This window comes from Dreissena polymorpha, chromosome 3 (assembly GCF_020536995.1).
Source record: "Dreissena polymorpha isolate Duluth1 chromosome 3, UMN_Dpol_1.0, whole genome shotgun sequence".
NCBI classification, from domain to species: Eukaryota; Metazoa; Mollusca; class Bivalvia; order Myida; family Dreissenidae; genus Dreissena; species Dreissena polymorpha.
Window position 1 is genome coordinate 30,517,300 of NC_068357.1, and position 72,089 is coordinate 30,589,388.

General features: G+C 34.5%; 1 protein-coding gene and 2 long non-coding RNA genes across 3 annotated transcripts; 2 read left to right on the forward strand and 1 right to left on the reverse strand.

The window, feature by feature from the left end:
- The first annotated feature begins 14,291 nt into the window (after positions 1–14,291).
- LOC127872120 (uncharacterized) lies at positions 14,292–15,059 on the forward strand. The gene has a single exon (XM_052415447.1). It carries the CDS (start codon positions 14,292–14,294, stop codon positions 15,057–15,059), a length of 768 nt encoding a protein of 255 aa, XP_052271407.1.
- A 14,107-nt stretch (positions 15,060–29,166) lies between these two features.
- LOC127873496 (uncharacterized) lies at positions 29,167–32,132 on the forward strand. The gene is made up of 4 exons (XR_008046184.1): positions 29,167–29,192; positions 29,591–29,677; positions 30,176–30,349; positions 31,129–32,132. It is a non-coding gene; the product is annotated as an uncharacterized LOC127873496 (long non-coding RNA).
- Positions 32,133–38,275: 6,143 nt separating this feature from the next.
- Positions 38,276–39,223, reverse strand: LOC127873500 (uncharacterized). Its single transcript, XR_008046189.1, has 2 exons — positions 39,101–39,223; positions 38,276–38,359 (listed from the first exon to the last, which is right to left on the reverse strand). It is a non-coding gene; the product is annotated as an uncharacterized LOC127873500 (long non-coding RNA).
- Between the last annotated feature and the right edge of the window lie 32,866 nt (positions 39,224–72,089).

Sequence of the window (72,089 nt, forward strand, 5' to 3'; positions counted from 1 at the left end):
ATGTCGACATACAGTACATGAAGAAACATGGGAAATAAGTCGCGTTCATAATAAATCGTCAAAAAAATGGGGAAAATGACGCAATAAGTATGTCATTTTATGACGCCATCAATCAGCTGATTCATTATACGGATGGCGAAAAATTATGTCATATGACTAGATTTAAAGGTTGAAGGTCGTATAATTTTGAAGCTTAAGTTTTGTCGACTTTGTTTCTTATGAAAAATCATTCAGTGGTAAAGTAAATATAAATAAAAAAATAACAAAACAAAAATCGTGTAATTTTATATTTTATTTCAACAGTTCTTTTGGTGAATATGTCATATATATATTTTTCTGCAAAATATGCACATTTTCTTCTAATGGGTGACCTTAAAATTCGATCAATGAACCAAACAATATCGACCTAATTTTAGCGCATATCACATGACGTCATTTAAAAAGTAGTCCGTGCACGCGACAGGTATATTCCACAGTGTTGAATACAAGCAAGTATATTCCACAACGTGTTATACCGTCAATGTCGCTGTGAAAATGGGATAAAATAGGTTATTTGTTGTAAAATTAAATACAAGCGTTTACTAACAATCGACAATGAAGTCAACTTTTTATACAAAATGTGTTTAATTTCTTAGCTATATTAATTTTTTTGGATAAAACATATTAAAAACAAATATTTTTTAGGAATTTGCAGTTGCCAATTGACAGTGCTTGTTTACTATATTTATTAAGATAGGTAGGGGGAGTAACTGGTATATAATGTCGCATATATTTTAAGTTTCAAGTGAAAATTTTTTGTTTGTGTAAACCTTTATTAATACTCCTTAAATGAGGACATTTGTCTAAAGATATTGCTTTGTAATTTTAACCTGCATATTTAACTGAAAAGTGGCCGATTTTTTAGGTACAATTGCCCTATGAAAATTGATAGTTTATATGTCATTAATTTCTGTTCATAAAAGTAGCATACACTGATCTAATTCTATTGAAATGTTCATGCTAGATGAGTTTTGGACCCAGGATTATATATGTGAAGTTTAGTTTCAACCAGTTGCCTAAAACAAAAGATTTTGTTAAAATAGTCCCAAAAGTGGCCAGAATTACGTACACGACCAGTATGCCCTTAGCTTATGATCTGCGTTATATTTTGCTTTATTATACCTCACTTTTATTTACAATGCTAAACTCCCATAGGCCATCGTGACATAGAAATACTGTCAACTCAGCGGGAATAAATGTACTGTCCAAAATATACTGTTTCCCGCTGCCATAGCAATCAAGTGCCACCAGCGGGAAAAAATTTACTGACAAAAAAATACTGTATCCCGCTGCCTTAGCAATCACGTGCGGAATGTTCGAAAATTATACTGTCCCATTCGCGCATGCGCAGTACGCAATTTTGCGTGGACGTTGTATTTGGGTAATTAAAATATCGATTTCAGCTGAAACTGTGCTCTAGAATAGATAAATGCCATTATTTATGCTTTGACAGGAGTCAAAAAGAAAATCAATTTAGTATAAATGACACGCTTACCTCAAAGGCAACTTTAATCCAATGCTAATAACAATAAAGTTACAACGATATACACTTCCAGTGTCTGTTCTTAAGGTGTTATGCATGACAAACACACAATCCGAAATACGTTTTGGATTCGTTCGATGCTTTAAACAAATATTTTACTGTAATAAAAAAACAACACCACGTCTATATTGTTGTCCCAAAATGTTTCGTCACCGAAATGACGTCACACAAGTACGTCATAAATTGCGTAATCAAGTGATGAAAATAAAATACGGAAAGCTGGTTCTGTAATAGATCTATATTTTTAAAGAAATAATTGACAACTAAGAAAATTGATGGGATAAATTGATTACTAGGTCGGTGCCGAATAAAGCGAAGTTCATTTTGCTCTGCCCGTAAATCTTAACCACTCAACATATTAATGGTTGTTCATTGCTGAAACAAAATTCAATTATTGAATGTTTAAATTGTTCATGGTTCATCTAAATTGTTCATGTTTTAATAGTTTATTCGGTATAATAAAATAAATATTACATGTCTGACAGGGTGACAGTAAATTTGTCAACTTTCGGAAAAATACTGTCAACCTTGGCTTCGCCTCGGTTGACAGTATTTCCTCAAGTTGACAAATTTACTGTCCACCTGTCAGCCATGTAATATTTATATAATACACAATTAAGTCGTTTACATATATTACATTCATACGTATTATATGATACATACGAATAAAGATGCGCTGGGCGCCGGTTTTAAAAGATGTAAAGTGCATACGAACGTGATGTCGCCTTGACCTTATTCCGTCAATTTTTGATCAATTCTATAAAGACATCTGAATAATTTACTGTAAATATAATAATACTAATATGCATGATGGATAGATACATACTCGTACAATAATTTACTTTTATTTAGTTCAAACTAGTGGAATCATCATGCTTTTTCTTGTAATAGTAGTTGTGTTGTATTTAATGTCTAATATTATCTATCTACTACTATAAACAGGATATTATGTGAAAAACACTATGTCATTAATGATAAATTTGATTCATATTTAGGTTTTTAAAAAACTTTGGCGAAATAATAGTGTTGTTGTTAGTTCGTGCCTGTCAACATGTGTTGTACATGTAGTTAGTGCGGTTTCAATTTATCCGTTGCAGGAAAACTATTGCTTGTACTTTCTTTATGTTTTTTTTCTGTGTAGGTTCGCAACTTAAGTGTATTACCTAAGCAGAATGTGATGTGTCGTAGAATGTCACTGACACTTTGTTTTAACTGCTTGTACTGCGCTTATTCCAGTATGTTTTCTAACTGTATTGTATTTGAGAGTTGTGTACGATTGTATTTAAATAATACATATATAGTTAACAGGTTATTACATGTGCAAGTTGTTTGTTGATTTCGATTACATACTTCCATAGATATAAATAGATATTAAATGTGTTAATTACTTGTTTACATTTTCGGCCAGGTACATTTCTTTCATAGATTCCGAAATATTCTGCTGAATATCTAACTTTGCCATATGGAGTCTTACCTTTAAAAAAAACACTACTATTTGTTATTGGTTGTTTATTCATCTACAATCAATACACGCTAAAGGCAAATAACATTATATAAAGTACGTGCTTGTATTGCTTTTTGTATAAAATGGTATGCATTGAAATTCTAGTAAAAGTAAATAAATTACGATGCCTCGCTTTAGTATTGTTTAGCTATGTAGTGGCAAAGCGCTTTTTAATTTATTACAACGCTAATTTTCTTTCGCATGAGATTTTCTCAAGCGGTGGGTACGGTAACCTGATGCGAACGTGTGTTCCTCCACAATAGAGTAATGACTTTCTGATTGGATGAAAACCTCGTTGTTTTAGTATTTTTTGGTCGATTACTGAACAAATAAAAACCCAATGGCCCCAAATTCAATGCATGAAACTAATAATGAATTTATGTTGACAGGTTTAGACAAAAAAACTAGTATAAGTGCTAATTCCTGCAAGCTATCATTAAATATTATAAAAAACAGACACAACTTTACTTATTATTTATGTTATATATTTATAAAAAAAAACCTGCAATTATAGGTATGTGTAAGTATTTGCACAGAAACAAGGCTCAAATTAAAATTACACTTTAAGCTGTAACAGTTTAAATACCTCTCTTTGTAAATAGTCTTATATACCTTGTATTATAAGTAATACAGGAATGATATAAAAGTGCATATTGTTATCATGGTACGCTGATATAAACTATTGAAATCCAAACTTAATAACTATGTTTGCACAAACTTCCTAATGATATTTCAATGTATTAATACGCGAGAACAACAATGTTTAAACGCTAATTTTGACCCCAATCTTGCGAGAGATCATCTATATGGTTTTAAAAATAGTCTCTTCCAATTAACAGTAATTTCTCTTCAACTCAATTGCTTTGTTTGCTAGTGATACATTTCAATATAGTCTAGCTACCAAATATACACGGTAAAGTAACATAAAAGTAAAGCTGACGTCATTCGAATACATTAAAGTGATATTATGGGCATTTTTCACTGTTGAATTGAGCTGAAAAGAATTAACAGGTCAAAAGAGTTATTTAAAATATGGTTACTGACCAATTATCTGCAACTCATCTTGCTTCCAGTTGTTTATAAAATATATATATTATTCGATATTTTACATGACTGGTGAGTCCTCTAGGCCGAAATTATCCGTAAAACAAAATAGTGTCTTTGTGTCGTAAGAACGAATCTGCACTCAAACTAAATTTCGATTCACATCGTGAATCGAATTATTTCTGTCGTCAGTTGTCATAACGAACGTACGGTTGATATTCAAATGCATTATTTTTCTCTTTCCGGAATATTGTTTTAGTATGTTGAGGCATTAACAAATAAACGTGTATATGAAGTGAAATTACCAAAACTAAACAACCGTTGCGATAGACACCTATAAACTTTTAGATGCCCATAATATCACTTTAAGATAGTACAACTGTAATGGGCAATTTTCCAAAACCCATTTAAAGGGACCGTCAATCGTGATTGACAAAAAAAGAAAAGTTATAAAATGCCGTATTTTTTTACAATTATAAGTTTTCTATTTATTAAAATATCACGACTGGTATATTGCATTACTTGAACAAAGTTAATATTTTCAGTATATTCGGTAATAAAATTTCGCGATGTGAAATCGAAAGTACATCGCAAAAATAGTTGACATAACGATAAACACACTATAAATAACGCAAGTTGATCGATCATTTTATATATAAAATATATATAATTAATTAACAACGCATGCACAATTTGCATTCCTGGGTTTAATACGTGACAATGATGATCATTCTTATCAATCTTATTAATAGTTAACTGGTAGTTACCTGGTACCTGTACCCAGTAAAATTTATTACCGAATATACTGTAAATATGAAAACTTCACATTTTTTTCAAGTAATGTAATACACCAGTCGTGATATTTTAATCAATATTAACTAATAATTGTAAAAAATACGTATTTTAGAACTTTTCTTTTTTCGTCAATCGCGGTTGACGGTCGCTTTAAAGTATTAATTTCATAAACTTCATACCATATATGGTCTTATAACAAATTTTTATGGCGGCTTTCCAGGCACATTTTTTTTCGTAATTTGTTTCTGTATGACGACCTATAATTTGAATTTACTTCGAACTTTAATTACCCCTGGGGATAAATGATTTAAGTACTGACCGTACTGGTGTGACGATGCTTTCGAAGAGGATGGATATAAAAGCATCAATTTAAGTTTATCTACATCACCACAATTTTGTATGTTGGTACGAGAAAACATTTGGGTACAAACATTTTGGTACGAAACAATAATGCGAAAAAAATTAGGTACGAAAAAAATTTGGGGTACGAACAATTTTTTGGGTACAACGCAGTTTTGGTACGAAAAAAAAATTGGGTGAGAAAAAAATTTGGGTACGAGAAAAAATGTGGGTATGACAAAAAATTTGGGTACGAAAAAAAAATTGGGTACGAACATTTTTGGGTACGGAAAAAAATGGGGGTACGGGGAAGTAGAACCTGTGGGGAACTTGACCCACAATCGCACATTTTCGTCCCTTTCCTTCAAACATCGGATAAGTACCTCGAAGGCAATAGTATTAATACACATTTCGGAAGCGGTAAACCGGTCCTACCTACGCGCGTCAAAATGTAAGCGAAATATGTAAACAAAGCGGTAGCCTGTCAGGAATGTTTTAATTAACGAAGACAATCGTGTATTGATGTAAGTTTTTTTTAGAAATGTGCAGAAAATATATTAAATAAGCAATGGCGATATTTTCTCAGCCACATAATTGTTAATAGTTTGATATCACAAAATGAAAGTGAAAGTAGAACTGTCACAAATGATAACCTTTCAACGTGTTGTTTTTGCTGGCACGAGAGGGCGATTACACTCAAAATGTTCACATGTTTACCATAGGCTTTGTCAATGACCTTTTTAGTATGGGTGGCTTTGCTATTATTTATTACTATCATGTAACTGCATGATTGTTTTTATGTTTACAATACACGAAGCATAAATAATTATGTAAATATACTGATAGAGCTTATAATAATCTGAGAACTATAGCCAGGTCAATTAAAATACAATTTTTTGTCCTGATTTCATGAAGACTTGACCATGCATGTCCTAGATTTCAAAATCAAGGCCCTGGTCAGAAACATTGGTAACATTAATGTTAAACTGTTACCACCCTTCTGAAATTAGTTTTTATTAAACTATGTACGGAAATCTTAATCAGGCACTGATTTTCCTTGTTTTAAAACAGTCATAGATCAGTTGTGTCCTCTCGGTAATGACCAATTTTTGCTTACTTGTCACACCCTTAAAACTTTCCACACTTCTATAATAGCAATTCTGGATTTAGGTGATCTTTAATGGTACATTTAAACTTAAGCTCTGTTACAATAGTGCTAGTTAAGTCAAGTCACTTATTTAAATCTAGGCCATGTAAAACTCAAAGTGTCAAAGACAAATGAAAGATGCGTTCATTAATTATTGTCCAATTGTTTTCTACTGCTGTGAGTTTTTATATAATATAAATGATGAACATCATGTGAGAGAAATTTCACATTATCTTAGGTTTAGCAGCCTTTTAGATAACAAAGTTGGCTAGTTTTCAATGTCGCTTCTGGGGATGAAACTCGCAGCGCAACCTCCTGCAATCAAAGTCGACACTCTACCACTAGGCTTTAAGGAAGATTCTGATTTTTTTTCCATCCCTCGAGAGCAACCAAACCAAAAATTAAGTCAAATATTGCCGACTCGGTTTTATTGAGTCGGTTCATGAGAGATAATGGAGCTCGATTGGTCATTGTCGGCTCGCGTACTACTTACATGTACCCCGGGTACTCTTAAGTATAATTACATGTACCACGGGTACGGTAAATATGTAATCGTACTCGGTCGATATAAGACTGTTTAACCGAGTTGTATTCCCGCCCAAATTCCGATGTCGTAAAACGCACAACCGATTATCTTAACCCATTTATGCCTAGTGGACTCTCCAATCCTTCTAAATTGGATCAATTTATTTCCAAAATTAGGGATGTCTAGTATTTTTATTTCTATATTTAGAATATTTCTTACAGAAATTCCCTTAAGCAAACAGCGCAGACCCTGATGAGACGCCGCATCATTAACAACTACACGATTTTTATTCAGGATAAAGTTGTTTGCTTATCGAATAGACAAAATGTGCTTCAAGGAAATAAAATTAAAATAAATGTTTGTACAAAATATCACTTAATGAATATAAAGAACAATATAAAGGTATCAAATCATAACAACAAGTATGAACCTCATACCGTTCCTAAGTTCAGAAAATCGAATTTTCTAAACCAAATGTATTGTGTTTCCTTTGGTAAAATGCCAAAGAAAAGAGGGTATTTATCTGAGAATTCGATAAACAGTCAGTTTGCTTAAACAATGTTTTAGTCATATATTCGTGTAAGTTAAACTTCAACATTTGGATATATTCTTATTGTAAAAACGCATGAACTTGCAATTTAAAAGGGGAGAATTAGTTTAAAATGTGTGAATTGTGTCTATATTACTAAGATAAAATTCCAAAATCAACACAATAAATACCGGAATCATTCAGACCATTTGATTTAATTTGCTTTTCATGATATAGTTTTAAAGAACAATATGGTATATTTATGTAACTAATTTCCTTATTTCATTAATCAGCAAAAAATGAAGTCGCTTGCTACAACATTCATACGTACACCAAATTGTTACATGTACGATTTAATGATATATGTTATTTCTATTGATTATTGCATCAACATTCTTATATAGATATCACACATATTACTAACAACGCTGCCTTTCATATACATCCCTTGAAGGAACTCTCTCTCTACCTCGCTCAATCGTCTCCTTAACTTCTGCAGGATGGTATCCAAGTCTCTACATTGCATGTCTCTGATAATCTCTCCCCCCAGCTCCATCCTTTTATTGCACTTTAAAGCATTACAATTCCATATAAACATTTTACAAAATCCTCCTGATCACCAAAAAACACAGCCTTCCATGAGCAATCGTTGTCCCACCTCCGCTATAATTTCTACTTGACGTCTCTCTATCGCCTGCACGATAGCATCAGACTTATCCTCCATTGAGTTCTCATCTTTACAAGACAAAGATCTGTCCAAACCTTTCCATCATCATAATATCCGTAATAAAGTCGTATCTTTGGCATTCTCAGTATTACAATAGGACCTTCCGCCATCATGTCCGTGATATCTGCTACCCATTACTTTGCAGTTATTTCTGCAAACCACTGGCTGCCATTAAATTTCTTTCCGGAATAATGTAATATGGCAGTTTTTGTGTGACAATAGCAGTCTTAAGTTCGCTCAGTCCATCATGCGGCCAGTAACAGAAATTCCCTGCACTAAACATTTTCTATGGGTTATTCTCAGCTTGACAAAACACTATATTTTTCATTACGTATGATGTTATTTCTTTCTTACAAGGCATAAGAACGATTTTTAGGATCGTTTTAAGCAACACAAACTTTCGCGTGTGTGTCAGTAAAGTTGTTAACGAGTTCTGCCCCACCGGTATTAAAACAAATCCTCCATTCCATGTGCTTGTACTCACTTCCCTTAAATCCTACCGGCGTTAAATTTGCTCCTAATGATAGGACTTTATCAACTATGACATTTGGTGGCCAATAACTTTGTCTGCCAGCCCATCTTTGGAGGATAATGAGGCAGTGACACCGTAGTGAGTAAACCATGTCTGTTTTGAAGTATACCTTTTAGCGACATCGGAATCGCTGGCCCCGCGCGTTTATGTTGAACCATCTCGACTTTAAAGTTTGGATATGTAATTAGAGGCGTCCAACATTCGTCCATAAATTAACTGCTACTTAATAGAATGGTTCCATTGCCATGTTCACACAGTTAGGCGCTCGTCTTTCTAGAAACATTATACAGTGTCCTGGATATGCACATGTATCCATCCTGTAAACTTCCATGTCGGATTGTATGGTGTGAAGATTGATAATTGTTTCCAAACAGAGCACTTTGTTATACACGTACAACATGTTCCAGTCGCTTTCGAACTGGCATGTAAGTCCTTCTGACCTGCTGCCAGTTGAGATCATTGGCGTTGCTCTGGAGAACGGCGACTAGTATGTAATGCATTTTTTTTCGCATATGGGAGAAGTCATTTTACGGATCAATGTATATATTTTTGTTTTAAGAATATCTTGCATAGTGGTGATTTTTTGTGTAAATTAGTGTAAATAAGTACTGCATTTGTGCCTATTACATTTATTACAACATTTATTGCCAATAATGCAAAGCTATTTGTTTTAATTAATAACTGATCCACAACTGATCACAGGGGAAAGATCACAGGGACTGGGCAAATACGCGAAACGTTCTGGTTTTGTATAAAAACAAAACATAATCAAAATATATTTATTTTGTGGTTTTTCTAATTTGCTTATTTAGTGGAGAATCAATGAAGTACGATATTTGACGACCTATCGCGTAAGCAAGTTTATTGGAAGGCGTAGTGGTACGAAAACGTACAATGTATTAGTTTATTAATTGACATATAATAACGATCGCTATACACAACTTCAGCAAATAGCAGTACATAAATGATGTCAGCCGGAATAGCTCAGTTGGGAGAGCGTTAGACTGAAGTTGTTTACGCAACAATCATCTAGACGCCCCCGGTTCAATCCCGGGTTCCGGCACGAACGGAACAGTTCGGCGGCTGACAATTTTTTTTCAGTCAGGTTAATAAATATAATAAAGCTTTATTTGATGTAGACATTTTAAAATCCATTTTACTACAATTGTACATTTGTATTAAAATTAATGGATGCCGCGTGGTGACAACGTTAATTAAAATTTCTTACATCACTTAAATATCTTATTAAAAAAATACACGGGTTTTTATATTCACAAATAAATGCAAACAACACATCTATTATCCATGTATTTTTATGGCTGTCTATCATAGGCCCTAAGTACTATCCCTACCACATATAGAGCGCGAAGCGCGACACGTATTATTGATTGTAACAATGAGTTGCGATAAAGGAAGCAGCCGCTTATCAAGGAGGAGCTGTGTCCCAGCAACCCGTTTCCCTAGAGTCAAGCACTCCTCGGAGTTTTTTTAAGAACCACATATAGAGCGCGAAGCGCGACACGTATTACTATCCAGGTGGTATGGGCCCTTTAGCATTATCCGACCATTACGTCCAAAGTTATCTTCCTTAGAATATGAGAAATTTTGAAATCGTTGTTCGAAGTCCAAAATTTTCATCCGATTGTTCCCAAACTTGCACAGGTTTTTATTATCAATGAGGACCCAACCCAAACTCTATATGAGCAATATTGGACCATAAGACCAGAATTATGTCTCTTTGAATTTAAAAATAAAAGTGAAAAACTGCTTGGTTAGGTGATTATGTCAACATTTTTCATCAGATTCTTTCCAAACTTAGTGTCTTCATATCAATGAGCATTTTTACCTCATTTAAAATGAGAAACATCGGGACAATACGTCCAGAATATAAATTTTAACAGTGTTTTCATATCAATTAGTACTCAACCCCTATCGTAAATGAGCAACGTAAGAATACGTTCAGAATCATCTCCCCTTGAAGTTGAGAAAAATATGAAATTACGTTTACAAGATGAAGCAGATTTTTTACAACCTACACAGCTCTGTTCCATTAATGAAAACTGCACACGGATGCCAGTAACAAAAGGAAACCAATATAAATAAAATGAACTATGAAATATTTGTGGGTTACAACACAAAATCATAGATAATGGTTATTTGAGGGTTATAACACAACATCATAAATAATGGTTATTTGGGGGTTATAACACAAAATTATAGATAATGGTTATACCAGTATCTTTTTCTATTTTGTTTAAAATAATCGGTCAATATATAAATATTTACAGTAGAAAAAAATCGTTCCATGTAACTTCATTGAGTGCCTTTTACACTGAAATTCCCGACGCCCTTTGATGCTTTGCATCAATACTTATCTTGTAGTAATATAACCTTCACCTGCATTCCGCAGCTTATCATACTCCATGTACTTCTCAATGCGCCAGCGTGCGTCTTATCACCTCGCCGTACCCAAGACGAGTCATTATAGAACAGATCTCAACGGAAACACTTTTACATAACTCTTAACCACATTAACATATCTAAATGTCAGTTAACGATTCGTAATTTGATTTTATTTGAACTATAACCACATGAAAACTTTTAGGAAGTTGTTTTTAATATTTTTTAAGATAACATTAAGGTTTTATTTATTTATTTTTAAATGAAATGTTATGCATTTTGAAATACGATCGAACTTTTTGAACAAATAATACGAGAAGTACCCATTTTCGTACCCACATACACAATTGTGGTAATGTAGATAAACTTAAATAGATGCTTTTATATCAATCCTCTTCAAAAGCATCGTCACACCAGTACTGTCAGTACTTTGATTTTTGTACTCTATGTATTTACTACAACAAACATTTTGTTGGTCAAATGTTTAAAAAATAATCCATTAATTGAACAATGATGAAATTATTCAAATAATTAAGTGCAATTCAGTGTTGTTACAGTACTGTAGATCTAGTCTGTGTTGTTAATCAAGTGTACTGTATATTTTGACAATTAACTTAATAAACGTACTCGACTGGATTTTGTTAGTAGATACAGAATGAAAAAAGTGTCATTGAAAGCGAATTGTGCCTTAGTTGTCCAATAATATATGCACTTATCTGGATAAAATGGCAAAAACGACAACAAATAGTTCAGTGACAAAAAACTTTAATTACGTTTTATGTCACTTGTAGTGTGATGAATGCATATATTGTACATATTTATTTAACACAGAATATTTTCTACACACTGAATGAATTACAGGAAGTTTTAAGTTCTTATCACAAGCAATTTACTTTGAGTATGCCTACCCCAATTCATTTTCACGCAATGAATTTAAGTATAAATTTGTATATCACTTCTTTTTGGGGGGTTTCTAGTTGCTTATTAAAAGCTACAGTTATAAACCATGACATGTGAAGAAATTAAGCTAACTTTGAATTAATATTGATATAATCATACATTAATCATACAATCTTAAGGTCACCTAAAGTCAAAAGGCAACATATGAATACAGGCGCAGTTCACCACAAAATGTCAAAGTTGTCCCAATATTACGTAGCATAAAGATGTATAAGTTATCATGTTTCTTTAAACATGTAGCACAATAATATACCACTTATATTTTAATAAAAACAGCCAGATTAATGACAACTATATGTACATAATTTAGTATCAGTATAAAACCATTGCGTGATTTTGACTTGCCGCGTGTCATTTGAAAGCCATATTATCTCGTTCCGTCACTTTTCGTCACTGAAAAACTGACCGATTTTAGGAACCACTTCAGATAAAATATTTTTTTGCGTTTGTGACTTTTGGTAGTCCCTCATTGTTTTTAGCAATGAAAGAATTCCGAAAGTCACCCTCTCCGGAACAAGAACATATGGCTTTCAAATGACACAAGGCCAGTCCATATCCCGCAATGTTTTCAGCTGTTGGTCGCTTTAGAGTTCCTCTATGCAACAGCACGTCTAACAATCTAATGATCTTTGCCTTTAAGGCTTTTCATGACTTAAACAAACTGAATTATGGATTGCAGTAACAGTAAAGATGTGGGCCATATTGTCAGTAATTTTACATGTTTTAAGCAAAGATCCAAGTGCTTCAACATCATCAGGAGCACTGTGGGCGTTGCAGGTTGCCTGGAGAACACGTTCACTAGATCTTCCTGTTTGTGTGACTGTCCAGGATACGATTTTTGAACACCGGCAAAGAGTCAACAAAATTGCTTACACAATTACAAAACGTTTGAAAACAGTGTGTGTTCAGCAATGCACTAACCAAAACCGGAAAATCAAACCTGCGCCCATTATGAGCAACAAAAATGGCTCTGGGAAACTTTGCAAGCCACATCATACAATCATGTAGAGAAGTTTTAATTGATACACTATCAACACTTCCACAATTTACACGCATTATGCCATGATCATCAACAGAGATGCCAATCACTTTCTGAGCTTCGGAAGAAATTTGCACTGTTGTCTTCACATATGTCGAGAACTTAAAACCCGTCTTCAAATGCACAGCAGCAATCTGAGTAATATCAGGCATAAGTGTACCTAGAACTGAAATACAAAATTAAATTCACACAATGCTTATTTCATGAATTTTATAATTCCCCTTTAAGTTTCATTCTGACGCCTTATATGATCGTTGGTTATGAGAAAAATCAATTTTCAGCACAACAAGCACATTACATATTGACAAGTCGTTGAACTCAAAGTATCGCTTGTGAAAAGAATTCACAATTTATATGAATAGCTCAGAATTTTAATATACCTATGCTCCTTTATAAGATTTATTACTAAAAGTTATGGATTTTTTAAAAATGTAATATTTGGAATAGCTTTTAATATTTATAATAACAATCACAAATATTTTTAATAATGTTCCTGCCCTGGGATTCTCACCAAAAATCTTTTAAAAAATGTAATTTTACCAAACTATGAACACTTTAATAAAACAATTATTATTTAATATGTTTCATGTTCATCTGGAATAGGAAATAAGAAGACAGTTGATGAGAAAAAAATACTTAAATTTGGAAACAGAATACATAGGCGCTCGATGTCAATGACAATGTTTTATTTATTTATTTATTTATTGTTTAGTTACCCGTTGTTTATTATAATGCATACACATACTAAATTAATAAAAATCTTCCGACAAAACGTCTTCTTAAAAAAAAATAGTTTGACTATGTATATAGATATTGACAAGGTAGGTCACTCGCCATTTTCTCAAGCCACGGAAGTGCGTCATTATGCATAAATAAATCGCTGTCACCCCGCTCGCTTATTGAAATGCGCTCGCAGGCCGGGAACCTCGCTCTTTATATAACAATAACAACAACTTTACGTAATACGGAGCGGTAATTGAAGAAAAAATGTGTATGCAAGTTGTAAATTAAGTTTATTTTTATTTATTTATTTATTTTATTTTTAAATTAAGAAAGGACTATTAAATATTGAAACAATTTAGCAAGATTGTGTATTATACCGTGTATTATAGTGACAATGGCCGAGAAATGTGTAGTTTAACAGTTAACTCGACGTAACCCCAACATATGGATACCGACCAGAAATTGTGTTGTTCATTAATTAAAAAGGAACATTATGTGGGCATATTTTGGCAAGTTGGGACTGGGAACACGTTTACCATTAAGGCAATAGTGGAGAAATTGAAAAAGGAAGGACAGAATGTGTCATTAAACTGCTACACAGGGATTGCCTGTCTTAATTATACAAGATTGAAGCCATTGACACTTCATACATTTGCTGGATTGGAAGATGGGAGACACTCAAAGGAAAAGCTGGTTTACCGGTTAACAACAGACGAACAATTTGAGAAGACCTTGATGTGCATCCATAGTACAGACATACTCATTATTGATAAAGTGTCAATGGTGTCAAAACGTGTATTTGAAACAGTAGAGTATGTCTGCAAAAAACTAAAAGACCCAAGTAAACTGTTTGGGGGCATGCAAGTAGTGTTGTGTGGAGATTTTGGAGATGATAACGGGGACTACTGTTTTCATGTGGATTTCTTCTCAAAATGTTTCCCACATATCGTTATTTTGTCACAAAATCATAGACAAAAAGAGCCCATGCTAATAAAAGCTGTAAATGAACTTGCACATGGCGAGCCAAGCCCGGAAACAAATGCATTCATTGAATCTTTAGCTCGGCCTTTAAGTGTTGATGACCAAACAGACATTACGAGACTGTATGCCAGAAACTTCGATGCTGATATCAGTAACTATCGGTATTTGGAGTCCATTCCAGGTCCTTTGTGCACATTTGAGGCAGAGGACAGTATAGATGCCTTTGAGTGAAAGAGATTTATTGTACCCAAGACTTTTGGAATTAAGGTTGGAGCGAAAGTTATGCTTTTGAGAAATGTAAATGAGACTTATGTCAATGGTAGTATAGGAACAGTGGTTCAAGTGTCCAGTGACAAAATAAAAGTAGACTTTGAAGGGGTAGTTTTAACCATTGAAAAGTACACTTTTTCGAAGTCTGACCCTGTGACAGGCATAGCGTTATCTGGGAGACACCAGTTTCCATTGAAGGTTGCATATGCAATAACCATTCACAAATCTCAGGGTACTATGACATTACCATGTGTTGAGGTAAATTGTAAATTTGCCACAAATCCGGGTCAAATAGGTGTGGCAGTCGGTCGTGCAGTTTCAACAGATGGACTCCGTGTGGTAAATTATTCACCCACAATGTTAAAAGGACACCCTGCCGGTGTATACAAGTTCTATGGCGAAATCCAGACTGTGTCAACAGCATTGGACTCTACTGAATGTTGTAAACATGAACATATTGAAACTCAAGAGAGCAGAGATTAAATGGTTTCAGATTCAGATAGTGAGGATGATCTTACAGACAGTCTGTGCAACTGGGATGAAAGAATACATGAAGAACATACCTATTCATCCTTAAGTAACACTGATGACATGCTAACAGATTTTGAGACAGCTTTACAGGACTTTAAAGGTACCTTAAATAGTTTTTCTTTGCGTCTCAATTTACATGTTCTGCTTATTATTTCTGTATTTAATACAAATACAACATTGGTGTTTGCGTGACACATCTCAATTGCGTACATATTATGCTTTTTAGGCCTCTATGTAATATGAATGTTGATGTTTGCCATGACACTGGCCACTGCTAAGTTGTACAAATAATTGCATGCTTATCAGGTCCCGATCAATCCGTGTACGATATGAGCCGCGTCATGGAAAAATGGGTCTTAAGGCGATTGTCACGTGTTGGGATCCAGATCAGGCTGCGATTTTCAGCGAAATCTGATCAGGATCAAAACTGTTCGCTTAACATCTTTAGAAGTATTGACTGAATATTAAACAGTTTGGATCCTGATCTAGATCCAAAATGGTCGCAATCGCTATGGTCTCTTTTCGCACGACACAGCTCATATTTAGTTTCTGTTTGCGTGACATAGCTCAGTAATACATTCTGTTGCATGCTTTAAATAATATGTCTCTATAATCTATGTATGCTATTGTGCGAATCATAACATTTTTTTTCTAATAAAAAACAATATGAACAATTTTCAGAATTTTTATATTGTGCATGTTGTACAATTCATTATGTTCATATCAACAGAATAGAATGTATACATGTATACACGTAAATTACGAGTTACATACATGAATCTTGAAACTATGAACATGATTATGGTTAGCAGATATTTATTGTCATAGTAAATAGAGAAAAAGCAATACATATTCATGATTTCTGCCAAATGCATACATTTAATTGTGATATTATATATTAATTATTCTATAGATCATTATTTAAATTATATTAAAATGACACTGCAATACTGTAAAAATATAAATATAATTCTCTATTTTTCTTAATAAGACATTCCACAGAATAAAAATCAACAACGGCACATGATAAAATTGTACATGAATGTAACCCGACACCATGTTACAATCTTCATAATGCAGAATTGGAAAAGATCTAATATGACGAATGTTTGTCTTCCAATCCAGGCGAATATCAGCAAAAACAGTTTGATGAATTCTATACGCGCTTTCAACAGCATGTGTCATCAGATAAATATATGAACAGCATTAAGAAATTCCGTAACGTTCCTTACAGCTCTAACATCTTGACATCGGTCATGTTTGTGATACAAAGAAATCTTCTAAGAACTCATTCAGATGAGGTACCGATGAAAACTATCCAAAGAACTGTGTTACCTACTGAAGATAAAAGCGAGGCTGGCCGAGGTAAAATACGGTATGTTGGTGGATACAGTGTAGCAAAATGTAGGTACCGTCTGTGTACAAATTTACACAAATGTTTGTACAAGCCTGGAATGGAACCTGAAATAGACAATTTAAATGATCAGATAAGCTTAATTGACACAGTTATTGTCTCAGCAACAGAAATCACATCAGAATCAAAATATAATGATACACTAAGGGCAACGGACAAAAAACATAATGTAAGAGAAGGATTAACAAATATCACAGATGATGCTTTTGAATTTTTCGAGACTTTACAAAGGTATATTTTGAAATACATGAGCTATGAAAATCTGTGAAAAGAAAAGACATACTTATACAGATCAGTTGTATGCAATGTCATTTCTTCAACAGAACTTCTAGAACAGTTTATCAGAAAATGGAAAGTTTCCTTGAAATCTACTTCTGAATCTGACACTGACAGCATTGAAGAATGTGTGACAGGTATTTGTGAAAGTCTCTCCACCAGATGTAGTCATGCAATAATGGTATGATAGTGAAGCTCTTTCTGAAAGTTATTGATGCACAAATCAGAAAAGATTATCTGTGGGTAATCAAAAAAGAGAAAGGACTAGCACTGAGGAAAAAAGTGGTTGAGAAAGCAGGAAAGAACAACACAGAATGTGTTTCAATTAAGGTGATAAAGACAGATAAATCTACTTCAAAACAAACTTCTCATTTCAAACTGAAAGCCATGGTACAGTCTGGAAAAGAGTTCTATTCTGCCTACAAAAAGGCTGACCTTCAGCTACTACTGAAAGCATAAGAGACAGAAATGCCAAGCAGGAGTACTAAAAAAGACTTGACGGAAAAACTGCACAGTGTTCTGATAAACGATGCTTGCATCTCTATGATACGCCCAGATGTGTTTGATGAAAGTTCTGGACAAGCTTGTGTAGAAACAGAGCAAACGCCAAGACCAGAGTCACCAGCAGCAGGAACATCTAGCAGTTCACCAGTGGCAGGAACATCTAGCAGTTCACCAGAGGCAGGAACATCTAGCAGTACTAGTGAAGTACCAGGTGAAACTATGGAAATAGTAGTTGCTGGATACTCATATGAAACGGATTATGGACATAAAGGAAAGCAAGTATCCAGAAAGAGAAAACCTGTTCCTAAAAAAGGAGCAACACAGTTGACTAAAGGAAAGGGAGGTCAGGCCAAGAAAAGAAAACAGTCCAAATCGAAAGTAGAGCCTGAAGGTGACGATAGTGAACAGTGTCCTGTGTGTGGTATATTTTGTCGAGATGGAGAGGATGCAATATGTTGTGACTCTTGCCGTAGATAGTTTCACAGGACCTGTGTACATTTGCAAGATGATGAGGACTGGGACTACTTCTCAAGCTCAGATGCAGTCTACACGTGTCCCCTTTGTCGATAAAGGTACGTAAACTTATTTAAATAATTTGGAGATATAAATGGATCAATATACCATTAATAAATTAGGTCAATGACCATTTTACAACCTAAGCACACCACTATAGTGCAGGTGAGCATCTCTGGTCAAAAATGTCCTCTTGCTTTTCTGTTTTAAGTTAAATTACCATACCATGAACAAAGTTAACAATCGTTTAAAGGGTTTGTGAACAGTTTTTGGAGTAAATGTGAATGACAAACAGCTTGAAACATGACCAGATACAGATATATTCAATGCCTGGTCTGCCATTGTTCCAAGCTGTTTGTACAGGATGTTAAGACCTACACTATAACTAAGAGTAGACATTGTCATTGGACTGCTATTGTTTAAGTAACTTTATTTACATGAAGAGATACACTATAAATTATATTCAACCAAGAACAAAGGAAATAATGACGTCATTAATAAAATGTATGTTTGCCCTAATAACGTTACCTAGTAAACTACCCATCAAAATCACCCCCTTCTCAATTTTATTCAGCTATTTTCCATATATGTTTATATCACCCAAATTTCTTTACAGGTTTCCCCTAAAAAAATTACATAACAAAAAATATAATTTGATGTACCAATACCTATCTTAAATCTCATGGGTCATGATGGGGCAAACAAGCATTGTTTTAAGGACCGCCTTACATGTAGTTTCATTTTGTTTTTAACAATACATTATATTTATATTATATATGAAGGCAAAACAATAAATAGCTTGTTTCTGCTACCGGCTTTTTAAAAAATAGGGTAGGCAGGAGTAGCGGAAACAAGCAATTTTTTTCCCTAATTTACATACCTACTGATTAATATTAATTTGTTGCAGTGGATTCCTTTTTTTGGTCTTTAAAGACAAAAAATATGCCCCAGCACTAGCTTCTGCATTACATTTTCTTGATATAGATGTTTGTCCAAGAATAATGGCATTTGAAGCCCTGCAATATGTGAGATAATCAGGGTTAGTGTTGGAACCATTATGAATTCCACGCTGCTGTGATAAAATGTTTTCAATGGCGTCACTATTTATTCTTGAAGGAATAATAGAACCAAATGACCTCCTAAACCTGTTCCTGCAAAGTTCATCAAATCCTATTAAGCATGAAGCAATGTCTTCTCTTGTCTGGAATGATATAAGACACTTTTCTTTCTCTTTATTTGTAAGGTCTTTATCTTTTATTTCCTTTTCCCAATTTCTAAACCATTTAGTACTTTTTTCAACTCATCAAGCCTTGAGTCCTCATAGTGCCTGATTGCTCTACTGTCCCTAAATATTCTTACCATCTGAGAAGTATTTTTTAACAACTCAATGCTGCTTTCAAAAGCAGATGCATGATTTTTGTCAAGGGTATCTCTGTATTCCTGCATTAAATGGAGCATATTCACATCCATTACATCTTCAGCCAATTTGTTCCTCATTTTTAATTGAGAATTAAGGTAAAAATGATCCTGAGTAAGTTTTTCATGAACTTTAAGAGTGTTGGTAGTAATGTCCCATTTATATGCATCCATCCATTGGTCCCATATAATGTTTTTTCCTTTAAATTCTAAAAGTTTTGTACATGCAGAGTTGTTACCACTCTTTGAAATGTTGTTTCTAATCTTCTTTATCATATGAGAGTAGTCCATGATAATACTAATTTGGGGCAAGTTAGGATCAAATATATTTGAGAAACTCATAGCTGACATTGTTACAGAGTTTTTTTTATGTTCTGGTAAAAACATTTTCATTAACACTCTATTTGACTGAGCTCCATCAAGACTGATATATGTTACATGAAAATCATAAAGAGCTAACATTTTTATGCACTGCCACATAATGAGGTACATTTTATGTGGACTTGTCTGTGTTGTTGGATAATGTGCCACTGGAAATCTGAACCCACTGTGTCTTATAAAAGCAATTGCAATACATGGGATGCCAGTTTCAGATCATGTCACCCAGATAGTTTATTAAAGTAGTCTGTCTCCAGACAACATTCTACAATACCTATCAAGTAAAATCCATCTTGAACTTGTGTTAACTGCAGATCTTCTTGAATAGACATCTCGTCTATAAGCAGGCCCCCGTCATATCTTTCAGGTGGCACATTTTGCATTCCAGCCTCATTTTTCATCCACTGCAATACATCTGTATTAATACCAGCCGTTTGACCCACAACATTTTTGTACATTCTAATTTGGCGTGATGATGGTAATATCAGGTATCCACTCTTTGACAAAAATTCATAGTTTTGAGGTGATCTGCAAATAAGTGTTAGACAAAGTCTTATGATCTCTGGTTTCCATCTGCGTCCATTTGGTTCAGTTTTAGACAAAGTCAATTGAGATTCTAGTAATATTTTCATTTTATCACATCATTTGAACTGACCAAGTATGTCTGATGAGTAACATCTTCTAACACTTGTGTAAGGTCCTCATGGTCAGAATCTGCTAATTTTATATATGAATGATCTAATGTTGTGCTATCACAGATATCATTAACTGCTTTACTGTTTGAATTTTCAGGTTGGCTTGTCTGAGAAGGTTCTGTAGCAGGATGGTTTGGGAAAATACCCTTGGAATTACTTATACAATTCTCATTTTCAACAGGAAGTGAATGAACCTTAAATGAATCAACTTCAGGATCACTAAATGACTTCTGTTTCCATTCGACCCCCATTTACATTTAGCCCAGTACTCTTTGTTACGCGCATGTTTGACAATTAACCCTTTAAATTCAGTCTTCATGGCCAAAGCTATGGCTCTAGATGTAAACTTGCCATGAAGCCTTTTATGAATATCTGTTAGATAAATTGTTCCATTTTCAGACAGATATGTTGTCTCTTAACCTGAAATATATATTATCATGGATTAGTATATACATATATAATGTATAAATAATATATATGTGTATTAATTATGTATTGAACTTTACAAGTTAGATTTTACTAACTAGTGGTGAATTGTTTTGATGAGATAATCCTGATTAATAAATGATCTGTTTACCTCCCATTTTATCAGCAAAGAGTTAAGAAAAAATGCTTGTTTCCCCTACTGGCTACCGACCCTATTTTACCCCCTAATTCTATTTTTCATTTACATAATTTAGAACAAATATCAAATTCTCTGGATTTAACCTATTTTTCTGAGTTAAAATTGGTTCTTTCAGTGTTTATTGATCTGAGGATTTGTCTTTGTCAGAGAATTCTAAACATGACAGAGGGTTATATGAAATTAACAATTGCATATCATTGAGTCTATTTTTTTTTAAATTAAATTAAAAAAAAAAATTCCATAAACCCAATTAGTTTTGAAGCTGAAAGCAGAAACAAGCTATTTTTCTGGGCGTATTACTGGAAAGGAATTGTTACTTTCTTATTTTAACTCATTGTGTAAATTTTGATAAATATCACCCTGGACCATCTTATTAAATATGATCATTCAATTACTTAAAAAAAAATCCCAGTACAGTATTATCTATCTTAGCAATTATGCATGTAGATTTTCCTTTTAAACTACACCAGAATACTTTTTATTAACATTGTCAAATGATAAACAAAGACTTAGCCTAAAATTTTAAAATCAGCTGTGTAATGGAAAAAGGGACCCTAAGGCTTTTTCCACCAGTTCAGACCCAGATCAGCCTGCATTTGAACACTCAGTCTGATCAGGATCCAAACTGTTCACTATATAGTCAGTACTTATTCAGATGTTAATAAATAAGTTTGGATCCTGATCAGACTGCGCTTTCAAGTGCAGAGTGATCTGGATCCAAACTGGTCACAATCACCTGAAAAAGGAAACTTGGAAATGTGGAATAACAATAGAAAATTGTAGTATTATACTATATACCATTACAAGTTGAAATATATAGTGACACATGACTGTGGGGTATAAACCTAGAACAAGTTTCATCTTTAAGGTCCCCTTTCCTGTGATTCGGTTCATTTATGTACTATTTAGAAAATTGGAAGTAAGATTTTCCATGAATTGTTACTTGTCTTGGTTGTTACATTTTAGGCCTATCAAATATCCCACTGTCAGTTGTTATTTCATGAAATTTTTTCCAAAATAGTTTAAAAAGTGATAGTGAATGATGTTATTATAACATGTTCATGACACCTCACTGAACTGTATTTTAGCTGTGTCGTGCAAAATATGGCCTTAAGGCGATTGCGACCAGTTTGGATCCAGATCAGCCTGGAAAACAAAGATGGTAAGCAAAAAGTTTGGATCATGATTCAAGCGCAGACTGATCTGGATCCAAACTGGTCACAATCACCTTAAGGCTGCTTTTTGCTTAACGCGGTTCATTTGTAAATTGAACACATTTATTGTATGTATGACCTGCTTGCTTAAACTATGTTTTTGATATGAACTGAACAGGGATTTCCCCAAAAAAATTCTAAGCGCAATTATTTTTGCTGTAAACATCATTCTTCCAGGTCTTAGTTTAAATTTTAAAGTAAGAAACCGGTATTTATTATATAGAAGGCCTTTAGTTAGCATTTAAGCCAAAATTTAAAGGCTACTCATTGATATGAGCTTGTTTAAATAAAGAATAAGGCTAAAATGAAGATTTTAGAAATGCAGATTTTCAATGTAAGGCGCAAAAAATAACAAATTAGAATTAAGATACTGTGGAAAATTACGCTTTAAGCACTTTGGCGAATCCCTGCTGTATATACATATGAGTTGTCTTTATTGCTATGTATATCATGCATGCACGCATGTACATTTTCAATTATCATTGTTCATTTTAATGCAAATGCTCTTCAGCTTTGGAGGAAAACAAGCTATATAATCAGAATAAGAAAAGCTTTAGGGTGTGACCAGTAAGAACATTATAGCATTGTGTCTTTATATCTAAGGTTGACAATACTGAGAGGCCACAACAGATACTATATAATATTGGTAACGCAATGATTCAGAAACAAATGTACATAGTTATATCAATCAGTAGTAAAATTGCATGCCAGGGGTTTGCATGTCATTTTTTTTGTTTTGGACATATTTCTTAAGATATTTTAATTCTACTTTATTGATATACAACCTATTTAATTAAGCACTGGTGCAAAATGGCATTCTATTAAAAATGCAACAGCAAAAACTACATTGAAAAGACAACATAACTGGATAAGGATGATGATAGTGCAATTATCAGGAACCCATGCAGGCACTTAACTTTATATATTTAAGGCATCAAAGCATGGGCATTAAAAACAGAGAGACTCCTGTAATTATATAATAATGTGCACAAGGTTGTTAGTAAATACTTCAGGTCTAAGTATTAAGGTGTATATTTATATTTATAACAACTGCCAGAAATGTATCCAATATATACCAATGGTAAATTTGCATACACACAATACTAAATGTAGCTATGTAAGCACTACTAAGTCTAATATCTCTAAATATTACACCCAGCACCAATATATATGTATATAAATTCACTTGCAGTTTACCTTCAACTTCAAGTCAGCTGTAAATAAAGAAGCTACATCTATATCTATAGTACATATATAGTGACCGGTATGCTAAGGCTAAACAAATATATGCGAGATCAAGGTTACCCTGCCAATCCTTATTTTTCTTACCTCCTCTAGCACTTTTTTATTGAATTTTCCAATAATAAAAACCTAACTATAGCATGTGTATGCAACAATTTTGTGTTGAAATAGAATTTCAAATAAAAACCTGTCTGCTTGTTGAAACACTTTAATGGCTTCCAATAGTAAAATTAAGCATCTTTGTACTGTTTTCAGGTCCTAATATTTGAAACTTATAAATTTAAGAATTAGCTATAAAAACATTTATCAATGTAAAAACTTACAATTGTGAAGTAAAAATAAATAAAATTAAAAGTAAAAATCCTACCTTCTTACCCTAATTTTTTGGGCATGTTACCAGGAAATATATTTTTATTTAGCCTCAGATAAGACATAAGAGCAAGTTTACAACATTTACAAACATTTTTGCATTCATGAATCTTTTGTTAATTATCATTCATGTACTGTTTGCCTACCTAAAATTGCATGTATGTTGATATTTTTGTGGTCATTTGAGTATTTTGTAAAAATAAAATCTTCTAACTATAATGAGAATTCATTTTTATCTTTCAATTGAAATTTTAAATGAATACCATAAATAAATTACTAGATTGTCATCCCCTTCCCTCCCACTTTTTCATGATCCCGCCCCCGCCCCCGCCCCTCAGAATTTATTTTCTCAAACTGAAAGACACACTATATTTATTTTTGTTTTTTGTAAAAAATGGGAGCATCCTCAATTTCAAAACAATGTTTTAACTTTGTGAAATATCACACACTATTTTTTAGTTCTTCATTTTATACTTTTTAGTCTTGAGATATAAAATATTTGCCACTCCCCCAAAGAAAATTTAGATAATAATCTAGCAATTTATTTATATGACCTAATGACCTGATATACTGGTTAGTAAAACCGGCTCCAATTTTAGCAATGCCCATGGACAGCTTTGAACTTAAACACAATATATATAACATTTGATTTTTACGGGAACTTAGGCACTTGATATTTAAAGCCTATATAGGTACCCCACTCCTGATCAGTCAAAGATATATATCGTACCCCCCTCCCATTCAAAGAGATACAGGTGCTCTCTGTACAGATCACTTCAAAGTACATCCCCACTCCAGAATATTAAGAACCAACACTTAAGATCACTCCAAAATATATAAGTGCATCCCACTGTGACTCCAAAATATATATGTACCCCCACTCTATATCGCTGAGTCCAGGTCGCTCCAAAGAAGGGTGTTCCCTCGACAGATCACTTCCAAAATATTGTGGTGCCCCCTTCAGATCACACACAGATCTATATGGTTACCAGACAACTCGCCCCAAAGCCAACTCGCCCCAGGACAAGTCGCCCCGAAAATCTGGACAAGTCGCCCCAAATATATTGGACAACTCGTCCCAATCAAAAGACAACTCGCCCAAAATAAAAGACAACTCGCCCCAAATTAAATGACAGCGTGCAACGAAATATTTTGTCTTTGTGAAAAAAATGTATTAAATAACATTTTTGACTTTAAAAGGAATGCTGAATACACAAAACGAATAATACATGGGGAAAAAATAAAAATAGAAATGTGTTATATTCATAATTTTATTCATAATTTATAACAATTACAGACTCACGATACTAACATTTGTTTTTATTGAAAACATACAAAGCATCAATTTTAGCATATTAAATGAAATAAATAACACAGATTTATGAATGAAAAGACAATTCAAAATATTATCAAACATTTCCATTTATTAACTCATTTTAAAAATAATTTTAAAACACAGTTTGTAATGAGCCTTGATGAATAATATCAAACATTTCAAACATCCGTAATAATTTACACAAACTTTCACAAAATATTATCAAACATTTCCAACATCTTTAATACTTTTAAAACATTACAAACACAGGTTGTAATGAGCCATGATGAATATTATCAAACATTTCAAACATCCGTAATAATTAAACACAAACTTTCACACAAAAACAAGCTTTTAAACACAATGGTTGAAACATTTCTAACAATCAGAAGGAAAAAAAAACAACAAATGAGCAATAATTTATTTCAATTCAATCTAGCAACTTTCAGGCAGGCATTTGGTCCGTAAATGATGAATATTATCAAACATTTAAAAAATATAATAATGGTAAAACATTACAAACACACAGTAACTTTCACACACAAACAAGCTTTTCAAAAACAAGGGTTGAAACATTTCCAACAATCAGAAAGACATCAAATGAGCAACGTTCATGCATTTGGTCCATAAATGCCACTGCATTTCCTCATTAGGCCGTTGACTGACAATTCTCCGCTCTCGTACGCTTCCCACAGCTTGAAGATTTTTCCCTGGAGAGACGTGTTCTTCCTTCGTTGTCGCCTGGATAGCTTTCCTTCTGATACCATCTTCACCTGTGTTGGGAGAAGGGAAGCCTCTTCAGAAAGAAGGGTCAGTAGTAGGTAGAAAGGCAAATTGGCTTTCTTGGCGTGCTGATTTAGTTTCAAGTGCCACCCTTCACAGTCATTATTTGTTCGGACACTCCGACCAAACACGCTCAGGCACACTATGAATAGTGGGAATGCTTCTGCAATATTCTGCACATAGAAAGTGAATTTCTCTTTCGCCTCTTGTTGCTGCTTTGTATTCTGCCAGGGATATACCTATGATTTAATAACAAAATCATAGTATGAACATTCAACGACAATATGGGATGAATATTTTATAACAATTATACACATGTGTAAACGTATCTTTAAATGACACATTTTTATTTATATGTTATACATGTTATTAGAGTTAAGCAGTCAAAAGTATATTTTAAAATGCCAATATGGGTGTAAGACTCGCGTTTCTGACTTGTATGTTTACATCTCGGGTACACCATATGTATGACACCTACTGTTTGATGTTATCTATTACAGTAATTGATAGAAAACACTTATTGATTAACACGTCTGTAATTACCAATTAAAGGTAAAGTGTGGCAATCGTTATTGTTGTAGACAACATCGGCTCATGTTTGTATCTAGGGTACGCCCTATTTATGACACATATTGATTGATGTTATAATTTACACTAATTGACAATAATTGGTAATAAACACTACCGGGGTTAATAGAAGATCTATCAATATACAAAGATTCGTGCCAAATCTGAAATTTATACTTTATTAGAACATTTTAATACAGAAAAAGATTTATTGTATTCGACAATCAAATTGTGTGTCTGTCTGTCTTAACGATTTTTTTTTATTATTCCGTTATCAGTTTAAAAATGATGGTATTAAGATGTTACTAAACAGAATATACCCAACGCGCGGTCCAGCGCAGATTAATGCATCTGTCCGCTCGATAAATAATGTTATACACTAGGTATTCTGTGCATTTATAAACGCGTAAAATTCCTAGCAATACAGGCAAAGTCATTATTTTATGTGGATATCACAGTACAGTTAATAAATTTCTATATCTTCTAATCACAGCATACGAAATTTTATAATTCCGAAGTAATCTTATTTACTGAAATATGATCTACGGTAGCGGTAGCTAGAATGGTATTATAATGGGGTACTATTAAGTTCGCAGTAATATGTTCTTTAAATTCGCATGACACTTATAATTACTTTGCAAACAGCATTGTTGTCTGGTTAAGCGTGTTACCTTATTTATTCTTTAATCACGCCAAACTGTCATACCGTTTGTCTTATTAATAAATCTTTGACCAGACAATGAAAGCATGCCGGCTTAATTAATTTTCGTCAATTCACACTTTTTCAAAACATAACTAACACAAAGACATTCCATTATTCTTTAATTAAACCAAACTATCATACAAAATGTCTCATTAAACAATCTTTGAACAGAAAATGAAAGCATGCCGTCAAAATAAACGTTTAACATTTCACACGTTTTCAAAACAAGACGAACTAAATGGGGCTTATTTTAATAAACACAATCATAAAAAAGCTAATAACAATTTATTACTAAAAGCAATCCGGTAAGTAAACAATTATTGAATTACAAAGTTTTACAATATGAAATGAAAAAAAAAAACATCATACAACTACATTTCCTAAAAACAATAATCACGAATATTAATACATTAAACTTAACAAATTTTATATGAACAAAATTTCTATAATACTATATATAAGAAACAAAATTGGGGCGAGTTGTCCAACATATTTGGGGCGACTTGTCCAGATTTTCGGGGCGACTTGTCCTGGGGCGAGTTGGCTTTGGGGCGAGTTGTCTGGCTCCCATCTATATGACCTATTCACCAATAGGCAATACAGTTTCCAAGTATAACCAGAATATATAGATGAACATCCCAACGTATATAAAATGATAAACTAAAGAATATTTTACTCAGTAGCTACGTTCATGCATACATAGCTCTGTTCGAAAATGATTATCTACTTTTAGTTTCAACAGAACGTATGCATGTACATGCGTGTTTTCCTATAGCCTATAGAGACCTCCACAGACGATGTGATAAATCCATGTAACTATTGTTTCACTCACTTAAAGGGACTGTCCAATGGATTATTTTCCTGAATTTAGCAGGCTATTATTTTGATATTAATTAATAACATTCGTTAATTTGAACCATATCCAACTCAACCTTTTGCTAAAAACTACAAAACTAAAGAGCAACAGCCAAATTGTATTACAACTTTTGCGTCTACCTTGGGAAATCCCTTTCTATTTGTATTTCGCGCTTCGTGTCACGTGATTCACACACAACAAACAAAATGGCGGAGGCTTCGAGGTTACAATACACTAAATGATCGCTGTACTCTCTAAAAAAATATCATAGTTGACAGGAAGGCATGTTTTACACTTTTTACCATTATTCGGGTGTTATCTTGCGGAGATAATGGTAGGGCATGAATAGGTGTTCACTACTGAATCCCTGAAATATGATACACTTGAAGACTATAGTAAACCATTGCACTAGAAAAGGTTACATTCCACTAAGAAACGGCCGAAAAAAAAAAGTTGCAAAAACAGTCGATTTTGATTTGTGTCACGTTCTTTCTTGCATTGTACATGACATATCTTTTTTATTGCATAAATCGATTCCGCTTAGAATGGCCTTTAAGAAAAGGTATGGTTATGGGGGTCTCTATGTGCAAAATGTTGCATTTATTTTCGCTCAAAGTTGTCGCTTTTACATTGAATTATATAGGGAAACTATTTAGTGTATTATGACCTTCGAAATCTACAATGAGCGTACCAGTAAGAAAATATGTTTTTTTGATTTAATCAAATATAATATATTAAGATTCCGATCTTATTTTATTTAATTCAACAAGATGAGTTTATCTGCCGTTGAATGTTAGCGGATTGTTGGTCTTTACCTTGCAATTCGACGCTAAATGTCGCTGGTTTACAAATTAGACGATAGTACTAGTAGACGACTCCAATGCATGAAAATGAGAATCAATTTAACGTATTTTGATTTTATGATTTTCTCGTTTTGACTTTTGAATCTTGTGTTGTTTATTTTGCAATGTACGTTTTACATTAACTTTTAAATTTTGCTAATAGAAGCCAGTGGATTCTTCCACAGTAAATTCGTGCCCAGATCCTAGAGCACAAATAAGTCAGTGTATTATTTATGTTTTTTTATTTAGGCCAAAACAGAGGGAGAGATGAGAAGAAGTAAATGCGTGAGACAGCCATCTAAGAGAATGTTGTTGTATTCTCAGGACACAGATTCAGTAAGTTTATTTTAATGCTCTTGTGTGTACACATTTTAATTATGTGCCAGTTATTCGATAAATTCTCCCACCTGGTCAACCGGAGGGGTATAGTGAATTATGTATATCTATTTGTGACCAGACGAACTAAGAAGAAATAATAATATCACCCTTGTCCGCTCTGTGTTGATAAATGCAGGTTTGACTATAACCCATTATGATTTACAAGTTAGAACTATTATTGTAAAGGCCTGAGAGTTGAACAGTCACCTTGGCTAAGAATAGTAGGACTTTTTGCTTTTTTTTCACAATATTTAGGTCCGAAATCTGTGGATGTAGGCTGTGGTTGCAAATAACATGTAGTAAATCAAGAAATGCACTATAACTCATGTGATTAGGTCATGACATTGACATCATGATTTTGTCATTTTAGGGTTACTCTTTTTGCTATTATTTATTAGATTTTCTGCATTACTTGGTTTTTTATCAAATGCATGATGTTTTATTTGTTACACTCAGGATTCAAGTCTACAGAAGAGTTAAGGAAAACGTCCTGCCAGAAAGATCCAGAAAGTTGATACATTAGCAACAATAACTAAGTGGTGCTCTTGTCACAGATGCCCACAATACGAGAGAGTGGAAGATCGAGTTTGCTGTGGGATGGTCCCAGAATTATGCTCAAGTCACAGACCTGTGAGTAAGATTCATGTATTACGAGTTTCTGTAACTGAATATCTTAAGTTTTGCAGCGTCATATTGTGTTATAACTAGGACTAAGAAATGGGTCAATAATGTTCTACCATGCAAACCTATTAAATATCCCATCTTAAAAATTAATCCTGCTATAAAGGCAATTTTGTCATGTGGGAAAATCATTTACTGAATCATTATTGGCTTATTAAAATGAATTTCAGCTAATGCCAACAAAGATGCTAAGTTCTAAGACATTGTGTAGTTGTTTGTCATCTTGCTATTTTATTCAATGCAATTTATGTTTTTACATGAGTAAAGAAAGGATTACTCTTTTTTTGCTTAAAAATTGTTAAGTTTGCATACCATTTCAATATTTTGTACTCCATTGATCCATTGCATTGATACCATCAACACCTTTCCATCCCTTTATATGAGTCGCGTCCTTAGAAAATTGGGCATAATGCATGTGCGTAAAGTGTCGTCGCAGCTTAGCCTGTGCAGTCTGTACAGGCTAATCAGGGATGACACTTTCCGCCTAAATGGGATTTTTGCTAAGAAGAGACATTTTAACGAAAAATGTCATAAAAGCGGAAGGTGTTGCCCCTGATGAGCCTGTGTGGACTGCACAGGCTAATCTGGGACGACACTTTACGCACATGCATTATGTCCAGTTTTCTCCGAACAAGGCTCATATAATCTAGTGTGCTGTCTCACTGACTGCTGATTGGAGTTACATTTGCAAGAAGTTTATTGTAAAATCTGTTACAATTTCTTTGTAGGAGATGACTCTTTCGGTGCTGGATAGGATGACCCTCTACAGTCAGCAGCAGTATCAACAAGATGTGTTTTCCTTTTATGCAGAGACACTAGAAGATGTCAATAAATCTTTCAGACATGCTGCATACAGACAATTTACCATCTTAATGCATGAGAATAACTGTCCCAGCATGTTGTGTTAAATTAATAAGGGAGAAGTTTCCTAGTCCTTAAGGCCAGTATACAGGCTTCGTACCAGGTGAAGGCCCAGTGTTCTAATAATTTTGCATATTTATTCCCCCCTTCGAAGAAGAGGGGGTATATAGTTTTGCACATGTCGGTCCGTCCACCAGATGGTTTCGGGATGATAACTTAAGAACGCTTAGGCCTAGGATCATGAAACTTCATAGGTACATTGATCATGACTGGCAAATAACCCCTATTGATTTTCAGGTCACTAGGTCAAAGGTCAGTGACTCGAAACAGTAAAGCGGTTTCCGGATGATAACTCAAGAATGCATACGCCTAGGATCTTGAAACTTCATAGGTACATTGATCACGACTGGCAGAGGACCCCTTTAGATTTTCCGGTCACAAGGTCAAGGTCACAGTGACTCAAAACAATAAAATGGGTTCCAGCTGATAACTCAAGAATGCATACGCCTTTTGATCATGAAACTTCATAGCTACATTGATAATGACTGGCAGATGACCCCTTTTGATTTTCAGGTCACTAGGTCAAGGTCACAGTGACTCGAAATAGTAAAATGGTTTCCTGATGATAACTCAAGAATAATTAGGCCTAGGATCAGGAAACTTCATAGGTACATTGATCATGACTGACAGATGACCCCTATTAATTTTCAGGTCACTATGTCAAAGGTCAAGGTCACAGTGACAAAAAACGTATTCACACAATAGCTGCCACTACAACTGACAGCCCATATGGGGGGCATGCATGTTTTACAAACAGCCCTTGTTGCTATTCTTTTTCATTTATCAGACATAGAACTTTTCTAAGTTTTGATTATTTTTTGTTCTGGCTCCTTTTTTGAAACATTTATATTTATGCAAATCATTTGAGTTATGCTTAATCATTTGGATTTTTCAGTTCTATGCATTTTGTTTTGAAAAATCAATTTGTGTGAAATGTGCTAGTTTATTATTAAAACTTGCACAGCAGTTTTTACATTTGTATGCTTACGTTGGTGTCATTTGAATGAAATGCCACGAGTACTCTGGATTGTAAGATGAAAGAAATAAAAGAAGCAATGACATATTTCTTAAGAATACTATGTAAATAAACTAATTGAAAATCAAAATTCATTTCTTGTATACTTATTTTATTTTCTTGTTTGAACTTAATAGTTTGATTTTTACACTTTTTAGCTCACCTGAACACAATGTGCTCATGGTGAGCTTTTGTGATCGCCTTTTGTCCGTCGTGCGGCGTCTACATTTGCCTTGTTAACACTCTACAGCCGTAAAATAAAGATTGGTCTCAAGGATATTTTGGATGAGTTCAAAAATGGTAACGTTTGTCACAGTGACAAAAAACGTATTCACACAATGGCTGCCACTACAACTGACAGCCCATATGGGGGGAATGCATGTTTTACAAACAGCCCTTGTTTATTTTTATTTGGAGTCATTTTGTTTCACACTTGATATTTGTTAGATTAGGTTTCTTAAAATACATTTTAAACATGACATACGCTAATGCATGATTAAACATTTCGAAATCAATAAAAAAGCAACAAGTTGCTGTTGAAATTAAAAAAAATAGTATCTTATTATTGTTCAACCATGTTTTGTATATTGTGTGCTTTCTTTATGTAGTAACCTGTGCAGACCGTCTACATTTTAGCTCAGCCGATTTATTCCTATCTATTAAATTGATATACAATTGAGGTATTTTATTCAGTGTGATATGAACTTGATCCATGCATTGAAGTTTGATTTTTTTTTACAAATTTTGTATTATATTCATCTGGTGTCAGAAAATGGATCGAACTCAATACATGCACATAGAAATGTGACAGGAGTTGAGAACTCATTGAAGTTGGTTCGAGTGTATGATGCTGGCATTTAATTATTTAGGTGATTTGCATTTCAAATGAGTATGGCCATTAAAAAGTATTAAATGTTGATGTGTAAATAGAACACTGAGGCATATCTGGATACACTATCACATTCATAGTATCGATAATTAAAGAGGAAACTACTCTCGAGGTCAATTATAAGAGGCTTAGAGACATTAACTACAATGGTTTATTAAATACAGGTAATAAAGAAGGCAATGAAAAACACATATCGATAATCAAACAAAAAACTAAACATTTTGTAAGAAAAATTGTGTTTTTTACATGTGTAACAAGAAACCGGTGTAGACTGGTGATGCTCCCCAAAAGTGTTTTTTTGTCACAATATTGTACTATATATTCAGATAAAAGGAAACGTCTTAAGGGGCATAACTGTGGACAAAATTATACGATGGATGGATTAAAGCTTCATTGAATTCCGGTCAGTAGTTGGGGAGAAATAGCCTGGACAAGAATTGCACTATATGTACAGTTTACAGAAAATTTCAAAGGGCCATAACTCTGTGAAAAATCATCCGACCAGAACCGGCTGATAATATGCACATCTCCTGTTGGTAGTGAAGCTTCCCATCAAGTTTCATTGAATTACTGTAATAAGTTGCTGAGAAATAGCTCGGACAAGCATTGCACTATATGTGCAATGGAAAATTTCAAAGGGCCATAACTCTGTGAAAAATCATCCGATGAGAACCGGCTGATAATATGCACATCTCCTCTTGGTAGTGAAGCTTCCCATAAAGTTTCATAGAATTCCAGTCATTAGTTGCTGAGAAATAGCCCGGACAAGAATTGCACTATATGTACAATGGAAAATTTCAAAGGGCCATAACTCTGTGAAAAATCATCTGAAGAGAACCGGCTGATAATATGCACATCTCCTCTTGGTAGTGAAGCTTCCCATAAAGTTTTTTTATTGAATTCCGGTCATTACTTTCTGAGAAATTGTGCACAGACGGACACACGGACGGACAGACGAAGCGGCAACTATATGCTCCCCCCAAAATAAATTTTGGGGGAGCATAAAAATGTATTGATAAAAAACGCACAAAATATAACATAAAAAAAATATTTTATGCTAAATTCAATATTAAAACTTCCTAAAAAATGTAATTGCATTGTACAACCAAGAGCATTCATTATTTATAACAGAATGTAAGATTGTACATTTTAAAAACACTTCTAAAATTATATTTACACTAAAGATGTGAAACTTAATAGTTATCTAACAAAGATAACTTCTGCGTCAACTTCAAATGAATATCAAACACGTCTTGGGCAACAATTCATGTTTTCGCTTTTCTCAATCTAGAGACATGCTGATCTCCAAGTATTGATGTAGGTGGAGGGGTGACGGGGGCTATAGTTGACCTAATTCTTTTGGAGTCTTCAGGCAGCTGTTCACATTTGCCACTTATTCTTTTCTTGCCTATGGTGAATTCATTTATAACTTCAGTGATCAAACCGGTTATGTATGTTTTTTTCACAGGCCTTGTGCTCCAATTACAAGCAGCTTTCGAGTACACCTTTTTTCTCCTGAAAGATTGTTTTATAACTGACATGATGTTTGAAAAAATGAAATGACAATTGCTAAAACAAAACAAAAGAATAAAGATCTATAGACAATATATATGCCATAATATAAATTTACTGATTCAGTGCATACTTTGCTGCAGTAGTTCTTTTATGACAGGAGCATTGTTTGCAAAATGTATACTTATTATTCATATCACATGAATGTGTCAAATTTGAGCTTAAATACATCATGTTTGTAAATTCAACTTAATTATTAATAATAAAAACTTTCAATAAGTAATCATAAATCTGTAAATTGATCCTTACAATTCAAAATTTAATAAAAACAGGAAATGTGTTTGTCAGAAACACCGTTAGTCCACCATTTACATTTTTCAGTTTTTTAATATAATCATATTTTATGGCATTTCTTACTACAAGAAAGGACGAGGCTGTCCAGTAACCTGGGATTGTTGGCTGCATTGCACCCCCTCCCTTCCTCTTTGACACCCCACCCTTTCCCCTTCAAACTCGAAGAACCATGTCGGACTGGAGTGCACGGTGCAGGGCCTTATACCATTATAAACACCTATTTAGCCCTATCTAGGACAAAGTATTGTCGACCTTGTTGAAAGTACTAATCTTGTACCTTGGAGTACATTAAGGATTATTATAACTGCTATCTTGTGTAGCAATTTCCTTATTTTTGTGAAAACTGCTATTTTATATAGCAAATTGCCTTAATTTTATTATTATTGCATTAACTCATGTTAAAATTGCTACTTTAATAGCAAATATCCTAATTTTTATATTAAATTGCTATTTTATATAGCAAATTGCCTCGGTTTTACTGTCTAATTGTCATTTTGGATACCATATAAGGTACTTTAGTATTATTTCCTCCAATGTTATCATCAGTATACTAATACTATTGGATAGATTAGAGCTTTTAGGGTTTATCTTAACGTATCTAGGTAATATTTGGTCTTTTTACCATTTTACATCTTACCATTATCAATTTTCCTTCAATAGTATACAAACTATTTTTCATTTACCGTGCACTCCCTCTGGTCCAGGGGAAACAACCAGTGTAGACTTCATCATCACAATTACCTTAGTACAACTGAGTGACACCACCCCTGCTGGCTCTTCTTTTCCCCCACCCACATCGGCCTACACTTCCATAAAATCTCTCCTTCTTTCAACCCTCCAGGGTGGCAACATGTATTTTAAATATATATATGCATATAGTCCTGTACATATTGTAAATAATGTACATCTTGTACAAATTTAGCTGTCTGTCTTATTTTTAACTGTAAAGTACATTGTCTTACCCTTAATTTTTATGTGGCCCTATGAAGGTGACCGTTTGGAGACACGTAAGTTATTGCCCTTAACATATAAGGGTTTATTACTAAACCCACTTTTAAATATTGTTTTAATGCCGCTCTGGGGGGATCTCTCTTTCCCATAGCCCAATCCTCCTTAAGTTCCATACAGACAGGGTCTTATGTTGGAGCATTACGGCTATATTCCCTGTCTGCAAGTGTTCAACATTGAGCCACATACATAAACTTGTACTCATTAATTTTTTATCAACTCAATACTCAATTGCAATATTAATATATAATTGAGAGTTACACACTCTATGTGATATCATATACTGTCTTTTTTTCTTTTTTTCCTTTCCTTCTCATATAATTGCATTTGCACATGCAACTTCACTCTACATTTGAGAGCTGTTAAATCAGGCTCTGTCATCTCTATTAATAAATGTTCTTAGATATAAACATATCTCTCTTATGATTAGATCTTGTTGTTTGGCGCTTAGCTTAAACTTTAAACATACACATAAAAATGGTACTTGACTATGCATGTAAACATATTGTGGCAATGTTCAACCACTTTGTGATCTTGAAAACCCTCAAATATTATTATTTTGTTACACAAACATATTACACATCTGTGTATTCCTTTTTCTATAATTAATATATTAAAATAGTCCTATTTGGATTCAATTTTTAAACCACAGATCACAAAGTCTAAAGACTCCAACAAACCCATTGCAGTATATACTGAACAGTGGGTCTGGTAATGATGCTGCCACATACAACAGTATGTGTGTTTTCACCATCTTTACTTATAAAAATTGGGCTATTCTTTCTCTCTCTCCTCCTTAAAAAACAATGCAAAGAATAACATACAATAACAACATCATATGAATGATATAAATTAATAATAAGTACAGTATACTAAAAAACAACTCCATGTTCTTTTGGATTAACTCATTCTTTTTCTTTCATTTATATTTTTGCATATAAACCATTATTGTTTACTTTTTCTTAAAAGTACAAAGTCAGCCGTGGGAAAATCTATTTTAAAAACGGATTGACCTACTGGCAATCCTTAATAAGAAATTTCGGCCAATCAGCGCCATCGTTGTATAAACGCATCAACCAATTAAAACGCCGCTTTTTTAACCGCGTTAGGCCTATTCACTGTATAGCACTGCGTCTTTTTAACGCTTCATATAAAGGTTATATATTTTTAAACCAATAGATTTTTATTAAGGCACCGCACCAACACTGCAAAGTTTTATATTTATATCAATGGTACAGCCCAGTAAAATCGGGCTGTCCATTTTATGGCCGTTTTCGGCTTTTTATGCAGAGTTCTATGTTAAGCAGTGTGCTCGGGCAATGGTTTTTAACCGAAGTCCCGAGGGTAAATAACCCCAATAGTCAGTCAGTCAGAAACACTATCTCCCCTACTGCGCCACTTTGATTTTTTTTTTTTATCATTTGGTAGGTTCAGATGAACTCTTTAAAGGGATCTTTTCACGCTTTGGTAAATTGACAAAATTGAAAAAAGTTGTTTCAGATCCGTAAGTTTTCGTTTTAGTTATGATATTTGTGAGGAAACAGTAATACTGAACATTAACCATGCTCTAATATAGACATTATATGCATCTTTTGACGATTTTAAAACCTAAAAATTATAAAGCGTTGCAACGCGAAACGATTGAATAATTTGGAGAGTTCTGTTTTTGTCGTTAAATTTTGTGAAACTACGAAGATTGCTTATATAAGGTATAAAATTCGTCACGAATGTGTACTCGGCGGAATAGCTCAGTAGGCTAAAGCGTTTTTACTTCAGGACTCTGGCAGGACTCCAGGGGTCACTGGTTCGAAACCTGCTCCGGGCAATGTTCTTTTCCCTTTTTTAATTTTTTTCTTGATTTTTTACTGGAGCTTTTATGATCCAATGTTTACATTTATCAATATATAGCATTTAATGAATAAGTTAAAAAAATGCCAAAATCTGTGAAAAGGCCCCTTTAAAGCTTATTACTTCTCTTGAATTTGTTTTTTTTTACCTTGACCTTGAAGGATTATCTTGACCTTTCACCACTCAAAATGTGCAGCTCCATGAGATACACATGCATGCCAAATATGAAGTTACTATCTTCAATATTGCAAAAGTTATGGCAAAATGTTAAAGTTTGACGCAAACAAACACACAAACCAACATACAGGGCGAAAACAATAATATAATACCTCTCATTTCCTTCTTTGTCCAACAAAACAGGATGATTCAAGTGTTTTGAATAATCTATTGCTGCTAACTGACACCTGCACAGCTGAAAAAAATAATTTTAGAAATGAAACTCAGAAAATATCATGCAACTCATCATGTGAAAATCTGCCTTTAGGACTTTGATGATGTTACACTAGATATGAACTAATTCAACACCAATGACTTGACATATTCATAATCAGAATTCATTTCTTGATTAACTACTAGTTGTTTAAACATCCTGTGAACAAAAATACAAAAATCCTGTTCATAAATAATTTTACTATCACATGATGAAACAAGAGCACCGCGTTACGGGTGCCACGCTAGGCTTCGAAAGCTTGTCATAATTTTTTTTAGAGGTCACAGGGACATTGACCTTTGACCTTGTGACCGAAAAATGGGTGTGGCTTGTAGAACTCATCAAGGTGAATCCACATTTGAAGTTTCAAAGTTGTAGGTGGAATCACTTTGATTGTAGAGCAAAATGTAAAAGTTTTAGCACGACGCCGGCGGACAACACGACAACGAGCAGCTGGCTGACGACACAACAACGAAGAGCTGGCTATGACAATACCTCGGGTTTTCTCCGAAAACAGCCGAGCTAAAAATATATTCATATTTTAGTCATTCAGGCAGTTTATTACGAGACTTGTCACAAAGGGTACATCATTTTTACACTATTAAAATGTTAATTCTCAAAAAGAAAGAGCATAAATTCCTTTGTTCAATGAATGAGCATGTGTTCATAAAAAAAGAAACACTTTAACAAGTGTATTTTTTAAACATTTAACTTTTTATTTACCTGAAAGCATTTCGCTTTGGTTTGGAGCGTATCAAAAGATGATTGTTGAAGCTCTCTAGTTCAGAAGTAGTTCTGAAATTTAAAAGCATTGTACATTTCTAAAACACATCTTTTATACTTATAAGGGTTTGTGTGTGTGTAAGTCAAATCGTGTTCATTATATAGCAAAATATTAAGGGAATTTATAGAAAAGTAGCTATGAAACACAAACTGAAAATGAAGAAGACTTACGCATCGATCAATAATTTCATCATTTTCTCGTCCTTTTCAATCCCAGTAGCTTCTTTAACTCTTCTCCATCGATCACACTGAATACCAATGTCTATTATCCTTTCCCTTTTATTACGCCTGTACCTTGCATCTCTTGTTTTTTTTTAGTCTTAGCGCTAGCACTTGTTTTTGTCCGAACCATCTTGAATTCTTTTCGACCGCATATTCGTATTTGTGAAAAGTGATTTTCCAATAAAAATATTGATTTAAATATGAAGTATATTTTATTGGTTTATCAAAAATATTCAATGAAAATCAATTATTTGCTCAACAAGCTAAATCTCTTTCTTTAGAAATAATGTAATTTCTATGCCAAAAATAAATGACAGTACCATGTACCACGTGACTTGCCAGCTGATTTTCAGCTACATTTATTTTTAGGTCAAAAACGTCGAGCGGCGTTTTTGAAATATAATATGGAATTCCCATCCGCTTGGGCTTATGTGTTGGTTTGTGTTATACTTCCTTTAGTCTGCTTTGAGTTTTTATATCCTTAAATCAAAGGCGATAGATCTAATCGTTTTTAATATCTAAAACAATAATTTTATATTTTGTTCAGACCATAATCCATTGGACAGTCCCTTTAATGGTGTTATCAACAATATATTGATGTAAATTGCATACACATGAATCATTCCTTACTAATTGTTTAACTTGATTTCGTCTGCCATGGTGTTTTCCAGAAAAAAAATCAGGACGTCAAAAAACAAATCTGGCGCTCAAAGTGTTTGACTGACTATTGGGGTTATTTACCCTCGGGACTTCGGTTAAAAACCATTGCCCGAGCACACTGCTTAACATAGAACTCTGCATAAAAAGCCGAAAACGGCCATAAAATGGACAGCCCGATTTTACTGGGCTGTACCATTGGTATAAATATAAAACTTTGCAGTGTTGGTGCGGTGCCTTAATAAAAATCTATTGGTTTAAAAATATATAACCTTTATATGAAGCGTTAAAAAGACGCAGTGCTATACAGTGAATAGGCCTACCGCGGTTAAAAAGCGGCGTTTTAATTGGTTGATGCGCTTATATAACGATGGCGCTGATTGGCCGAAATTTCTTATTAAGGATTGCCAGTAGGTCAATCCGTTTTAAAATAGATTTTCCCACGGCTGACTTTGTACTTTTAAGAAAAAGTAAACAATGATGGCTGATATGCAAAAATATAAATGAAAGAACAAGATTGAGTTAATACAAAAAAGATTACTATGTTTTTGTTACATTACTGTACTTATTATTAATTTATATCATTCATATGATGTTGTTATTGTATGTTATTCTTTGTATTGTTTTTTAAGGAGGAGAGAGAGAAAGAATAGCCCAATTTTTATAAGTAAAGATGGTGAAAACACACATACTGTTGTATGTGGCAGCATCATTACCAGACCCATTGTTCAGTATATACTGCAATGGGTTTGTTGGAGTCTTTAGACTTTGTGATCTGTGGTTTAAAAATTTGAATCCAAATAGGACTATTTAATATATTAATTATAGAAAAAGGAATACACAGATGTGTATTATGTTTGTGTAACAATATAATAATATTTGAGGGTTTTCCAGATCACAAAGTGGTTGAACATTGCCACAATATGTTTACATGCATAGTCAAGTACCATTTTTATGTGTATGTTTAAAGTTTATACTAAACGCCAAACAACAAGATCTAATCATAAGAGAGATATGTTTATATCTAAGAACATTTATTAATAGGGATGCCAGAGCCTGATTTAACAGCTCTCAATTGTAGAGTGAAGCTGCATGTGCAAATGCAATTATATGAGAAGGAAAGGAAAAAAAAAAAAGACAATATATGATATCACATAGAGTGTGTAAATCTCAATTATATATTAATATTGCAATTGAGTATTGAGTTGTTAAAAAATTAATGAGTACAAGTTTATGTATGTGGCTCAATGTTGAACACTTGCAGACAGGGAATATAGCCGTAATGCTCCAACATAAGACCCTGTCTGTATGGAACTTAAGGAGGATTGGGCTATGGAAAAGAGAGATCCCCCCAGAGTGGCATTAAAACAATATTTAAAAGTGGGTTTAGTAATAAACCCTTATAATAAACCCTGTTAAGGGCAATAACTTACGTGTCTCCAAACGTTCACCTTCATAGGGCCACATAAAAATTAAGGGTAAGACAATGTACTTTACAGTTAAAAATGAGACAAAGACAGCTAAATTTGTACAAGATGTACCTTATTTACAATATGTACAGGACTATATGCATATATATATTTAAAATACATGTTGCCACCCTGGAGGGTTGAAAGAAGGAGAGGTTTTATGGAAGTGTAGGCCGATGTGGGTGGGGGAGAAAAAGAGCCAGCAGGGGTGGTGTCACTCAGTTGTACTAAGGGAGATAATTGTGATGATGAAGTCTACAATGGTTGTTTCCCCTGAACCAGAGGGAGTGCACGGTAAATGAAAAATAGTTTGTATACTATTGGAGGAAAATTGATAATGGTGAAATGTAAAATGGTAAAAAGACCAAATATTACCTAGATACGTTAAGATAAACCCAAAAAGCTCTAATCTATCCAATATTATTAGTATACTGATGATAACATTGTAGGAAATAATACTAAAGTACCTTATATGGTATCCAAATGACAATTAGACAGTAAAACCGAGGCAATTTGCTATATAAAATAGCAATTTAATATAAAAAATTAGGATATTTGCTATAAAAGTAGCAATTTTAACATGAGTTAATGCAATAATAATAAAATTAAGGCAATTTGCTATATAAATTAGCAGTTTCACAAAAATAAGGAAATTGCTACACAAGATAGCAGTTATAGTAATCCTTAATGTGCTCCAAGGTACAAGATTAGTACTTTCAGCAAGGTCGACAATATTTTATCCTAGATAGGGCTAAATAGGTGTTTATAATGGTATAAGGCCCTGCACCGTGCACTCCAGTTCGACATGGTTCTTCGAGTTTGAAGGGGAAAGGGTGGGGTGTCAAAGAGGAAGGGAGGGGGTGCAATGCAGCCAACAATCCCAGGTTACTGGACAGCCTCGTCCTTTCTTGTAATAAGAAATGCCATAAAATATGATTATATTAAAAAACTGAAAAATGTAAATGGTGGACTAACGTCATGCTCTCATAAAAAATGTATTAAAATAAAGAAGACCAGGTCAATGCCATTGGCCTGATTTAGAAAGGGCGGGGTAGAACAATAAACCCATTAAAAACTAAAATAAAGGTTGTGTAAAAGCGACACAAATCCAACACAATTATTTGATTACATCAGGTGTGTGCAGAGATTACACATTTTTAAAAGAAAACAGTCACAAGACTGTATAATTAGGTGGGTGTTGGCTGCTCTCCCTCCCCCAATGACCTAGATTTTGTCAGTTATTTGACAATCTAGTAAGTATTTGGTGAGGGCAGAGAAGACCGGGCCCCTAGCTGCTCCCTTGGGGTCTAGCACGTTGGTAAGGTTAAAAACTAGTCCATGGGAGTGCAATGCAGCTTCAAGGTGGTCCCTCTGCACCTTATGGTTAGGACAGTGTAGCAGCATGTGGGGCGCAGTGAGAGGTTCCTGGCACCTAGGACATGCAGGGTCTATACCGAGGACATACTTTCCTGCGCCACCGGGTAATAGGGTGGTTCCCATCCTCAGGCGCGTGATGGCTCTGTCAAGCACAATGCTTGCCGAGTATCTGTCAGGCGGCCTGAGGGTTTTCGCAGGTCTAGTAAAAGTATGTCGACGGGAAGACAAATTGTCGGTCCGGAGATTCCACTCGCCCAAAACAAATTTCTTTGTCAGGGAGTAGATCTCAGAAGGTGCCAGGGGTTCCCCAACATCTACGGCCCCCCTCAAGAGGCCCTCTTTGGCCCCCCTGTCGGCCTGTTCATTCCCACTGATGTTGACATGTGCTGGACACCATACTAATGTGACCTTTAAAGATTTATCTAGGCACTGTTGATAAAGTTCCAAAATGCTAGCTAAAATATCAGGCCTAGATCTGCTATTTCTGTTTTTTATGGACTCAAGAGATGACATTGAGTCTGATAAAATAGCAGTTTTAGTAGGTTTATTGACCAATATCCAGCACAGAGAGAATTTAATTGCCAAAAGTTCTGCTGTAAAAATAGAGAGATTGTTGCTGAGCCTGTGCGTTTTACTAATGTTTTTTGAAGGGATTACAAAAGAGTTGGCTACCAAACCAGAGTTAGGGCATTTGGAGCCGTCAGTGTAGATTTTTAGATGCTCAGCATACATATTATCTATAAGAGAGAGAGCTTCTGACTTGATGAGTTGTGGCAAGTCAGTTTTCGTTATTTTATTAGAGAGTGATAGGTCAACATCAATGGGTCCAAGCGTCCAGGGGGGGGCCTTGGAGGGCCTCAGGTCTGCTACATGTACCTTGTCGAGACCGGCATCCTCAACCAGGGTCCTAATACTCGCACCAAAAGGTAGGGCGACATGCTTACGCTTAAGTATTTTCCCCTTGACGAAGGTGCCAGTCCCGACAAGTTTGTTTACGGGGTTTGAACCATGCCGAGACTTAACCCTGGCCCAGAAATTGAGGGACTGTTGTTTTCTACGCAAGTCAAGAGGTAACACACCGGCCTCCTCCTCTAGCAGTGCACCCGGTGTACAGTTTAGGGCTCTCAGAGCTATCCTTAGGGCCTTGTGTTGAATGGCATCAACCATTTTTAGGGCGTTTGGCTTAGCACATGCATAGATTTGGGCTCCATAATCTAGCTTTGGACGTATAAGGGACTTGTAGAGTGTTAAGAGGCTATTTTTATCTGATCCGAAACCTGTGCCTCTTAACATTCTCATTAAATTTAGGTCCCTTTCGCACCTTTCTGCCAAATATTTAAAGTGGTGAGTAAAGGTTAACTGTTTATCTAGGTTAACCTAGGTCAAAGTGTTTAGTGGCTGTTATTGTATATAAAGAGCGAGGTTCCCGGCCTGCGCGCGCATTTCAATAAGCGAGCGGGGTGACAGCGATTTAATTATGCATAATGACGCACTTCCGTGGCTTAAGAAAATGGCGAGTGACTTACCTTGTCAATATCTATGGTAGCAGTACACGGTAGGAAGCAGAAATATGCGAATTGGCCCCGGTCAAAAAGTGAAATATTGGGAAAGAGTAGGTTTCCATGTCAAATTTGAGGGTAATAGGTCTTATTGTATCCCCAAATTGCATTAAATCCTGAGAATATGACCATTTTCAAATGCGAAACTGTGGGGTCATGACCTCTTGTTGTTGTTGTGTTCTTTGTTACTCAGGAAGGAAAACTGCGGTAGGCATATTGTATTTTGGGTTCTTTTTAAGCTGGAATCGCTAGTAGGATCACGCTGTGCAGTATTGCGCGAAAACCACCTGGTTACGTGGTATTTATTCATGGTTTGATGGGTTGTGCTATGTTTTGCGTGTAAAAATATCATTCCAAAAGCAGGCTATCATTTCCATTTCATTCGTCCCCAGCCACTTTCGTACATGGTAAAACGTTTATTTTGAAGGCACTGTTTGCGGCCTTGCAATTCTTTCACTTTTGTCAATAGTATCACCTGTACAGGTTCCATATGCTCTTTTTTTATCTTAAATGTAAGTTTCAGACTACTTGTGTGCAGTGAATGTGTTTTTATGATTGCAGGTTCATTGTTTTCTGAATTGAGCGTGGTGGAGATCAAGAAGGCGTCCGCGGCTCCGAGAGAGTGTGTGTCTACCGTGGTCTGCTACCTATGTACATAGTCCAACTATCTGTTTTTTAAGAAGACGTTTTGTTGGAAGGTTTTTATTGATTTAGTATGTGTATGCATTATAATAAACAACGGGTAAAAAAAATAATAATAATAAAAAAATAAAACATTGTCATTGACATCGAGTGCCTGTGCCAGAATAGTCAATAGCAATGTATTAAAAGTTAGTATTTACACTAACTTCATTTCTTTCTCATAAGCATCAATGGCAGCCTTGTAAGACGACGCAGTTGAAATTTTCTTGATGGCCGCCCCAGCACGAGCCTCCATCTTCTTAAGATTTCTATTTGCAATAAGCGTTATGTTTAGAGTGGTTAGGAAGTTATTTACCTTAACCGGCCTGCCCAAACTGACTTTCATTGCTGAAAAGAGAATTGAAAATAATAAGAACATGAAAACGAAATAAGGTCGTAGTTACTAAATAATGACGTCACAATGTATTTTCATAGAATCCATTCGTATCATCATTGGCGTCGCACTGGAGTGCGGCGACTAGTATGTAATGCTTTTTTTCGCTTATGGGAGGTTATTTTACGGATCAATGTATATATTTGTGTTTTAAGAATATCTTGCATAGTGGTGATGTTTTGTGTAAATTAGTGTAAATAAGTACTGCATTTGTGCCAATTTACATTTATTACAACATTTATTGCCAATAATGCAAAGCTATTGGTTTAAATTAATAACTGATCCACAACTGATCACAGGGGAAAGATCACAGGAACTGGGCAAATACGCGAAACTTTCTGGTTTTGTATAAAAACAAAACATAATCAAAATATATTTATTTTGTGGTTTTTCTAACAATAGCGCAGACTTTTACTGTTCGAGTTTTGGTTAACGCGTATTTTCTTCAATTTTACAAGACGACAGCGATAACACGGTTTATTGTTTTATTAATAACCGTTACACTACAGTCACTTATTAAGGCAGTAGGTGCCTAGTGAGATCGGGAATAGTCGGTCGATATCGCCGTATTCGGAAAGCGTTTCGGCTATAAGCGATATCTACGGTAAAGTCCGGAAATTATACTAAATACACGAAATAAATTTGTATTTTTTATATAAGAGTTAAATTTGCTTATCTCTTTAAGATTTAATAATACATATATAACTAAAATTAATTCGTTATATAAAATATTTGTGTTCATAACGTCACAGTTGTTGACATTTTCTTAGCAAAATGAAATTGCGAAATAAAAGCTAGCGAATTGCAAAATCGAAAAAGAAGCAAACACCGATCGACAACGTTGTGTTCGTTAACATTAATTCATTTACCGAGCTCTGCGATGCCGATTTGTGTGAAAATGACTCACGTAAAAGCTATTCGCATTGACCAAATGGCGTGAAAAGAGTAAGCAGATCGTCGAGTGCCCAATTTCGACGCATACAAGCAGTTTGTTGAAGTTTTGCTGCACAATATAGGGAATTATGTAATTTATTTTGTCATTTCATTACGCATTTACTTTTAGTATTCACATTTTAAATTCAAGTGATTGTGTTATCAACAAAAATTCGTTGACAAACGAAATGACCCAAGTCTATGTAACGGCGGCCATATTTGTTGAGAGTGCCCTAAAACGACGCATCTGATTGGTTACCTGATTTCAATGTAAATATCATTGCTGTGGAGACTGAATGCATAACATATTAACTTATGATTGTTGTACTTCAATTTGTATCACTGTTAAAGCAATATGGAACTGAAATTTATTAAATCAATTAAGGGTTTTAATTTTGGGATGCCGTACTTTTTGTAAGTGGTTTTAATAGGGGCCCCTGTCAGCAACCCCTTGTCATAAGCTGTGCTTATAGAAGTAGGTGAATATAACCTGTACTTCTTTTTTGGAATCTACAAATGTAATTAAGTAAATGAAAATAAGAAATAAACAAAATATGCAATTACCAACAAAAACACTTGCTACATGGAGTTAAATTTGTATTACAGCATAACCAAAAACATATCCCGACTTCAAATCAAAGTTTACGCGTACACCTTTTTATAGTGAAAATTAATCTATTTATACGATGTTTTGTCAAATGGCAGTCACGTGACTTATGAATGAAATAGTGAACTTTTGCAGACAAAACCGATGCATTATCCCACGGTCTTATTTACAAAGACAATCGGGTGTAAAGCGTTCAAAAGTTTTGCATTTAGTAAAATACATAAAAATCCATCAATTGCAAACAAATCAACCATATCTTACCTTTTCACCCGCTATTTTCCACATAGCAAACATCAACTATAGTAAATTGTGCAAAGTGTACCATGTGCTATGGTACGACGTCAATGGATGTCGCTTATGTATCAAACAGAGGCAAAACAAAAATTGCGTCGAATTAAGCCAGCGTCGATTCGGGTCACTCGCGGAGTGAGTGGGGGGGGGGGGGGGTGAAGAAGATTGATTGACTCGTTGAGCTGGAGGTTTTGCTAAACAAATTACAGTATGGTCAGTTTTGTTATCTGTGTCCCATTCCTTTGACAAAATATAACATTGTTGGCGAACTACAATATGGCCTCAGTGGTTATTTGTCCGTTGTTTGTGAAAACCTTGACTGTAGAGAAGTCAACCTTGTTGCTTATAGAAAACAGCACCATCTCAAGATCAGAGGAATGCCATGCTTTGACGTGAATACCAAGCTTGAAACAGGTATGCATGTCTTCATTTTTCAACCTGTCATTTCTATCAATGTTTAATCATTGTACAATTGCCAATGATCTTTGGACTTCTTACACATTTTCAGACCCCATTAAAATTCCAAATGTCATTCCCAGTGAATATTTGTTTATCGTGTAATATATAAGGTAACATTCCTGTGTCCATCATATTCAGCTTTCAAATTAAGTTTCGCATTTGTTTTGTTAAATCCAATTGATTGCTCATTCATGTTATTTAATAATGTAATGACGATACGAATGGATTCTATGAAAATACATTGTGACGTCATTATTAAGTAGCTACGGCCTTATTTCGTTTTCATGTTCTTATCATTTTCAATTCTCTTTTCAGCATTGAAAGTCAGTTTGGGCAGACAGGTGAAGGTAAATAACTTCCTAACCACTCTAAACACGTATTGCAAATAGAAATCTTAAGTAGATGGAGGCTCGTGCTGGGGAGGCCATCAAGAAAATCTCAACTGCGTCGTCTAACAAGGCTGCCATTGATGCTCATCAGAAAGAAATGGTGCAAGTGTAAAAACTAACTTTTAATACAATGTTATTGACTATTCTGGTGCCAAATTTTAGTATTTTTTTCTCATCCACTGTTATCTTATTTCCTATTCCAGATGAACATGAAACATATTAATAATAATTGTTTTATTAAAGGCTCTGTGTTCATAGTTTGGTAAAATTACATTTTTAAAAGATTTTTGGTTAGAACCCCAGGGCAGGCACATTATTAAAAACATTTGTGATTGTTATTATAAATATTAAAAGCTATTTCAAATTTTACATTTTTTAAAAATAAATTCATTACTTTTAGTAATAAATCTTATGAAGGAGCATAGATATATTAAAATGCTGAGCTATTCATATAAATGGTGAATTCTTTCCACAAGCGATAATTTGAGTTCAACGACTTTCAATATGTTATGTGCTTGTTGTGCTGAAAATTGATTTTTTTCATAACCAACGATCATATAAGGCGTCAGAATGAAACTTAAAGGGGAATTATAAAATTAATGAAATAAGCATTGTGTGAATTTAATTTTGTATTTCAGTTCTAGGTACACTAATGCCTGATATTACTCAGATTGCTGCTGTGCATTTGAAGACGGGTTTGAAGTTCTCGACATATGTGCAGACAACAGTGCCAATTTCTTCCGATGCTCAGAATGTGATTGGCATCTCTGTTGATGATCATGGCATAAAGCGTGTAAATGGTGGAAGTGTTGATAAGTGTATCAATTAAAACTTCTCTACATGATTGTATGATGTGGCTTGCAAAGTTTTCTCAGAGCCATTTTTATTGCTCATAATGGGCGCAGGTTTGATTTTCCGGTTTTGGTTAGTGCATTGCTGAACACACACTGTTTTGAAAATTTTTGTAATTGTGTAAGCAGCTTTGTTGAGTCTTTGCCGGTTTTCAAAAATCGTATCCTGGACAGTCACACAAACAGGAAGATCTAGTGAACGTGTTCTCCAGGCAACCTGCAACGCCCACAGTGCTTCTGATGATGTTGAGGCACTGGGATCTTTGCTTAAAACATGTAAAATTACTGACAATATGGCCCACATCTTTACTGTTTCTGCAATTCATAATTCAGTTTGTTTAAGTCATGAAAAGCCTTAAAGGCAAAGAACATTAGATTGTTAGACGTGCTGTTGCCTAGAGGAACTCTAAAGCGACCAACAGCTGAAAACCTTGCGGGATATGGACTGGCCTTGTGTCATTTGAAAGCCTTATTTTCTAGTTCCGGAGAGGATGACTTTAGGGATACTTTCATTGCTAAAAACAATGAGGGACTACCAAAAGTCACAAACGCAAAAACATATTTTATCTGAAGTGGTCCCTAAAATCGGTTAGTTTTTCAGTGACGAAAAGTGACGGAACGAGATAATATGGCTTTCAAATGACACGCGGCCAGTCAAAATCACGCAATGACTTCATACTGATACTAAATTATGTACATCTAGTTGTCATTAATCTGGCTGTTTTTATTAAAATATAAGTTGTATATTATTGTGCTACATATTTAAAGAAACATGATAACTTATACATCTTTATGCTACGTAATATTGGGACAACTTTGACATTTTGTGGTGAACTGCGCCTGTATTCATATGTTGAGAAAACTCCGAGGTATTTTCATAGCCTCTTCGTCGTCCGCTGTCGCGCTAAAACCTTTACATCGTCTCTAAAATTAAAGTGCTTCCACCTACAACTTTGAAACTTCATATCTACATGCACTTTCATGAGTTCTACACGCCACACCCATTTGTGGGTCACTAGGTCAAAGGTCAAAGTCACTGTGACATCTAATATAAAACATTAACTTTGCCTCTAACATCATAGTGCTTCCACCTACAACTTTGAAACTTCATATGTACATGCACTTTGAGGAGTTCTACACACCACACCCATTTTTTGGTCACTAGGTCAAAGGTGAAGGTCACTGTGACCTCTAATATAAAACTTTAACTTTGCCTCTAACATCACAGTACTTCCACATACATCTTTGAAACTTCATATGTAGATGCACCTTGATGAGTTCTACACGCCACAACCATTTTGGGTCACTAGGTCAAAGGTCAAGATCACTGTGACCTCTAAAAAAAATCTGACAAGCTTTCGCAGCCGATCGTGGCACCCGTTATTCGGTGCTCTTGTTAATGTATTATTATATCAATATTAATTCAAAGTTAGCTAAATTGCTTCACATGTCATGGTTTATAACTGTAGCTTTTAATAAGCAACTAGAAAACCCCCAAAAAGAAGTGATATACAAATTTATACTTATATTCATTGCGTGAAAATGAATTTTGGTAGGCATACTCAAAGTAAAATGTCTTGAGATAGGAATGGTAAAACTTCCTGAAATTCATTCAGTGTGTAGAAAATATGTTGTGTTAAATAAATATGTACAATATATGCATTCCATTACACTACAAGTGACATAAAACGGATTTTAAGTTTCTTTTCACTGAACCATTTGTTGTCGTTTTTGCCATTTTATCCAGATAAGTGCATATATTATTGGACATCAAAGGCACAATTTTCTTTCAATTACACTTTTTAAAATTCTGTATCTATTAACAAAATCCAGTCGAGTACGTTTATTAAGCTTATTGTCAAAATAAATGTATAACCCATTACAAAAAACTATATATTTATGCCCCCCTTCGAAGAAAAGGGGGTATATTGTTTTTTGCTCATGTCGGTCGGTCTGTTCGTCGGTCCGTCCACAAGATGGTTTCCGGATGATAACTCAAGAACGCTTAGGCCTAGGATCACGAAACTTCATACATAGATTGATCATGACTGGCAGATAACCCCTATTGATTTTTAGGTCACTAGGTCAAAGGTTAAGGTCACAGTGACTCGAAATAGAAAAATGGTTTCCGGATGATAACTCAAGAATGATTAGGCCTAGGATCATGAAACTTTATTGGAATATTGATCATGACTGGCAGATGACCCCTTATGATTTTCAGGTCACTAGGTCAAAAACCAAGGTCACAGTTACTTGACATAGTAAAATGGTTTCCGGATGATAACTCAAGAATGCTTACGCCTAGGATCATGAAACTTCATATATACATTGATCATCACTGGCAGATGACCCCTATGATTTTTCAGGTCACTAGGTCAAAGGTCAAGGTCACAGTGACTCAAAACAGTAAAATGGTTGCCGGATGATAACTCAAGAATGCTTACGCCTAGAATCATAAATCTTCATAGGTACATTTACCATGACTGGCAGATGACCCCTATTGATTGTCAGGTCACTAGGTCAAAGGTCAAGGTCACAGTGACTCTAAACAGTAAAATGGTTTCAGGATGATAACTCAAGAATGCTTACGCCTAGAATCATAAATCTTCATAGGTGCATTGACCATGACTGGCAGATGACCCCTATTGATTTTCAGGTCACTAGGTCAAAGGTCAAGGTCACAGTGACTCTAAACAGTAAAATGGTTTTCGGATGATAGCTCAAGAATGCTTACGCCTAGGATCATGAAACTTCATATATACATTGATCATCACTGGCAGATGATATCTATGATTTTTCAGGTCACTAGGTCAAAGGTCAAGGTCACAGTGACTCCAAACAGTAAAATGGTTCCCTGATAATAACTCAAGAATAACAAAAAATCTGTAAAACTGATGGATGCTCCCTGATCATGCGCTTTGTCAATCTATGTGTTTATAAATCCGTATATAAAGATGTCCATGAAAGGTACCTACATGCCAAATACGTAAGGGAACGGTCAAATATTGAAGGCGCTGAGAAACTGTAACAAAATTGTGACGGAAAAATCTATTATTAGCCTCGGTGACCTTGACATTGACCCCAGTGACCTCGAACCTCATCTAAAGGTAGAGGTCCATGAAAGGAACGTACATGCCATATATATAAGAAATCGGAAAAATATTGAAGGCGCTATATCAAAGTGTAACAAAATTGTGACGGAAAAATCTATTATTAGCCTTGGTGATCTTGACCTTGACCCCAGTGACCTCAAACCTCATCAAAAGGTACAGGTCAATGCATGGTTCCTACATGCCAAATATGTTAGAGATCGGTAAAATATTGAAGGAGCTATGAGAAACTGTAACAAAAGTGTGACGAAAAAAAACTATTATTTGCCTTGGTGACTAGACCTTGACCCCAGTGACCTCAAATCTCATCAAAAGTAGAGGTCCCTGTAAGGTACCTACACGCCAAATATGTCAGAGATCGGTAAAATATTCAAGGAGCTATGAGAAACTGTAACACAAGTGTAACGGAAGGAAGGAAGTAAGGAAGTACGGAAGTACGGAACTTCAAACTGGCAACTATATGCTCCCCAAAATAAGGCCTAGGATCATGAAACTTCATAGGTACATTGATCACGACTGGCAGATGACACCTATTGATTTTCAAGTCACTAGGTCAAAGATCAAGGTCAGTGACAAAAAACGTATTCACACCATGGCTGCTAGTACAACTGACAGCCCATATTGGGGCATGCATGTTTTACAAACAGCCCTTGTTTTGATACAGGGTAAAGCCATAGAAAACGCCCAACAGAGTCAAGGGGTAGGTGTATTCAACCAAGTATAAAAAGTTAACCGGCTGGTAAAAAGTTTTAAAATTTTGCAATTAGTTGTGATATACAATTTCCTATGAGGAAATAATAACAAAGAGTGTTTCTGGAAAAGTACCCATAAGGCTCCCACTACCTTAATATCTTAGTTAGAAGGTGATTTTTCAAGCGGTTCGTAGTGTAGTGGTTACACGCTCGCTTCACATGTGAGAGGCCCAAGGCTCGAGCCCCAGTAGAATCAAATTATTTTATTTGTGTTCTATCTTAACTTTTTGTTTTGATGTAGACATTTTAGTTTAAATAAATATGCTGTTTTATTGTTACCATTTTTTGTTTTTATTATGCCTATGAAATATATGTCTGAGAGGGTGGGGGGGAGTTCGTAAACACATTAAAACTTTTACAGTGTTTTCATATCAATGAGTACTCAACCCCTATCGTAAATGAGCAATGTAAGAATATGTTCAGAATCATCTCCCCTTGAAGTTGAGAAAAATATAAAATTACGCTTACAAGATGAAGCAGATTTTTTAAAACCTACACAGTTCTGATTCATTAATGAAAACTGCACACGGATGCCAGTAAAAAAAGGAAACAAATGTAAATAAAATAAACTATGAAATATTTGGGGGTTACAACACAAAATCATAGATAATGGTTATTTGGGGGTAATAACACAACATCATAGATAATAGTTATTTGGGAGTTATAACACACAATCATAGATAATGGTTATACCAGTATCTTTTTCTATTTTGTTTAAAATAATCGGCCAATTTATTAATATTTACAGTAGAAAAAAAATCGTTCCATGTAACTTCATTGAGTGCCTTTTACACTGAAATTCCCGACGCCCTGTAATGCTTTGCATCAATACTTATCTTGTTAAATTATTAAGTAACATGAATGAGCAATTAATTGGATTTAACAACACAAATGCGAAACTAAATTTGAAAACTGAATATGATGGACACCGGAATATTTCTTTATATATTACACGATAAACAAATATTCACTGGGAATGGCACTTGGAATTTTAAGGGGTCTGAAAATGTGTAAGAAGTCCAAAGATCAATGGCAATTGTACAATGATTAAACATTGATAGAAATGGCAGGTTGAAAAATGAAGACATGCATACCTGTTCCAAGCTTGGTATTTACGTCAAAGCATGGCATTCCTCTGATCTTGAGATGGTGCTGCTTTTCATAAGCAACACGGTTGACTTCTCTACAGTAAGGGTTTTCACAAACAGCGTACAAATAACCACTGAGGCCATTTTGTACTTCGCCAATAATGTTATATATTGTCAAAGGAATGGGACACAGATTACAAGACCATACTGTAATTTGTTTAGCAAAACCTCCAGCTCAACGAGTCAATCAATCTTCTTCCATCTCCCCACCCACTTCTGCTTACTCTTTTCACTTAATTTGGCAAATGCGAATACCTTTAACGTGTGTCATTTTCACACAAATCGCCATCGCAGAGCTCGGTAAATGAATAATTATTTTCGAACACAACTTTGTCGATCGGTGTTTGCTTCTTTTTCGATTATGCAAATCGCTCGCTTTTATTTCGCACTTTCATTTTGCTAAGAAAATGTCAACAAACGTGACGTCATGAACACAAATATTTTATGAAACGAATTAATTTAACTAATAGTTGTATTGTATAGTTATTAAATCTAAAAAAGATAAGCAAATTTAACTCTTAAATAAAAAAAAAACAAATTTATATCGTGTATTTAGTATAATTTCCGGACTTTTCCGTAGATATCGCTTATAGCCGAAACGCTTTCCGAATTCGGCGATATCGACCGACTATTCCCGATCTCACTGCCTTAATAAGTGACTGTAGTGTAACGTTTATCAATAAAGCAATAAACCGTGTAATCGCTGTCGTCTTGTAAAATTGAAGAAAATACGCGTTAACCAAAACTCGAACAGCATTAGTCTGCGCTATTGTTAGAAAAACCAAAAAATAAATACATTTTGATTATGTTTTGTTTTTATACAAAACCAGAAAGTTTCACCGGTTCGCGTATTTTCCCAGTCCCTGTGATCTTTTATTATTTCCCAGTCCCTGTGATCACGTATTAATTAAAAGAATTAGCTTTGCATTATTGGCAATAAATGTTGTAGTATTTGTAATAGGCACAAATGCAGTACTTATTTACACTTATTTACACAAAAAATCACCACTATGCAAGATATTCTTAAAACAAAAATATATACACGAATCCGTAAAATAACTTCTCTTCCCATAAGCGAAAAAAAAAAACGTATTACATACGTGTCGCCGCTCTTCAGTGCGACGCCAATAATTGGCCTTTTTTATTTTGCTTTAAATTATTGTGACCGCACGTCAATAATTAAAAAAAACGACGTTAACACTGTAAATATTATAATTGTAATTTTTACATAAAAATAAAAATATTTCTGAATAAATATCTTTCAAGTGACGATCGGAAATAATTGCCAACATAATGAGTATGCTTTTAGTGGTAACAGATATTCAGAGAGATGTGGATCAACACGATCGTGTTTATTGTTACTTAGGCAGGACTCTTAATAACGGGAGCGAATGGTGTCTTAAAGAGGCAAATACACGTTTGTTCTTCATTGTGTCCCATGTCGTTGGTGCTCATTAGAATCACGTCATCAAGAAGAAACTAATGCGTATCCATACCATTAATAAGATAATTGAAAACTCCCTTTATCTTATATCTGCTGATAGGGCGCACTTACTTTTACACAATAATAACGTAAGCTCCAAGAGCGATTCACCTGACCGTTAATCACTTTATTTGTTCAGTTATAAGAATGGTAGATTTTTCATGATTTAGTTGAGTTAGTACACTATATATATATATATATATATATATATTTATCCCATTTTCACCGCGACATTGACGGTATAACACGTTGTAGAATATACTTGCCTGTCTTCAACACTGTGGAATATACCTGTCGCGTGCACGGACTACTTTTCAAATGACGTCATGCGATATGCGCTAAAATTAGGTCGATATTGTTTGGTTCATTGATCGAATTTTAAGGTCACCCATTGGAAGAAAATGTGCATATTTTGCAGAAAAATATATATATGACATATTCACCAAAAGAAATGTTGAAATAAAATATAAAATTACACGATTTTTGTTTTGTTATTTTTTATTTATATTTACTTTACCACTGATCGATTTTTCCTAAGAAACAAAGTCGAGAAAACGTAAGCTTAAAAATTATACGACCTTCAACCTTTAAATCTAGTCATATGACATAATTTTTCGCCATCCGTATAATGAATCAGCTGATTGATGGCGTCATAAAATGACATACTTATTGCGTCATTTTCCCCAATTTTTTTTGACGATTTATTATAAACGCAACTTATTTCACATGTTTTCTACATGTACTGTATATCGACATATCTGAATTGTCAATTGATCACATTTTCCTCATTTCGTGTAATATGCATTGTTTATAATCCATGCATATACTTTTGACATTTAACTTAAAAATTAAGAATGTACAGCAAGCCATACACATATCGCACAATTCAAAAATAATCTGCAATGTTTGCTTTCCTATTTAATTCACGTTAGGCATAGAGCTGTGTAAAGTATGAGATGGTAAAAATAGCACCACACTGGAATTGGGAACGTCCCATTTTGTACACGGGTATAATCTACTCATCTATCTGTAACTTGTGTATTGGAATGTTTTCCATTCTTTGTGTATTAATATATTAAATTATTTTTTTGTACAATAAGGGCATTTACCATAGATAAATAAAACATTGTGCAAGTTTAAACATAATTATGTTTGTATGCAGAAATCTGCAAATGCAACCGAGTTTACCAACGGCTATTATAAGATAAACTGCTCCGGTTCATTTGAACAGCAGTAATGTAGAGTACATGACGTAGCGTGTGACGAAGAAGAAAGTTTATTGAGTTCATAAACTCATTTGAATATAGTGATAGGATGGCATACGGGCCTTTATTTAACTATGCTAAAATAATTATTAAAGACCCTAGATGCAAAATCGTCAATTATTGAGTTAAATGGATTATTAGATGGATTTTAAAGGATAATTAAAGGTAATATACTAGTTCCAACGTGTTTTGGTTTTTGTTTGTACTTTTGTTGTTCCCTGTTCTCGGGGAAATGATTTTAACATGGGCGCCACTGATGCATCGGATCACACACGGCATACCCATAACATTATATAAAAAAACAAAATCTGCGCGTCCTTAAATTCGTCGTCCGAAGTCGGAAAACGTATTGCCCTGTATATTAAGTCAAATAAAGTGTCAGTCGCTGCAATTGTCTGTTAACTCGTCAATATTGTCAAGGTCGTCAATAGCTAAAGAAACGTCAGCGTACAGTTTATATAGTATTGACAGACCTGTACAAAGTTGCGCCAGTCAAAAATCATAAAAAGCGACATTTAAAGTTATGGTAGCCAGAACTAGGTCGTCGATGGTGTACATGTATGTTGACATCGACACCATTTTGTCAGGAGCGATCGCCGCCATATTGGATTTTGATCATTTTCTTTCGGAAATAAAATGAATTATAGTAAAGTAAAATCTTCTTTTCGCGGTCGTAATGTGTTACAATTCGCATACTGCGTAAATTGAATCGAGGCATATGGTGATATTTTTACTTGTTTTACAGTTTGTGTGTGAATTTTTTAAAGACTATTTTGCGTACCAGAACAAATACATGTATATCACTACGCATGGTTACATTGGTTAGACTTTAAGCGCTTTTAAGACTGAATTAAAATTATTGTTAAGGTTATTAGATCTATTTATATTAAATGTCACGTTGAAAAAAATAAAATGGGATAAATAGAATACTAGGATTAGCGTTGAATACAGAGAAGTTTATGTTGCTCGGCTCGAACACCGAAAGCGCTCGCCAAGGCTCGCGCTCCCGACGTTCTAAGCCTCGCAACATAAACTTCTCTGTATTCAACGCTAACCTCTCTCTCCTCTCTCGAGAGAGAGCAGAGAGAGGAGAGAGAGAGAGCGAGAGAGAGGCAGAGGAGAGAGAGAGAGAGAGAGAGAGAGAGAGAGAGAGAGAGAGGAGAGAGAGGAGAGATAGCTAGCTAGCGCGTGAGAGCGAAAGAGCGAGAGCGCTCGAGCGCTCGATGTGAGCGAGCGGCTTCTCTCTCTCTCTCTCTCTCTCCTCTCTCTCTCTCTCTCTCTCTCTCTCTCTCTCTATATATATATATATATATATATATATATATATATATATATATATATAGTGTATTAATATATATTACATGATTTAGTACACAACAATAATATTTTATTCACAACGGCTACACATATTCAGGCTAAGGCCCTCGTTGTTTAATGCCTACGCATCGGAACACCTAATTGCTCTATATTGACGGATTTTAATCTTTAAGTAGTAGTTTTAGCAAAATGATGTTTCATAACATGCTATCTAATATATAGTGGTTAATGCGAACTATTTTATGTGTGGACTTATTACGCATTGAGCGTAATAATTTTGTCTTGTTCCGGAAGTGCAAGTCACACGGAGGGTCCCAGGCACATGTTCTCTTAGAATGAATATTTCTGAGGAAATAAGTGATAGTTTGGATCAAACTCGTGATTATTCGGCGCACAAAGATCCCCTTCACGAGGCTATACAACGTATAGAGGACAGGTTATCCAAAGTTGAGTTTAATCAAGGTTATTTCCGTGGTCGCTCTGCGACAACAAAAACGTCCGTTAGATTTTCGCAATCGGAAGTCAGTTTTTTGTCATACCAGGCCAATATTAAACACTCTACTGATCTGCCACACTTGGCCAATCCATTTACCATCGGTCCTGACTCATCGGCAGCCACCGCCGAAGGTCCTATTCCTAAAAATATTCAGAAACAATTTGACTGTGTGAAACAGACGGTAGTCAAGGTTTTGTTACCCCCTCATCTGAAGCTTCATGAGTCTAGAACAGGCATTCGTTGAGAGAACTAAAAAACGTTGAATGTTATCTCAAAATGTGGTCGATATGTTGAAACATGCTTTGAACTCTTAAGTCAGATTAAGGAGAATGAACCTAGTGATTTAGGGCCAGTGTATGTCACACTTGCAGCCCAGATTAACTATTTGCAAAAAGAGCACGGTTCACTTGTAGTCAATAGTAACTTCGATGAGCCTACAGCAAACATGTTTCGCTGTTTACAAGGAAACGCCTCTGGTTTTGATCGGGAAACGCTTAACAACATACGTGTTGACGCGGAATTGTCTAGTATTCGTCGGTTTGAAACACCGCCAAGAGGGCGTGGGCGTGGACGGTCTTTTTCTGGTAATTCATCGTATGGTAGTGAAAGAGGCAACCATTACGGCAGGGGCCGTCGCGATGTTTTCGATCAGTTGCAAGGAGCGCGTTTTAAAACACCCGGCAACCGACAGTCAGATGTTGAGATAGATTAGGTTAATAATGCGAAATACTGTGGTATCAAATCTTGATGCATGGCGCCAGATAGGTGCTTCTGAAACTGTTTTGAGTTATATTTTCAATGGTATTAAGTTTCCTATAGTTAATGACATTCCAATTTTTTTGTTGTGAAAACAGGCAGTTTTCTACTTTACAATCCCAGTTTTTGTTTAAAAAAATAATGACTTGTTGTTACTAGGTCATGTTGACCATGTGAGGCTAAGCCAAAGTGTATCAAAGTGAAAATATAGACTTGTTACCGATTTAAGATTGCTGAATAATAAATGTCAACCACCCAAGTTTAAGAATGAAGATATAAGTACTGTAATTTCATTTATTCAACCTAAAGACTATATTGTAACTACTGATCTAAAAAATGGGTTTTTTCATGTACCGGTACACCCGGACAATCAAGAGCTGGTAGGATTCCAGTTCCGCGGTTATTATTACACATGGACTGTGTTGCCGTTCGGACACTCATGTAGTCCATATTTCTTTACCAAAGTTCTACGACCAGTCATAACATATCTTCGTTCTCAGGGATTACGAGTTGTAGTGTATGTGGACGATTTTATTTTATTAGCTGATAAGAAATGTATTAATAGTCATAGACAGCTTTTAATTAAAACTTTCCAAGAGTTAGGTAGACAACAGTTGCAATGATAAATGGTATGGGTGCGAAATACCTTTCGGGAACGCAAAACTGGAGAGCGGATTTACTCTCCCGAATAGAATCGTCGTACGAGTTGATGCTTCATCCACAGTTGTTCAAAATGCTCGACCGCAAATGGGGTCCACACAAAGTGAACGGATTCGCATCGATAACGTCGACCCAGTTAAAGACATACAACTCTCTACTTTACGATCCGTTCACATCCGGGGTGGACGCTCTAACGCAGAAAAATTGGAAACACATGAAAAATTATGTGAATGCTCCGTTTGCGCTTCTTCCGGAGTGTTAAATGTAATAAATCTTCAAAACGCAACAGCTACAGTATTGCTATAGCACCTCTTTGGCCGGGGCAGCCATGGTTCAGACAGTTAACGCAAATGGCAATAGACCTGCCAGTGAAACTTCCAATGTCAAAAAGAACAGTGATGGCCGTCGAGGCCAGAGATTCTTTGAAAAATCCCAGATCGAAGATTTTCGCTTGGAGAGTATGTGGGCGAACATATTACGTTTTTTAGGCTGGTCCCCGCGAGCGGCAAAACAAACTGAACATTCTTTGGCTGAATCAACATTATCTACTTACAATGTGTATATTTAAAAATATTTAATGTTTTGCAAATTACATAACTATGTGGCAACTGATACTTCTACAACAGCCCATTTAGCAGATTATTTGTGTTTATCGCTGATAAGTCTGAACGTCCAGAATCATCTTTGAAGATTTCGCTAGCAGCTTTAAGTTCGTTCTTCCAGGCATTGGGCCTGAAAACGCCTACAGATAGTAGTGATATTCATAGACTCGTTACATAACTGATAAAAACAGCTACTAAGAAACCAATGGTTTGTCAAAAACCGATTCCCATAGAGGCTTTCGTACAGTTTTTTAATAAAATGGAATCTAACGACAAACTAACTTAAAATATGTTACGTATGAAAGCTATAACTCATCTTGCAATTGTGTGCATAACACGGCCATCCGATTTAGCCCCAAAAGGGTAAAGCTTTGATCCGCAGACAAATTTACTAAACCCGACATTTATGTCATTTGATGATGTGTATTTTGAAAATGATAGCTCAATGATTTCACATTTTTGGGCAATTAAAAATGACACAAATAGACAGGGATTTGAAATTAACATTCCACCTTGTGATGATTCATCATGTGATCCTATACGTTGTCTTAAGATGTATATTGAAAGACCGGAACAGTTCCGTCAGGTTGATTATAGACCCTTATTTAACGCTTTAAACGCACCGTACAAACATATTAGTGCAGATACCGGTGCAAATATCTTACAAGACAGTATTACTGCTGCTGGCTTAAGTGATCAATGATATAGTGCTAAGTCGTTTAGACCAACAGGTGCAACGCAAGCAGTGTCCATCGGGACATTAACTGAAACAGTAATGAAAATAGGACGATGGAAAACAAAATAAGTTTTCCTTATGCCTATGGTCAAGTAAATAAGGAGTATACAGATAAGCTGCTACATGAATGTAAGTGTGAAACAGAATTTGAATTATTTTTACTGTTATCTAAAATGCAGCATACATTAACAAAAAATCAAGGCGAGCAATTAACGTAGATTTAGGTAAATAGTAGTTAATGCGAACTATTTTTTGTGTGGACTTATTACGCATTGAGCGTAATAATGTCGTCTTGTTCCGGAAGTGAATTATGTGAATGAAGTTAATTATGGAAAAATAACTGGAGATAAGCTGGAGATATAGACGTAATGACCTGGGCCTTCCGTGTATATCTGGAGCAGAGACAAGCAGCAGCAAACATTAACAAAAAACAAGGTGAGCAATTAACGTAGATTTCGGTAAATATGTAAATGACCTTAGTACCTTTATAAGGAAATACTTATACATGCTTTAGATCAACCATTTCGCTACAATCAACGTTAGTTAAAATTGTTTAAGCTCGTGTACTATACGAAGATCCGGCTGTTGGGTGACTCGAAAACTGGAAAATATATGGACATATAGACGGTACTCATCAGACATATCGAATTAGTTTCACATTTATCTTTCACATGATGCCGTTTTCGTCGCCATTGTGTGTATAGCCGGGCCAACATCTATAGATGTAATCGTAGTATGGCTGGCGATGGATGTATACAATGCCTATAAAATATGTTTGTTATCACTATAAAAGCAAATGAAATACCGGTTTTTAAGTCTACGGCAAGGTAACATATACACAATGAAAATAAATAATCCTTATTCAACATGTTTCATTACGGTATAATATTTATAAACATATATAAAGATTATATAATATTAGCGTTTCTTAAGTTAAGCTGCAATTACATAAGGCAAACTTAACTAAAAATTGCAGTTCCCAACATGAAAATTCGCAAGGTCTTATCTTAGCAGTGTAAATAACCTCTTACAGTGGCATTGCGCTAACTGGGAAATAACATTTATACTTTGTCTTGTTTTATTCGCATTCTCATAACGTTGATATATTTACTGGCGCATGGTCAGAATAGTAAATATTAGTTATTGTGTGTTGAAACGGGCATTCGGTCGAAAATTTTAATACAAAATCCGATCAAATATTTGTGTGTTTTTTAAAATAAATTAATAGATTTCCTGCATCGAAACTGAAGCTGATACACCTACAAAGACTTTATTTTTACGCAATATGCTGTAGTGCTTAAGTTAATGAACGGATTATTGTAACAACGAGATAATTGTTTTCATAATTAGCATACATATGGGTATCAGTTTGCGTCAAGCCGTGATGCAGTTTGCCCCACTCAATTAACAAATAGACGGGCGTGACAGTGATGCAGCACTTAACTACACAGCGTTAATCTCATAATTGATTCTGATGACAACACGCGTCAAAACGCACGTTTTTTTATCAGAAGTATATGAGTTTCATTAATGATCTTCGTGCATCAAATAGATCAAGAAAAACGTTTACAAGTTTATTGTCTAATCAATGACATGTACAATATATACAGATCAAATACGATATGACAATCATGCATGGCCAATCTTTACATATTTGTAATATACATTTTTAAAATATGTAACAAATTGACAAATAAATATTCTTATCATAAGTGTTGATTTCTATGATACATCATACAAAACCAGATGGGCATTGCCAACCTTTAATTAAAACAAATGCCGTAAAATAATACACATTCCTAAAATACTGAATATTGTAGATCGAGGCACTAATGTGCATACTGAACATTTTTTAAAGGAGCAAATACCAGCTAGAATTGGATCCTAAATGAATTGGTTTGCAATGACCTTCTGTAATTAAAGTTAAAATATATGTTCAGATAAGAAACATTACATTATTGACAGTGATAAAAAAATTTTTTTTAAGGCATGAAGCAGTAAGTATTTATTATGTTCATATCAATACCCTGAATTATAAATATTGATCAAAAGACTCCAGTAAAATTACTTAGATATCACCTTTACAATATTAGCTACTTCTTATTTACAAAGGGGGACAACTCCACAGATCTTGATACAACAGCAGTTTGAGGTTACCAAGCAGTATAGAAATATCTCCCTTATAACAAGTATAGCGATATATTTTGACCCGAGAACATAGGAAACGTCATTGATGCACATGATATAAAACCATGTAAGACGTAATAAATATGTAATGAATACAGTAGGAGAAGTATTAACCTGGAACTTAATAGTATAGTGTAATATATATCAATATTATAAATACTACCTAAATTATAATTTCTATTATGCAGCCATGACATATCGTTATAGAACTATATACACATATTTATCTGTACAACAAATTATTCCTATATTTTAAAATTAAATAGCAGGTATGGCAGTGATATTGACTAAATAAGTGTTGGAGAGCACACAATTTTACTTCTCCTGTTTGGTAAAATTGACAAAATTATTTTCAACATCATAAGCTTTATTATTTAGAGCATCTCTTAAATCTTGATAGGCATTGCATTCAAATAAAACCTGTATTTATGTTTCAACTGATGCTCTACATATCGGACAGACATGCTGATTTTCTGGAATGTTTTCGTATCTTCCAGTTTCTAACTTAAGGGGAGCAACCCCACAACGAAATTTAGCTAGAGCAGATTTGTACTTAGGAGATATTAATGGCTTAACTTATGGTTCAATCATATAATCTAGTTTTAACAATCTATAAGTACGTAACTTATTTCTCCCTCTACCAGACGTACCAACATTATTCTGAATACTATTACGCCATACATAGATAAAGTCACCCATGGTGCCTTGTTATAACTTTTCACAAAATGATTTATGTGACATACTTGTACATAATTCTAATGTTTGTAGCATATTAATACTTTGCATATGATTTTTAAACAGAAATTGCCAGTTTTTACCACGACTACTACTTTTTACCATATTAGAAAGTAAAGATTTTAATGTTAATTCTTTGACAATCCATAGATTACAACCGATGCCATTGGTTTGACACAAACTTCCATTGTTTCACATGCCATATCACCATAAAAGGTTTTGTTGGGTGCATATTTACCCATAACCAAGAAAGAAGCGCATTGCTCGTGATTGCATAGCATTTATACATGAGTAAGATTTTGTACCCCAGACTGATGAACCATACGCTATAACCGGCCAAACTGAGCTTGCATAAAGCTTAGTAAACACATAGTAAGGAACACCACCCATTGCTTTACATTTCGCTATCAACAAGCCATGAGCTCTCCCAGCACCTTGTGCACCAGACTTTGCGGTTACCATGAAATCCAAATATTCATCCAACAATAGACCAAGGTAAGTGTACCTACCAGTCACTTGCAAATTATGATTACCACATGTGAAATTAAATGATGTTCTGTTTACAGAGTTTGGTCTGAAATGTACAATGTTAATTTTAGATGGATTGATAACATACAGTTAACATAACACCAATCATTTAAAATATTAAGCATAAACTGTAAATCTTCTTCATTCTCTGCTATAAGAACAATATCATCTGCATTAAGAACAATGCACACTTTATCATTTTCTAAACATATTCCTTTATCAGCGGCCTTTATTTTAATATCTTAATAATTCACAAACATATTAAAAAGTTAAGGTGATAGGGAGCACCCTTGTCGCAGGCAACACTGTACATCAAACCATTCAGTGTAATAACATTTCACTCTCACACTTGAGGATACATTTGTATACAATGACTTTAATGCAGTTAATAATTTCCCACCAATCCTAATACTAGGGTTGCTTAATTTACTCCATAAAATATTAATACTAATAAAATCATACACCTTCTTAAAATCGATAAAAGCACAAGAAGTCGACTTTTTCTGTTTCTTTCGAGTTTCAATAATATTAGTAAGTGATGAAATGTGATCAACAGTACTTCTTCTTTTCCTAAATCCATTTTATTCCTCTTCTAAAATATTATCTTCTTTAGTCAAAACAGATAATCTATCATTTAAAATACTACAATACATTTTGTACATAGAACTTGATAAAACAATGCCTCTATATGATAAAGGGTCACGTGGGATAGATGTAACAAATTTGGGGATGGGATTTTAAATTATTTTACCCCACTTATTTAAAACATTATACAAAATAAGCAAAAACGATACACAATTATTATTTTTCAAAATATCGACTGGAATAGTAGCTATACCACAAGCCTTTCCTAATTTTGCTTTTTGTTAGGCTTTTTGAACTTTTTATATAGTAATATTCTCATTCAGAATACATGTAGAATGTCATGAACATTTCCATTTCCATTTTCTTGTATGTCAATTGATTGGGTAGACGCTTGCTTATTTACAAATAAACTACTAAAATCTTCTTTGCACTTATTAGGAACAGTGTAAGCATCATTATATATTGAGCCATCTTCACATAATACTTCCATAGGTATAGACTTATTTCTAGCATGAGCAACACCTGTCCGACCTATGGACTTCCATAACTCTTGGTTTGTTTCACAATCTTAAAGCAGTTCTTTTTTGAAACGACACCCAGTAGACTCTTTTACTTTTCTGAAACTCACGGTCAAAGTTTTTCCTAGCTGTAATGAAATTCAGTTTCAACTGTTTCTTAACAGACATATTGGTACACTTTAAACAATTCTTTTAAGCTTTACAAAGGGAATTCCATAGGTCAGACAGTGTGTTGTTCCACCATGGTTTACCAACCTTTCTCTTCTTATTATTACTTCCATGCTGTACTGTTTTATAATTTAACGTATCATACATTTCTTGTTTTAAAATTGTACAGATACTTGTATAAGCAACATAAATATCACTTTGAAGTCTATGACTCTTTTCCAAACATAGTACTTTGTCATGTAATAATTGAACAATATCGTCGGTACATAGAACATGTTCTGGTATATTTCTTACATCAAATTTATCATATTGAGGAGCACTGAAATATGTTTGAGACGTTGAATTCTCGGCATAGGCCCCAAACTTAGACAACTCAAATATTTATGATAATATAGAATGGTCAGGAACTGTCGAAGATGAGAAACCAGTTTTTAGATGAAGCTCCGACACATGATCAGTACTCCTCATTACGTTAAATTCACTAAAACAATGTTTGTATTCATGTTGAATAATGCAATAATCTACCACTGCACAACCTTTGGTAGAAACAGATGTAAAATCGTTTTGAACATAATTTAGACCATTTAAAACACACATATTAGAGTCAATTATTTTTTGTTTTAATTTATTACCATATACAGTTGTTGTAAAATCAACTACATTTCTGCATAGTACGTCATCTATACCAACAATGAAATCATCAGAATCACCAATTCTTCTATTAGAGTCTCCACATATAATTAATGGACCATAGTTCTGATATGAGTATACATTTGTTAACAGAGTATCATAAAATGCACAAGCATCAACATGTCTAGACGAATTATTTGGTGATAGATAGCATACACAGCCATAGAACGAGAACCCCGATGTTTATCAGCAAATTCAAGCCATAAAATACCTTCATAGCTGTCATCAAGCACAGTGATATGAAAACTATCTGCCAAGCTTTTTACAACTAGAAACCCAAATCCTCCCGATCCACTCTTAGCATTTATATGTAAAGTTTGTCTATTGTAACCAAAGTAAATGTATCCTAGTAGATCAATAACATTTTTATCTGTTAAATTAGTTTCACATATACCTATACCATCAAAATTTAAATAATCAATACATTGTTGTCGTAAGTAAAAATTGTCTGTATTTGCATTTGGACTCCAAATGTTGACATTCCAAAACCCAAAGCGGACCTATCTACCTCCTCGAACACCACATGTGTTTCGATCTCGTTTACCTTGACCTCGTTGACCACGACCTTGTTGACCACGACGTCGTTGACCTTGTTGATTGCCATGTCTTAACCCTCTTGTATTTTTCCTCTGTGATTAGCCATTAGACATGTAAGAGTTACTATTTTGAAAATTGTTGCCATTATTAGTGTCGTCACGATTACCCCTTTATGCACTATTATTGTGAGTGCCACGGTTATCACTGAATGCAACATTATTATGGATGCCACTATTAGTATTATCACTATTATCAACATATATGTTTCTCCTTGGATCAGACTCCTCTGAATTGTGATTTTTGAAACTTTTTACTACACGATTTCCACGAACGGACGAATTTCCTCCTCTATTGACAATAGTAAGACAGTTGTTTGATGTTATCCTCTCCGCCTTAGTTTGGTCAGCATGTAGGAATACATCATGGTGGATGGTCTTAAAGAGCTTAGACTTTGCTTTCAAAACTGAAACTGTGTTTTTATCACCCACATTGTCAAAGGTAGCAATTACTAATATTGGTACAAATAATTGCGAGTTCTGATTGAGAATTCTACGTGCGGACGATACAACCACATCTTCAATTTCCAAAAAAGTATTTGATTATTCCTTTCAATTGTACAACTAATTATTCATTCAACTTTTGAAACACTAAATTACAGGATGTATCTTCATTTTCTGGCTGAAAAGCTTGAATAGCATCAGTGAGGAAGCTTATTTTCCGCATCAATGAATCAAGATCACTGTTAATGTCAGCCCTTAATGTGTCTATTCTCTCATCAACTGACTCATCAAGTCGTTTAACCTCTATGTTGATCCGTTTGTCTAACAGTTGAGCCATTTAGTTTCAGTTAGTTTGTCAGATAATTTCTTTTCTAGATCCATTTACAAACGATCAATTCTCTCCGTCACATTCCTATTGACATTCTTCAACTCGGATGCAAGGCCATCAAGTTTACTTATGATGACTTCTAACCCACTTGCATTATCTTGAGTCTTAGTTGGTGTGTTACCGTACAAAGTTCTTCTTGCCTGAGCCCTAAGTCTATCTGTATTTGCCTATGCGACACTTGTTTTGGAACCTTTTACCTTTTTAGCACAAATAATTTCCACCCCTTCAGAAAAATGACGTTTACTTTATGTCGGTAAATAGCTATCCATAGCTAATGTTATATTATTTTCATATATGCACCGCCTTCAAATACAATGTGTATTGTATTGTATTGTACGTTAATTACCTGGAGTTCTTGATACATGGTGTACAGGCTGAGAATTGACATTATGAACTCCATATACTCCTCTGCAGTATTCATAGCGCTTCAAATGTCTACTATCTGGATAATTTACAAGTCAATTCACAATATGCAATATCAATTTAGATACCACTTCACCAGCTATAATATATACTTCTACCATACAGAGTTTCATCTGAACAATGGATCGTGTCCGAAATTCTGGATACTTCGTGCAGCGAAAATGTCAATCAAAATATCTTTCTCAATATTTCGAGCTTATAAATAAATGTAGCGTCAACATGTTCAGAAATTCAATCTGCACCGCTACACATCGACCCTATATATTCTGCTCCTGCCAAAACTGCTGTAAATATAACTTTCGTGCAAAATGTGATATACCACCAACATACATAGATCAAGCGTCCACACACACGTATATCGTTTTTTTAAAGGGGTCGCTTAAAAAGGCTAATTAGACATTGTCCGTGGGAAGTGTCTTTACAGGCGGCAAGTGACAAACCAGAAAGATTATGTTATCAGCTACAAATAGTGGCTTATTTATAAAACCTGTAATATTAGCTCAACATAATACGCGCTGACGATGAAAAATTTTGTTGTTATGCGATACAAATCTTTTTAATAATAGTAAATGCCTCATATTTATCTCCGCAATACAATTGTTATTCAGCTACCAAAACGCTCGCGCTTTCCGCCTGAAAGAGAAAATAATTGCGGACAATTCGCGCGCTTTTTGCAAAATCAATTCTTTGAACGAAGTACATATTCAGTTCAATTTTAAATCCGTACTTTATTGGTTAGTCTATTCATTTGTTTGAATGACAAAATTACAAAATACCTTGTCAGTGTTTAAAGTAAAAATAGTATGTATGTACTATTTTGAAACTATGATAAGCGAAAATAAAATGATCGTTCAATACACCGAATGAAAACTAAACTAGTGTTTTAAATAATGCTTGCTTTATCCATTTTTTCAAAGATGCAATGACGATACGTTTGATTGATTTTTTTGTTATTTAAAAGACCTGAATAAAGATTTTGGGAATCGCACGTCGAAAATAAATATATGCGAATAAGGAAAAACAAATATTCGAATATGATTTTCGGGTTTGTTCTCATCCCTTATAAGTATTGTACAATAACATACCTTACAACAAGACCGTTACAACTTACCACCACAAAAAGGAGCCTGTGCAGTATGTTACATTCCTGAATCGAAGCACTGCCACTGCCTCGTAGTTTCTGAAACACCGGTGACATGTATAGGTAATTATCAAGAGATGATGTGTTACAGCGGGCTTTACAGTTATTTCGCTTTTAAAGTATAATCTACACTATATGTCGAGCACGTGACATAATGAATATAAACATGACATTAAAGCCGCCTTAACATGCCCATATCGGATCCAAAGCTGCATTTGTGGTGCCGGAAAACAAACTTTCAACGCAAAACCACCATCCATACTCACTTAGTGTCTGTCATAATTGTAAACTTGGTATCTTAATTAACGTGTACAAGAAGCGTATACGCTTATTTGCATCTTAAAACGCCCAAGTGTTTGTGAGTGAAATAAGCTTTTATAGATCGTTTAACAAACGTACGGGAGTTTCTGAAGTGTGATGTTTTGTTTTCGCTAAATTAACTATTTTTGCTTATTATGAGGTTATATGGGTAATTTTCAAATGGATGACACATTAATCAAATCATGCAAAAATATTACAGCATATAACAGTTTAATTACATTATGCTAGTGGTTATTCACATTTATAAAATTATCATTTTTCCCACGGTTTCTACCAATATGTGAATGGAGTATCAATAGACACATTTACACGAGTTTTATAATTCTTAAATGTGCGAGAGGGGACTGATACATATTATTAATTAATTGAAATTGACATTCATTAATGTAATAGGCAATGTTCAATTATGTTGATTTATTTAAAGAAATAGTTATTGACCAAAAACTAAGAAAAATTCATGAAATTCGGAAGGGTAAGAATTAAGAGAAACACGCATACAAACAGACACATAATTAGTTTGCAAAAAATAATTGTATCTTACCCTCGCCAGGCATAGGTCGTTGCAACAAACAGGCATATACTTATGGCCGAGAAACAGGCGATATAACGCATTATGCTGCCTATTAGTTAAAGTAATTCAAGTATCAACCCGATATCAATTCACTGGTTTGCAAATATTACAAATGGTGTTCAGTATTATAGAAGTCTGTCCTCTTGTAATGTTTGCACATGACAGATTCCCGGGCGAAATTTTGCAATTTTATCTGCACGAACAAGGAAGATTTGAAAGGCGCAGCTTGAGCATCCGTTATTTATCGCAGGGATATGGAACGTCCTATATTCCCGAATCAGTTATGTATCTCATAACCCTTTATAAAGATAACCGATACTATCCGTGATTTGAGAGGATGTTTTATTTTGCACCTTATTTAACACTGATTTACATCGCTTTTTTTATTTGAAGATGCATGTGCTAATAAGATGTTAGTCCCCCTTTTGCGAAAATTGATTAAGTATCGATTAACATTTATTATTATCCTGAAGCTAATAGCAAATGCGACTTGAAGTCAACAGTGTATATATTTAACATAGGGAAGAAGCTGAAGAGACAATTATACAAGGTGATGAGTATTGTGATTGAACCCAAGTACAAGGCTATGTGTATTGTGATTGAACAAAAGACGAAACGCAATGTTAACACTTATCAAAATAACGATTATTTCGGATAGTTACTTATTGACTTTATATGTGTGCATAATCGCGATGTAAATCTTTAATAATACTGGTTCGTATTTAAGTGTTACACTTATAAAACCAAATCACCTAGTACAACTAATAAACAGTATGCTAAGTGATATATTTGTTCAACATGTGGGTTCATAAGTTTATCAAGGGTCAACTGTAACGTCCGCTATCTTGTTCTAGTCACGGGCTGATAATATAATGATGTCCTTGCCTAATTGCTATATGTTTATATTCTCCTTGACATAATTGTATTTATCAAAAAGCTCATATGCTGTTTGCTGTGAAAGTTGAACTCAAAATTGAATATCTTACAATTCATATTTAAACCTTCAATCTAAACAAAATACAGTAGGTACCCGCATTGATTATTATATTTTGGCATCGTGTGCATACTGCATTATTATTAATGAAACATGTGTAAAAAGATTATAAGAGCCAAGCCATATTTCTCAAATTTCACGAAGGTATAATGGTGTACATTGAGTTGATATGCAAAACACGACTGTTCAGGTTCGATCCTTTAATTCAAACTGAGCGTCAACAACATCACAAATATATATTACGTCAAAAACTAATAATACTAACGTGCTAATTCTAAGCAATTGTTAATTAACGTTACGTATAAAATCTCATATAATAGATACGACATACTGGGGCCGCAAAATGATAAAACATAGTTTTTACAAAATGCTTAAATATTTAAAAACATTCCATTACAACAATATCATGATTGTCCATCAATTTCCATT

What these genes read in the sequence shown, in the direction of transcription:
- LOC127872120 (XM_052415447.1), top strand. Translation starts at nt 14,292, where the DNA reads ATGGATACCGACCAGAAATTGTGTTGTTCATTAATTAAAAAGGAACAT.